Source organism: Coniosporium apollinis, assembly GCF_000281105.1.
Source record: "Coniosporium apollinis CBS 100218 chromosome Unknown supercont1.11, whole genome shotgun sequence".
In the NCBI taxonomy this organism is placed as follows: Eukaryota; Fungi; Ascomycota; class Dothideomycetes; genus Coniosporium; species Coniosporium apollinis.
In genome coordinates, this window is record NW_006913273.1 from 128,559 (window position 1) to 184,224 (window position 55,666).

The 55,666-nt window shown below is 36.3% G+C and overlaps 2 protein-coding genes across 2 annotated transcripts; both read right to left on the bottom strand.

Moving 5' to 3' along the window:
• Window positions 1–12,961: 12,961 nt before the first annotated feature.
• Window positions 12,962–13,316, bottom strand: W97_02824 (uncharacterized protein; the record flags this gene model as incomplete). The annotated part of the gene is made up of 2 exons (XM_007780723.1): window positions 12,962–13,116; window positions 13,190–13,316. The coding sequence occupies 2 exons, from the start codon at window positions 13,314–13,316 to the stop codon at window positions 12,962–12,964; spliced, it is 282 nt and encodes a 93-aa protein (XP_007778913.1).
• Window positions 13,317–20,055: 6,739 nt separating this feature from the next.
• On the bottom strand, window positions 20,056–21,165 carry W97_02825 (uncharacterized protein; the record flags this gene model as incomplete). Its single annotated transcript, XM_007780724.1, has 2 exons — window positions 20,056–20,244; window positions 20,365–21,165. 2 exons carry the CDS (start codon window positions 21,163–21,165, stop codon window positions 20,056–20,058), a joined length of 990 nt encoding a protein of 329 aa, XP_007778914.1.
• Between the last annotated feature and the right edge of the window lie 34,501 nt (window positions 21,166–55,666).

The following is a 55,666-nucleotide window of genomic DNA, read 5'->3' on the forward strand; positions in this document are numbered from 1 at the left end:
TTTATTATTCTAAAAAAAGGCTTAAAGTCTTTAACTCTTTTAGAAGTAATAGAAGAGCTAGTTAAGAATATACTCTAGCGCCTTAAGGTTACCTATAAGTAGGTACTAGCTTAAAACTTTAAACCTACTAGAACTATTTTTTTTATATCTTTTAAAGAAGATTTATCTCGCAAAATCTAGCTATTTCTATATAGAGAATCTAAAGTCGCAGGCCGCTTTATTAAACTAGAGCCTCTTAGAAGGTTTCTAAAGCTTAGGCCTTATACTAAAACCTAGTATAAGAAGAACTATAATTTAAACTTATAACTTCCTATTCTTTTATCTTTTACTAATAGCTCTAGCATAGGATTAGTATCTTTAGCTAAAGATTTTTATAACTATTAGATACTGTATCTAAGCCTTATTATTATTAGCGGAAAATTCTTAGAACTATCCGCTACCGCGTTTAAACTACACCTATTACTCTATTCAAGCCGTACCTATTACTCTATTTAAGATATATCTACTATTACCCTATTTAAGATGCATCTACCACCCTATTCAAGCTGTACCTACCGCCGCGTCTAAGGTATCTATAAACGCAAATATATAAAAAGTTAGTAGGAGTTGAACTTAGCTATTAGAAGCAGGCTTATTTTTAGTATTATATATATATTACGTGTTACTATAATAGGCTAGGTATACTTTCTTATTACTTAACTACTATACTATCCCGCCGCTAATATAATATTATATAACTAAGTAAATTTATATAGCTACTTCTTTTTAAACTACTAAAGCTAAGATTACTAGGCTAGCTAAATTAAGCGTGGAAGCGTATAATAAGAACACGCTCTATAGTCCTTTAAAACGCTATAGCGCTTCTAGCTTAGCCGCTCTATATATAGACCTAGCTATAGTAATAGCCTAGCTATATATATAGCTAGCTACTAAGGCCTTAAGTTATATTTCTATCTATAAACTACTTAGCGTCGTCTTTATTCTTATCCTTAGCCTAGATCTTTCGCTTAACGTAATAGTAGTAATAGTATATATCTTTCTTAATAATAGGGAATAGACTCTAAGAATTTACCCTTAGTAGAATCTAATAGGCTCTTTTTTATATTATTTAATATATTCTTTACTTTTATTATAAACTTAGATTCTATCTTAGCTTTAAGATATATTCTTGTAGACTAATAGTCCGCTAGCTATATTATTATTTAAAGTAACTTAATAATAAGGCGTTTATAATTAATATATTCTTTAAGTATACTCTAAAGCTATATATAAATATCCTTAATACTTAAATATTCTAGTAAACCTTTAAGAAATTTAGACTACTAGAAGACTAACTTACTAAGGCTCTTATTATTAGTTAGTAGCTTACTAGAAGCTTTTAATAGACTTAAACTAATTATAAGATTAATAACTTTAGTTAACTAGAGGGAATTTAACTTCTATAGCTTAGATTTAGCCTTTAATAGTAGTACTAGACTATATATAGATAGAATATATTTAGATATTATATTAGCATCTTCTATTATTATTAGTAGGGCGTCTAGGTAGGCTTCTATTCTATTATCTACCTTATTATCTATCTTGTTATTAACGTTCATCTTAGGTAAGCTCTCTTTATTATTATACTTATTAGGTAATAAGGGCTTAGAATCTATTATATTCTATTAAAGAGACTCTAGTAGAGCTTTAGCTAATCTAAGTATAGAAACTCTAGGGCTATCTACATCCGTTATAGCTAGCTCCTTAATAAAATTATTAATTTTAGAAGCGGTATCTAATTTACTACTAATAGATTCGCTACTATTAATATTATAGACCTATATAATCCTCTTCTTACTTCTAATAGTACTAGATTCATCTATATTAAGACTAGCTAAGTAGGTATTAAATACATCTATATTATAAGATTTACCTCTAGTTATTAGATGGTTTACTAAAATAGCTTATAGCGCTATAGAGTAAAACTAGAAGGTAGTTTTACTAAAAAGCTAGTTTATATTTCTAGAATAAGACCTCTAAGTTACTCTAAGACTATATTAGCGCCTAATCTTATAGCCTACTATTATATATAAGTGTTATTAACCTTAAATATAAAAGTATATTTTTCTAATCCCTATTACTAAGCGCCTAAAGAAGCTAGCTAACTTTTTATAACTTTAGTATAATTATAAAAAAACTATAGTTATATAATAGTTAGATATTATATTACCTATATAAAGCGGTATAGAAATATTATTTCTTTCTAAATATAACTATAAATATATTATTACTTTAAGATAAGTAGTTAGAATAGAGATAGCGCGGAGGCTAGAATCTAGAACTCTTAATATCTAAGTCTATATTCCCTACTATAGAGCTAGAAAGTCTAGTACTAAGCCGCTATAAGATAGATATAACTATACTTACTTTAGGCGATAATAATAGTAGCGTTAAAAAGTCTAAGCTTACTAATTATCTTACCTATAAAGGAGATACTATAACCCGTAAATTAGAGAGTATTAGATATATAAAGCTAATAATAATTTGTAAAGTCCTAGTAGTCCGGTTCTCTTAAAGGCTATTAAGACTATATATATCTAGCGTACTAGTATATCGCGTACTAGTAGAAAGAAGCCCCGCTCTTAATATCTATAAATATATAATACCTAGAATTAACTTTATCTACTTACTTATACTATCTCTATAAAAATATAGCCCTATTACTACGCCTTATACGAAGAATAATTTTACTAATACTACTAATAATTAAGGTAATAAAGCTCCTTTATCGCCCCTTTTACTCTAGTAACCCACTCTTATTACTTCTAATATAACACTTTTACCTACTACCTCTACTACTTCTATTACTAAACCTATTACTATATTACTATATAGTATATAAGTCGCACTAAAGTATATTTTAGCTATAAAGAAACACTAAGTAGTAATTAAGAAGGTTAAACTTAGTACTAAAAAATAGTTAAGGTATTAATTATTATATACTAGGTATTAATACTATATTAGGAGTAAGAGAATACTTATACTATACCTAAAAATATAAGTAGGTAACTCTAAATGCAATTAAATACTAGAGTAATATAATAATAGGTAGTTACTTATTATATTATATAGCTTGTTATATAAAAGTAACACGTATAATAGGTAGTTACTTATTATATAATACGTAAGCTTATTATATTACTTATTAGTTACTATCTACTTAAAGCTACTTTTAAGTGCTTAGGGGATACTTGTGGCAGGTTAAGGCTTATTATAAGCACTTAGAGTAGGTTCTAAGTGCTTAAAGTAAATCTAAACCTACTATAAGTATCTTCTAAGGGCTTAAAGCACGCTTAGAGTATTCCTATAAGCGCTCTAAGCGCTCTAAGCGCGCTCTAAGCGCCTTAGACATCTTAAACTAATACAAATTTCACGAGCGCCCAAATTTTTCTTAATGTCTAGAGCGCTATATATAAGGGTCTTAATAGAATTTTAGACTACTTTAGAATATAATTATATAAAATTTTAAGTTATAAGGTAGGCTATTATAGTTCTAGATAGCTTAAATAGTATAATAAATAAACCTACTAGTTCTCTAGTTAAGATTCTTAAAGACGAAGATATTAGTAACAACCTTAGTAAGAGGCTAGATACTATAGAAGCGGTTAGCTACTCCTAATACGCTTTAGCAACTAGTATAATACAATCTATAATAGTACCTATAAGTATATCTATAGTTCTAATAGAAGGAGAGAATAGAAGCTATAATAATACCGCTAGGCGGAAGAGGTCGTCTAGCTCTATTAAAGCACTATTACTATTAAGTAAGCGTAAAGCCAAATAAGACTAGTATACTATTCTCTTAATAACTTAGGTAAAAAAAATCTAGTTCAACCCTATACACCGTCCGCTCGAATCTAATAGGATGTCTTCTATCTTCTCTTGTCCTTATAATTCCTAATTTATCTATACTACAGCCAGTCACTCCCGGACACTATAGCTAGTTACTTCTAGAAACTTCTATAAGCGCGGTATTACTATTTACTAGGTCTTTCTTATCCTTAATATTCTAGCGTAAGGATGACGCTAGTGTTAGAACTAGAGCTAGAACGGGTGTTACCCTAGTATAATATTAAGAGGAAGCTAAAATAAGGTCTTTAAGACGCCAGCGTTTCTCTTACGGCTAAATTATAGGCGGATACTCGCGAGCGCTAAGAGTAATACTAACTTATAATACTATAGTTCTAGGCTATACAGATTACTAACCTTACTAGAATGTCTGTTTTAGGAGGGGTCCCTTTCGGGCTCCGCTGTAAATAGACGAAATATATATAAACTTAAGGCAGCTAGAACGCAATATATAAGGAATAAGATTACTATCTAAAGCTAATAAAACACACTATAGATGCGAGCTGTATGGCTTATAAATTATTTAAGGTTCTATAACCACTCTAAGTAATAAGAATGCCTATATTTAAACTCTTGCTTAAACTGTCTCTTCTATATATAAGTTTTAAGCTGTTTCTAAAGGATAGATTTCCGTATAAACGGGCGCGTTTATTTCTCCTTCAAGAGCTACTTATTACCTATATAAATAAGATAGATGCGGTTAGTAAAAACTATTAGATATAGATTCTAAATAATCTTAACGTTCTTATCTTTAGTTAATATTATAATCCGCGTTTTATCTTAGGGCTCTTAAATACCTAAGGTATTATTAGACTCTTTTTTTAGTAACTTTTACTATTTCGAAGCGCTAGTATTACTAGAGTCGCTTAAACCTTACTTTATTCTAAACGCGCCTATAACTTTCTCAGCCTAACTACCCTTAAATCGGGTATAGTTTTTTCGTTTAACGCTTTACATCGTCGGCTTTCCTATTAGTAGTAGAGGCTAGTAAGATTATAAATAAATATAAATTAAAGCTTTATAGTATACACTTTATTAAGTCTATCTAAGGGCTAAGATACTAATTATATAATAGCGGCGCGCTCACGGAGTTTATATTATATAATTCTTATAATATACTTTAATGGTAATAATATGCTTTAGTAATATAGGATAGATAAGATAAAACAGGTTAAAGGGAATAGAAAAGCCTAAAAATGTAATCTAATAAGGTAGAATAAAGTTAGTTATATAATAGCCGAATGAAATAGTAGCTTAGGTAAATAATATAATATAAAGTAAACTAAGTAATAATATAGTATTCTAGTACTTCTTTAGGCTTATAACTATTAAAATTTACTATCTAAAAGATAATAAATATCTATCTTAAACTATAAGGTTTAGCTATTAGATCCACTAGCTTCTATCTATTCTAAAGACTCTACTAATAAATAAATAGAATGTATAATAACGTTATCGCTCGGTTCTAATACGCGGAAAGACACGAATAACAAAATAAAGATCCTCTACAACTAAAACATTATGCGAAGTGTTTACCTACTATTAACACTAATACGCCTATTTATTCTCTCCTAAGAAACTGTGTGTATATCCTCTAGAAAGACGAGCTAGATAAAGACTATTCTAAGTACCGAGAGGAATCTTCTCTAGAGACCCTATAAATTAGTATATAATCTTGGTTAAATATTAGCGCATAAAATTATAGATGTGGGATTAATATAGCTTTTTGTATTTAAAGTCATTTATTTATTTATTATCTAATAAACACGACGTTAAAGAGTCTAATCGTAAAGTAGCTAAGCTTTCAATCGACTTCTCTCTTATCTAAACTACTACCTACTACTCTAAATCCCCTCCCTAGTAATATATAGAGTAGTACTACTTTACGCTCTTAATCCACTCTACTCTTAGAGTAAAGACTCTAGAAAGTTAGAATATCAACCACAATTAGCTAGTAATAAATTAATACACTATTTATTCCCTTACCGGCTCATTTAGTAGACTGCATAAGGTAGAGAAAGTACTTCTTCTCGGGTTAATAGGCAAGTGACGTTAAGGTTGCAGATAAAATATCTCTAAACAGGCTTTTCTAAATCGAATTCGGGAGTTGCATGGGAATAATTGTATTTAAAGACTTATCTTTCTCTAATGAATACGCGTTCAAGAACCTACTCACAGAATAATCTCGCCACGGTATTTTATTGGTCTTAAGGAATCTCTAGTAAATCTATTACGTAAACACGGAGAATTACACGTGCTAAACCATTTCGAAATTCGTCTATATTATAAATACGCACGATAATATTCAAGAAGGTTAATTAGCTGCTTCGACGGGGCTAAGCTTAAAATAGAGATTCTCGTTGTAATAGCCGTTATGTAATTAACATTATCGGTGCTATAGCGGGAAATGTAATATACTAGCTCCCAAAATCGCGACAGACATGCTCTTACCTAAGTGTATGAGTCCTCAGGCTCGTAAACTTTAATATTAGTGTCGGCTTACTCTCTCTAAAAGACCGGAACGGGATATATCGCGCTGAGGTTGTTGGCGGCTAAGTTTAAGGCCTAGGTATTTAGCTTTATAAGCGTATGATTGTTGGTTGTCGAGACGAAGCTCGGTGTATTAGGAGGAAGAGAAGGCGCCTCGATAAGGTCGTTTGTTATATTAATTTCGATGCGGTCGACACGCCATTCTGGCAGAGCAGCGCCAACCATGCGGGGCTTAACGAATCTGTCTTGGCGCTTGATTAGTAATGGTTAGTGCGCGGCGAATCGCCCACCTTCGCCCATCTGATATCTTCTGAATTGTTTTTGCGGCCCACATATAGATTACAATCACGACACTAGTCGGGAGTTGCTTTACCCACTCCTTGGACTTTTTTCGCGCGAAGCCGACCATCTTTGAAAACTAATGGATCGAATGCCAGCATTAATAGGTGGATTCGGTAATTTTCTATTACTATTATTAGTAGAGGGTCCTGACATGGCATTCTCTAGACTAAATAACATATTATTCTGATTACTACCACCTAGTTTAATATTATTCCTATTTGCTAGTGGAATAGAGAATGGTGCGGGTACAGGTTGAACTCTTTATCCACCATTATCAGGTATACAAGGGGATGTGATTCCATTTGTCGGGGGTCCTGTTGCCTATGGATATCGCCGTGAGTAAGAAAGCAAAACCGCAGCAATTCTACCGTAGAAATGAGGTGTGCTGCAGAAACAAGGTGTGGTTGCAGCGCAAAACAGCCTTAACTTAAGCCACGTCCATTAGGGCGGGCGCTCTCTGCATGAGGCTGGAACAAGCGCTTGCGTACCCATTAGTGTTCGGCCTCGCCCCAGTCGTGGGTGCATTGCGACTATCGTCCGTCACAGTTGCCGAGCAGCATCAATCCAGTCATCCCTTCAGTTGTGCTATCAATGAACCTACGACCAAGTAGCCAACATGGTAAGTTTTCCGGACGTTGCCATGGATGGACGCGCTAAAAGGAGACGAGGTTCGGCCAGTGACCGAAGACGATACAGAACTAAAAGTCCTCCGCAAGCCATCGTAGGCGGCGGTTACCGTCTCCTAATGTGTGGGCTTAACGTGCACAGACAAGACATATTCACTGCATGATTATAGCTGTTCAGACGTTCCAATAATAAGATTCGTGAATACGAAATCAAGGGCTGCAAAAGATAAGGAGAAGAGGGAGTTCGCGCCGTCTAGATCTCTCGAGCCTGGTGAACCGGAGTTCTATTTAGGCGTGATATCTTCTGTTGTCGCGGCTCATCGAACACGACCGTAAAGGTGAAGGTCATATTCTCGAGTGATCAATCCAGGGAAGAACCCGCATGAGCGCTCAAGATGACAAAGGAAGGACGCCTTTTCATTCAGCTGTACCGTATGGAAACTTCGAATCTCTCTGGGGCCACAGATCTCAAATGGTGAGTATGTCCCGGGAAAATGCTTTTGTGCTTCCCGTGGTGGGTCCATCCAAGCCCATTAGCCTAGCGGCCTCTAGTACAGCTTCATATTTACCCTTTCGATGCTAGCTGATCCTGGTTCACTCGAGTGCCATGAATGTTGATCCACGAGCCCTTAGATGAGTCAATAACTGTTTATAAGATACGGTAAAAACCAGAATCACCTAAGTGTGATGCATTAATCGCTTTAAATTTCAATATGATAGTATCTGCAGACACGAAGAGATGGGAGAAGATTACTGCATTCAGCCTCTACCACTAAGTGGACGTCTCCTCGACTTGCGTTGAAAAGTCAGTTTTTCCTTTATCCATCTTGTTGTCCGCTTGATAGAGTTGCATGTACTAAAAAATTCCGGGCCTCCGAATTGCTAGACTCGCTTTAACCGTTATTTAGAGTAACCGGTTGAGTCCGCTGCCGAGATGTATAAGATCGAGTTAATATCGCCCTTCTAAACGGAGGTCCCAAGGCCCTTTCCCTCAACTCTCGCGCCGCCGCTACCGACTGTGATCTCCTTAGAATAGTGCCGGAGGTCACTAGATTAGGTTCACTATCCTCCACAATATAGATACGCGGGAAGATTACGAGCAGTTCCTCATCTGCTGTAACGTTAGTGGTAGAGGTAGAAGTATGCTCCAGTCCGCTAGAAGCAGCATCCTCAAAAAGTATTGTTTGCTAGTCGAAGCCTTTAAGCTAGGCGGGCTCAAAATTGGGCTCTATTCTTGTTTTAAGGCGCTGTATAGTTAGCTAGACATTGCGGGCATCGCTAACAACTCGCTCTAGATCCAATCGAAACCTCTTGACCTATTCAGTGAGGAGTAGATCCTAGACATACTACATCACCTCACAAATAACTCGTATAGCCCTCTCATTAGTGGTGGATGCTTACTTATCAGGAAATATGGATAAAAAGACTACGTAAGTAAATAATTCCTTTTTACTATATATTACCGCTTAATGGAGTAGGAGCGCTCGGATCCCGCTGTTTTCCTGCAGGATGTATGTAGGGTGAAAGATATATGCGTCAATCAATCTGGCTAAGATAGCTAGAACGACGGTAATACGCATGCGTTTTGCGGCTGGAGTATTCGTTTAAGGAAGAGGGACCTGATACTGGAAGCAATGAGGCTCTTTGAGTTTCTTCTAAGCACCCTGATTCTGAATGCCCCATTTTAGCAAATAGAACTTCAATATTTAATAAACTTCAACATACTTCAAAGGCGGCCTCCGAGAGATTCTCTCCAAAATAGGACCCTACCACTTGACAGGCGGATTGCTATAAGCGCTCCACTTCGTTAATACTACTTAGTCTCAACGTCTGCTATACTATTATTTGATTTTTTCAAGATAACTTACGCTATATTCGGGTCTTCCGTGCTAAGATGCCTTGTAAAACCCTTAAGCTCCGCTAATCTCTCTTTACTTGTACTAAAGTCTTTCTTGAGGGATATTATCATTTCCGTATAGCTACTTAGGTCACTTCTCAGTTTTGATTTTTTAGTTTCCGCTTGTCTTAAGCTCTTGTTAAGCTCTCTAATCTTAACATTCCTCTCCTTAGCATTATCCTCTAACTCCTTCATCTTAACAGCAGCTTTTTTGTTGGTATCCCTCTCTATAATCAGATAGTCCTTAATTTGGCGGCCTTAGGCCTTTAGTTCATCCTCGCTCTTCTTGAGATCTCGTATACTATCGTCCTTTTTCTCGAGGTCTACTTTAAGAGATTTAACTCTAGCTATAAGTGTGTTCTATTTCTTCTTAAATCTATTATACGCCTAGTTATATATCTATAGACACTTCTAGTTATAATTATTATATTCTATCTTCAGGTCTTGAATCTCTTACTTGAGTCTCTCTAGGTCTTTGTCCTTCGCCTAAGCATCCTTCTTAAGCCGAGGGATCTTATTAATAAACTCTACAATAGTTTAATAGGCTTTGTCCGAAGTTAAAACCCTAATTACCTTAATAAGGTTTTTAGCTATGTGGATAGAATCGGCTAGCGAAGCTAGGCCTCTAAGGCTATTAACTATAGTACCGGAAGCTGTGGCTATAGGTATTTAAGTCTATAAAGATATTATGGAGTGAATTTGCAGTCTTAAATAATAATATTGCAAGAGTTAAGATTCTAAGAGAAATTGGATCGTGAGCATTGTATGTGCAATAGCTCTCCACCCTATAAGAGAGACTAGTCAGTTGACAGGCTAGCTAGATCCATAGCTTTAGGAGGGGGTGTCTAAATTATTTTTTTCGATCATCGATAAAGCCTGCTCGCTTCTCGACTGCATCTTCGACTAACCCCGATTTCCGGATGTATCTCACCTATAATTAATAGAACGCCTATCCAGGCTGCTGTCACGGGAACTAGAGCTCTATTACTGCAATAATGTACTTTTAGGAGGCGCCTGGCACCGAAGTTATAACTTATTTAGCAGAAAATCCCTTAATAGTCATGCCTACAGCGTCTTTTTATAGTTAATATGTACAAATAACGAGCTATGTAGACTAAACCGACTTCTGTAAAGTATACTACGAGACACCGAGTCTCCGGCTAGGGTAGGTTAGCCTCGCCGCCGCGAGAGCGGCTCAGCCGTATTAATTTCGTTAATAGAAGTATGGACTGTATAGCGTTCCATGCTTACCGTATCGGGAGGTGGAATAGTTCCTGCAATGCAAAGTAGTGGGATTGTTGTTAATGTGCTACAGCTATAGTAGCTACTGCATGTGTCCCGTTTAATTGGCGGTTCGAAGCCGTCAGAGCGCTAAGCATCGCGTTTACGTGCAGCTTGTGGATATTCGAGCATGCTATAGCTAAACTACCTGTGAGTTTACCTAGTAAAGATCGTCCATTTTGCAAGAAGAGGCAGACGTGGTAGAATGTGATTCAATAGATATTCTTACTAATAGAAGCGACAGTCGAAAATAGATTCATGCTATATAAGCTTATAGATGCGGCAAAGCCGCTCACGTTCAAGGAAAGGCTTAAAGGGCTAGGTAACCGCCAGCAGAACGGCAACGCGCTTCTATAGGTATGTAAGTATAAAAGTATTTAGGAAAACGTGGTTTGGAGCAATTAGCTGTATCCAGGCAAACACGACTCTATAAGAACTCGGATCGAGGTAGATCTTCAACATGTTAACTTAATAGGTGGTACCGAGTATCCTAGCCAAGCCACATCGACGATAAGCATAAGTTAGAATCTATTGTGAGACTAGAATGGCTTCGCTACGGCCAGTACCAGGTTAAAGTCCAAGGTCGAGCGGGCGTGGAAGGACCGCAGGGTTTCCAGAAATGCATGGGATGTCTATAAGCTCGATCCACTAACTCCGCCATCTCATTCATTAGCTGTACGCTCCTCTAAATCCGTATCCTCTGTTAATAATAGGAAGGTATCGGTTAATGAGGAACTTACGGTAGCCTGTTCTTAAGATTATCTTCCGGGAAAAGACCTGATGCTGAAAATTGACTCGGTGTCGTTCAATGAACTTTAGCCTTATAGTTGAATCTGAGGGCAAAGTAAAGGGTCCAGGTTAGCTATTATTCTTTATATAGTAAAACTTTGAAGTCTTTTACCCTCTAAAACTTCCTCACCTGGTTCTTTCGCATTCCTGGGCTTCTAATAAGCTCGAGTATCAACCTACCCGATTGCATACATAATTTTATCTATGGAGACAACTGGAAAGACATATATCCACGTGTCCCACTCTATTCCCCCTGCACTGTTGCCACGGTTTCGATGTGTAAGTTAGGCAACAGTCTATTTCCTTGTAACTCGAGTTGTGTAGCGTTATTATTGGAGGAGTGCCCATTATTGCAGCTATGGACCGGTCCGCTGGGATTACATGCATAAACACAACTGCAGTAAAGCGGCTCGGACCATAATGCGGGGTAACAGTGAAATCGTGCCGCTAGTGGTGATAAACTCGGTGAACTCTCTTAACCGTGTTCTAGCCAAACTTGCTGTTTGGGCTTAGCAACCCTAGACGATACATCCTTCTTAACACGCTCAGCCATCTAGCGCAATCCTGTTAGAGTTTTAGATTAGAGATCTGTTAACGCCGAATTATGCAAAGTTGCACAAGCGATGGCCGCGCGGTTGGAAGTAGGTGTGCTAGATATTATTGAGGCACCTAAGATTTAGGATATCTAATCTTGATTGGAGGTTTCACGGCTAGGTTTAGTGGTAGAGCGTACCTAATCACGGGTGTAGCTAATCACACTCCGCCACGATAAGTTCCCTCTACGGGTAATAGGGACATTTCCCCTTAGTATTAGAAGTTCATGCATGTTATTGCATTTCTGGTCGTAATAGTTAATATCTACTTAAGTCGAAATCCTTCACGACTAGTTTGTTAATAAAGAGATAGCGCGGAGATGCGTTATAAATGGTATTAAGCTTCCAGTCATTAAAGCAATTTTATGGGAAAAGCAATAGACTAAAAAGAATAACTCCTTATATAATGCTGTAAGCATCTCTTCTAATAGCTCTAAACGTTGCTATTTTAGTTAGAAGCTAGTTTTAGCTCCTTTGAGTTAAATATTGAGTTTTTAGCTTTAGTTCTAGAGCTATATTGAGCTCTATACAGCAGGCATGGAATATATAGAGTATAGCGCTATGTAAGCAGAGAGAGGTGTCAGACATACGAGTAACATGAGCGGTAGAACTAGCTAGAGGTAGAGCTCGCTAGAGTACAATATGTATAAAGAAGGTAAATAACTTAAGAAGCATTTTAGGAAGGTAGAAACTAAAGATCTGCGAGATACAATTCGTATAGTATCTAAGACTGTAAAATAGTAGCATTAAATGACTTAATTAATATTGAAATCTTTATTAGGGTAGCCTGAACGCTAAACTAATATAAATGTCAGACCGATATAAATATTGGAATAGAATAGATATTAGAGCGGTATGAATGTTTAAGCGGTAAAGACGTTAGACTAATGTGAATATTGGACGAGTATAAAGGTTAGAGTAGTATAAACATTAGAGTGGTATAAATACTAGAGTGGTGTTAGTAAAAATGTGTGTCTCTGTCTTCTACATACAAGCAATCTGACCGCAATATATAGTAGAGATTGTGTCTTCTGGAACCTTCGACCCTGCTTTCCCTACAGAGTAACAATCTGCGTCTGCCGGAGGAAGATGACTGTACCTTCATATTCCAACATATCCCTCGAGTACTTCCATGCGGGGCCTTCCTGTGTGAAGATGCCATCCCCGAACATAGGGAACGTGATATTGCGGCGTGGTCCCATACCAATATCTATTGGGCAGGTCAGCTTCTAGCTATAGGGACGAGTCTAGATAAACAAGATAAATAAAAATCACTTCCGAACCTTTAAAGTTGGCGGATAGAAGGGCCTCGAGATTGGCGGGTTCTATAGTGCTGAAAGCTTTTATGCCGAGGAATACTTGTTCAGGAGTACTCCCTATTTGCGGGAAGTGGAAGAGGAAAAGCTCCATTTAACGAGACTCGCTGTCCGCGCAAAATATCTGCTCTAAACGGTCCACCCGAGTTCAATTAAAATCCCCCCACCTTTCACTTCATCCGGCCGGGCCGACTATTCTTCCGCCGAAAGTGCCTTACCAAAATCTTTAACTCTATAGTACCAGCAAGTAGTACATCAAAAACACCACCTCCAACACCACGTACGTAATGTCAGACGTCGATCAAGGCTGGACTAGGGTTCACGGTTACGAGGAGAGCTAGGATGAGTCGCCTGTTCCCACCGCCACGAACCCTATCACGTACAGAACGACGCTCACTAGAACGCGCACTTCAACGATCCGCACGACGCACTCCTACCCGACCTCCTACACCTCTACCTGTACCACAGCCAGGTCATCCTGACTATATTGGAGCTATCGAGAACCCCGCCAAACGCTCATTCCCTACGAAGGAGGCCGCCTACGAGTATATTCTTGAACACGCGCTGGAAAACGGCTATGGAGTATCGAAACTTGCTGATAAGCACACGAAGAAGGGCATTGTTAAGAGGGTTCGTTATCTTTGCGACCGCAACGGCGACGGTAAGACAGTAGCAACGAAGAGACTTGGAACTGCGACGCTGGGTTGCGTCAGACTGTTTCAGACTGATACTCAAAGTCGTTCGGTTCGTTACTGATATTTATTGCGGTTGAGTGGTCTTGCTTTCCTGGCATCGCAGTATGAACCGAGTCCGCTACTCTATCTCTCTGCTCTTCGACCAAGTGCGGGTTTGCGTCAAGGAATCTGAAGATTGGTGGCCGCGTTCGTTCGTTAATTAGGGATCGGAAGCAGAGTGGATAACGGGTCCGCAGATTGGTCATATATAAGCACTCGACGAGCGACATGGCAGCCATATTAGCACCTGCTGGCGGATAGCTTGGTCTCTAGGAAATTCATCAGTGAATGCTCCATGATCGTTCTTGTGCTTAAACAGCAAACAAAGCCCTTCAAGAGTGTATGAGTATCCTCTACCCTTAACCGGGTGGTCGTCTGCGTTCGAAGGCTTAATCCCCCTTCCACGCATATTGTTGTCTCTGACTCATTTGATCATTCGAACAAACGGGAGCAGTCATGCGTACCCCATTCACCCATGTCATACCCGCTTGATGTCTCCTGGGCGAGCCCTCCATTGCCTGTTACGGTTAAACTGGTTGGTTGATTACCTGTTTCGGTCGAATCTGGTGTGAAGTGGTTAGGCGCGCAGCTCTGGATGTATATAAAAGCTGTCCATTATTCCTCCTGTTTTTGCTTCCTCTATCCCATTTTCCATCCACCTCCGTTTGACCCAAAAATTAGTGCCCGATCAACTTCTTCTTTAAACAACCTTGCATTCAATTAATGACTCAATTCAGTCTTTTCCGAGATGACGATGCCCGGTCAACACCCGCGCCGTGTGATACGTCCCGAGAGAACGCCGCTCAACCTATGTCCTGATCGGGAGTATCGTCGCATGTACCACTCGCAAGGTCAGGATGCTCCGGCATGTCAACGATCACCGGGTCGAGTCTACGACCGTGCGTCCAACTCGCAAGGTCAAGATAGTCCGGCTCATCAGACGACCGGCATCTCCATGGAGGTTCTGTTCGCGCTTACGGCCATGCGTACCGAGATCGATCAGCAGCATCACCGGGACTTGGGTACCGCTCAGGACACTATCCACGCACTCGAGGAGGTCTGCGTACTGCGCAGGGCGGAATCCGTACACTGCAAACGCGCAACGCCGAGGCTAGACCGGACAATCGAGTTATCAACGGCCTCCAGGTAGTGTTTCCAATAAGTAGGTGGCAGTATATATTTGTGCCTAATTGGGAAAAACGGTCCAATACCGCCGGTATTTCGGTGATTTGCTAAGGTAGTGCTGATAGTCTAGATATCGCCCTGCCTTGCGGCCCTTACCAAGGTGCTAAACCTTAGCTATTTCCTCAGCCAATCACCACTGCGATTATATACCGGTCTCATAGACCTCTATCGATGACACTAGCTAAGAGCTTTGATACCATGGTTCGGCAGCTCCGGATAACCTCTAGACGGCTAGCCGCAATACCGCCAGTATTGAAGATCCAGTACCGGTCCAAAACAATCCAAATATTCAACGACTCGGCACCGACTTATTGGAAACACTGCTCGTCGCTCATCTCCCTTTATAATCATCATTGTAGAATGAATCGTGCCAGTGCTGCGCTATCCGAAGGCCTTGATCCCACGGAGCCTAGAACTTACGCTGCCCTATCAAAATACAGTAAAGTCTCTCGCACTACCCTGTGGAATCGCGTATACGGACGACCATCGATAGAAGAAAAGGCGATAAGCCAACAGTACCTCACCCCGTCGGAAGATAAAGCCCTCGTTGAGTACTTGTTACGAATGTCTAATAATGGTTTCCCTGTCCCTATTAAGTATTATGTTCGTTAGCGTTCATCATCGCACGGCAGCGCTCCTCTGCCTTCCAGGACTCCCGCAACCGACGAAACAATCCGGCCTCCTGGTAAGAACTGGCCTCAAGCTTTTCAGAAATGCTATCCCGAGCTGAAAGCGAAAAAAGTTAAGGCACTAGATTGGAACCGCCACGATAATAACATCTATGATAAGATCACACACCGGTTTGAGGTGATCGGGAAGGAACTATATGACCCGGTCATTCTACCGGAGAATGTCTATAATATAGACGAAACAGGAGTCATGTTAAGCATGCTCGGCTCCCTTAAAGTCCTTATAGGTAAGAACGATCCGCGAGCTTACAGAGGAGTAGGTGTTAAGCGGATAATAGTAACTGCGATCGAGTGTATCTCCGTAGACGGTAGGTCTCTCCTTCCAACAATTATCTGGCCAGCCGCAGCCCATCGGAGCACATGGACAACGTACCCTACCTCCAGATAGCATTTTGCGTGTTCCCAATCTGGACACACCCACTCTAAGATTAGCTTAGAGTGGATTAAATACGTGTTTAATCCCTAAACTAAAGACTGAGCGAATCAGAAGCCACGGATCCTTATTTACAACGGCTTCGGGACACACGAGTCGCTCGAAATCATGGAATATTGTTTCGAAAACAATATCCTCCTCTGCCGCATCCCGTCTCACACTTCCCATAAGCTCCAGCCCTGTGACGTCGGAGTCTTTAGCCCACTAAAGGCTGCATATCGCGAACAGGTCGAACGGTTGTATTGAGGAGGCGTAAACACAGCCGGCAAGCAGCATTTCACATCCCTTTATAGCCGTGCACGGTAATAGGCGCTCACCCCTCGAAACATCCAGTCCGGCTGGTCAAAGACAGGTTTGGATCCGTTCTGCCCAGACAGAGTACTCAGAGATATCCAGAAACCACTAGCTGAACTGTACGTTCCGACTGTCAATGAGGTGAAGGTGGAGTGTTGTCCACAAGGCGAAATACTGCAAACGCCAATGATATCAGAGGCTCTTACCCTGCTATAAAGCCGAATTGAAGATGATGCTTAGTTGCTAGATAGTCCTAGTAAACTCCGCTTACGAAAACTAGCGAATGCCGCCGAAAAGGCTTTTGCTGAACACGCCCTCCTTCTCGACGAGAACCGAGTCTTGTTCGAGCAGAACAACGAAAGTAATATTCGCTAATCGACTAGGTCAACGGTGGTTGGTAAGGCGAAAGTAATAAGCTATGAGGACATCGTCGAGGCACAAGCGAAGCGTGACGCGAAAGAAGCTGCGGTGGTTAAAGGCAAACGCGGTCGGAAGCGTAAAAGCTCTACGCCAGTGGTGGCGCGGGCTAAAAGGACACGGAAGAGTGAAATGGAAGTCGCGAAGGATGAAATTGAAGCGCTAGAATTTGGGAATCACTGCTCTGTTCTCCAACTTTGATGTAGATTGGTTAATGAGGCAGGAAAACTTGCGCACTCTTTCGCGCGCTGTCACTGTACGTTAGGGAGTTAATCTACGTCGCATTCTCGGCGCAATGGTACAGGAATTGCAATCAAATATGATCCTAAGAAGAAGCTACAACGTCTTACAGCATTCGCTATGTGTTTCTTAACACATGTGGCAAGACGTCGAGGTATTGGTCGGCCGATGTTTCTGTGCCTTGAGGAACGAAGAGACGAAAAGGCTCTCCTGCTGCTACCAGAGGTGACGCAAGAGAGAAACAGCCTTCTGCCCACTATGGCGCCAAATATGGCAGCATCTCAGCTCCAGGTGATTGGTGACATGATACTCAGTAGGTCTCTTAAGCAGACTGAGATGGCTACTGTTCCTGGCTGCAGTGAACGCGCGATTCAAAGGATAGCCTCCAATCTCCGAGAATAGATCCCCCATCTGGTCCCTGCCACTTCTTGCAGCGCCAGGTGTTCTCTGGTCCATCGTAATCCGCATCCCGGCGAGACAGTAGACACATCCATTGCCCTCTGATCTCCTCTTCCAGTAATCTTCATTCTCGCCAAAGTCTAGTGTCGTCTAAAGATGTGAGTATCAGTGGATCGCCTTCAGGCTAATTCTAGCTTCAGCAAACCAACATTTAGATCTCACAGCAAATCCGCTCAACTCCGCCGTAACAATATTACCATTAGCTAGCGTTATAGCTGCTTCAGAAGAACCTTGGGGGATACGATTGAGAGTATATGTGCTCTCCTCAAACAAGTCTAAGACATGATTTTCCGAGACGGTCGATTCCCCTTCGAGGTTAATGAAACTGATCCACAAATTAGGGTCAATTCCGGGGCCGTGGCGGTTGCGTAGAACGCATCCTCCAAGTACGAGAGCAAAATGGAGATTTCCACCCTGACTGAATAAGAGAACAGCATGTACATCATTGCTGTCGGAGCAGACGATCCCTCTTTGGGGGTACGATGTTTGTAGGACGGCCGTTGAGGAACAATAGACTCTTAGAGTATACTGACGTTCTATGTGGTTATTGAGTCTGATGAAAACCTTAGCGCTGAGGAATTCGGAATAGTCAGAAGGCTCAGACTTGACTTGGAGTGCTTCCGTCTCTAAGTCAAGCAGACCAGTATACCCCTGAAATCTATCCCAACTAGCGAGCTTCGTCCCGTCAAGAGTAGTAACAAGAACTGGCTTAGAGAAACGTCCGAAGTAATGATCACTCCAGGCCCGAAGAATTATAGCTAGGCGACGCATGCTTCTTCTACCGACGGTGCAATCAAGAACGGCTAGCACGAGGGCTTCATCCTCGAAGCATTGTTGGGAAAAAGGAATCCCGGTTTTGCGTCGTGCTGGCGAAGAGTATTCTGTGACCACGAGAGGCAGGCTTATGTTAACGCCTTTATTGTGCGCAACTGGGATAGTCCGGTTTTGCGTATGAAGACGTGGAAGAGCCACGACATTTCGGCTATTGAAGAAGTCTTTTGGAGTCTCGGCTAGAAGCCCTAACAGCTTCTTAGCGCTGGTGGCGCTGAGCTCGTCCTGTTCCCACTGGGCAACTCCTCGCGTTTGCTCAGGTAAACCCCATGCAAACAAAGACTGATCGTCCGACACTTTCATGATTTCTTCCTGCAATCGTGTAAAAGCCTTCTTTCCCTCTCCGTATAGTAAGGGTATGTTCACATCAAAGAGGCCGAGAAGACAATACGCAGCATCCTCAATTCGAGTAGTCGTTCGATTGGCGGCCCAAGACATCTTCTGTGCGACACATACCGACTCCAGATCTCCCAACAAGAGCACTTCTATGTCAATGCCCGTGATATCCGAGATGTGGTGAGCAATATCTCGCTTATCTCCAATGCATTGCCACCCCTCTGAGTAAAAACGAACGTCTGCAGGAGCAATAAGTTCCTGTAGGGTCCAACCTCTGGTAAACCATCGACATTGAGCTAGTTGTGAAGCGTTCTGACAAGCGTTCTCGTCGTCTTTAAGATCCGATAGGAACACGTAGCATACCGATGCGTTCTGGTACCAGCGGTACATGGAGTTTATCGCCTCAGACATTTCTGCAGTGCCAGACTTATCAATGCAACATCTGTATTTTCAAGTGAGCCAGGGTTGGTAGAGTGGAATCTGAGGCTCACGTGTCAATCCAGGCCCAGTCTATGCCATCTTTAATTGCTTGGTCGCAGCAGAATCGGATTTTCTTGTAACCTAGCATTTGGCCAACGTTTGGATCACTTATATCCAAAAACGTCACTTCATTTTCACCCCAGGTATGCGATAAGATGGCGTAAGGAGGGATTTCATCGTTAGCAACAAACTCTTTGAGCTTGCGCGTTTTCGCGTTGAGTAGACGCATATTACTGATGCCTTAAAGAATTGAAGCGGCAAGAAAGCAAGTAATAGAAGGAGAGACTGTTTAAGGCTGAAGATAATCTAGTCGTGAAAAGGTCGTTGTAGATCGGAGAGACCGGAGGTGCGCGCTGAAAGGGGACCGGTCAATAATAACATGATCGAAGCCTAAAATCCCCCCCACACCAGCGTGGCCAGTATAAACGCCACTAGCGTCGGTGAAGCTTCGGAGTGACCCGGAAGGCGTTAATCCGCTCCGGTACACCCAAATCTACCTCGACCGCCGGCCTGCCGCCGGTGGGGGCCAAAACCCCGCCCGCCCGGCGGTCGGTCTACTGGCCACGCTGCCCCACACACACCTACACATCTCCCTGCAAGCTCCTTTGCTTAGCCTGTGATCAGGAGGCCGCCCCTCTGAATTAGGCGAGCCAACGCGGTTTTCACGTGAGCCTGCCCCTAAATGGCAACTCTCTCGCGACCACTTCGGTTTCAGAACTTGTGGCTGTGTCATTTTCATTCGAAGCACTTTTGAAATTTGCCCGTCTCTACATTGTGACGACTTTGTATTTCCCCTCTTTCGCATTCTCCCCAGTCCCACGATTCCGCGTCCTTGATCGTCGTCTCACTCAAAACTTCCAGCCTCTTCTCCGCCGCGGCCATGTTCTCCGGCACTGTGTTGCCTACGATGTCCCCCTCTCGCGCCTTGGACAGGAGCATGATGCCATACTCGTGTCAACAAGACTCAATCCGAAAAGAAGTGCCGAGGACTTCCTCGATGTGACTGAGAAAGCGTGTACAATCTTCACATACATCTCGACTTACCCAGATCCTCGCAACTACTGTAGGGTACTCGGGTTGAACCTCGGCGAGATCCTGCAGCGCAACATGCTCTTTGGTCCATTCTCCTCTTTCCCTTGACTCGATATTCTTTATGACTTTATGCGGAAGCACCATATGCTTGTCAATGTAGTAAGCAATAAGCTTCTTCTCGGCATGAGAAGCTAAGTACGATCTAGGGGGTTCCGACCCATCCCATTCGTGCGCAGACAAGTCGTAGTCGATCAATCTGCAGAGTTCTCTGACTCTGCTCATCCAGCGACGGTTGTCGATGATGTCTTCGATGGTAAAATCAGTCCTCCACCCGCTAGCTGCGCTTACTGTCGGAAATATCTTGCCTCGATCCAGTTGAGCGATTGTCTTGTACCGGTCTGGAATATTGTACGTTGTGTAGTGCTCATAGTAGGTGATTTGAAGTTGCGATACATTTTGGCCTAGGATGAAACGGCCACCTCTGGTTTCCTCGCTATTCGTCGCATCCCGTCCTGTCGTGTGGGGCTCGTAGGACTGTAATCTGATAGCGATAATTCTTCGGTTGCTCTCCGCCTCGTTGCTTTCGATATAGACACCACGTTTCTCTCTCATTCTCGTCGTAGCTTTGGACGGCCGGGCATAGAACAACGCCTTCCTTCCCTTCCGGTCCTCGAGGGTTGGGTCGGCGCCATTTGTAAGCAAGAATTCCACAACGTCCAATCTTCCCCAGAGTGCTGCCTCCATCAAAGGCGTCTTTGCCTTCTCATTGACGTTGTTGAGGTCCGCACCGCTTTCATGCAGGAAGCGGATCATCTGGGTGTGCCCTTCAACTGCGGCGAAAGAGACGCAATTTTCTCCATGTTCATCTTTCAACTCGATAAAAGGGTCGCTATAGGCTGTTATGATGTGCTTCGCATCAGCGATGTTGTTATTGATGCAGTGAGAAAAGAATATGTTAAGTCTCCACGTTGGGTCCTGCCACAGCTTTTCCAATATCTTATCACTCGAGTCTTCTGGCTCGGGCGTTCTCTGATTAACTATAGAGTCGTTAACGGCTAGAAAGGATAGCTTTTCCTGTACTCCTTCTACATCGTCACCATCATCTGCTGAGGAGGTGACTGCTTCGTCGTCAGAAGAAGCTTGTCGTCTTCTTCGTCGGGCACTACGACACCAACTGTTACAAAGCTACGGCTCTCTTTATCGATCTCGTAGGAGTAAGCTTCCTTCGCCGGACTCTCATACGGGTAGCACAGTTGGTACTGCCGCGACCTGGAATCGTTGATGCCTCTACGATGACAATGGGACTCGCGAGTTTGGCCGGACCATAGAGGATAGCCAACCCCGTGGCGGTGTGTATGTAAACAATATAGGCACAGAATTCGTAGCGAATGCCGATTCCAGTCAGTGACGAGGGCGAGTGGAATACGACGGCCGTTGCTGTCGAGTATTCCGTTTAAAGCAGGCTGTGTATTGGTAGACATCGCGCACGTCGCAAGACCTTACGTAATCATCTATTGATGAGTAGTCACACCTTTGATGATAGAATCCTTCGAAAATATTATCAGTAAATGGTTTGGAGAGAGTTCGGAGGCAGTGGGATATTCAGATCTTGAAATCCATGACCGGTGAGACAGCGGCGATTTCCATCACGTAGGGCATTCTGTGTCGCCCAGGAGAAGTTAGACTGCCAAGAGCCGTAAACTGTTTGATCTGTAAGAAATCATATCAGCTAGGGTAATTTACTGTACAGTATTTTGTAATACCCACGTGATATGTTTCGTTTTCCCTAATCTGTTCGAGATGGCGCTCATTGGTACCGCTCTGCGTAGTAGATTTGCCTCGTACACCACGTACATTGCTGATAATAATTTCCTAGCATCATAGTGAGATTGAGTAGCTTGTATTACTCCCTTTTATCAGTTTAGAAAGTGATAAGATAATGATGGTGGTATTGTGGTGAAGAATTATTATCGTGGCATCAAGGTACAGTCTGCGAAAACTAGGCGACAAGACGGCAATACTCGTGTAATTTTTAGGTAGGAGGAGTCTCTAATGCTGAGAAGTGACTATAGAACGCAGTTTATGTAGAATTATGAGAATATCAACGTGTGCGCAGATTCTGAGGTGCTCAGAAGTCGAAGTACCTCGGACTTGTCCATTTACACAGGGTATTCAGCCATATAGGGGAGGAGGTTAGAGAGTCGTTTCTGTTTCTGTTCCTCCCGCAGAGCCTATTTTGGACACTCTCCAAGGTTTAGGGCACCTTTATTCTTCCCTTGTTTTGACGGAGCCCATTCTGGACCCATATAATCCAATTTCGTATAAAGCTTTTCTAAGAATTGGATTTTGCGCTTTCCTACAAGCTATCTTACTATTAATACACACAGCTGATTTGGCAATTTCTGGCGTCGCTCTGTGTCTAGAGCCAGCAAGGCTGTTGAGTCTTCTACAAGTTTGGTGACATGCGTAGTGAGGTTGAGGGGCTGTAAGCCCACTGATGGCCACGTGTCATTATTAGCCATAGACTTCCGGGTATCAGGATGTAGCCGGAAGTCAGGCTAATAAGAGGGCACCAAATTAAGCTTGTTCTAGCGCGCGGTTGCGTGGTTATTCCAAAAATTCGTTCCGAGCTTTGTGCGGTTGATTTCCCCGTCGGCGCGTTGCTGGAGGACAAAAATAGTTCTCGTGCGGGCGATTCACCCGTCGCTTGGCATGTGAAAACGGCTGCCTTGCTTTTATGGAGGGAGCATTATAAATTCCAGCAAGAGAATTGTTTTCCTGCCTACAATGTTAAGCATGGTGGCTCTTTATCTTTGAATCCTCTTTGGGCGCTGTAACTAATTTTACGAGCCTGTCAAAATTGTGTGGTCGGCCAGGGACCGTTTTTGGGCTGCAGTACTATAACGGTTAGGGTCCTGATCAAGGAGGATGGGAACAGAGCCAAAATATGCAACAAGGTAGGATTGATATCACGAGTGAGATCAGAGCGTGTTACAAGAAGTGAACTTCTTATTTTGAGTTGAGCACGAGGTTCCTGTAAGAGGCAACCTCGTCTCCTATATACCGAAGGTTCTTATACATGGACGCTTAGAACGATGCCCCGATAGTCTCCGCTTGTCGTCCCCACCGTCCTCCGTTGTGGACGGTGCATCCTTCGATGCTTGGCGTCGTCCTCACCGTCCTCCCATCCTTGGCAGCCCCTCCCCGAGGTTCTGCCTGACCCGCACCGTGCTGTTCGTAACAAGTACTTTTCGGTCCGCGCTGCTCGCGCTTGTTCTTAGCAACTAAATCTCCACGGTACAACCCATCTATCCGAATGCATATGAGAAATCCCCAGCCGACGACGTTCTCCATGACTTCCGCCATTAAAGATGTGAATAGCCCTTAGCCTCTCTGTGTATATTATGCGTGCTAATGCCACAGGCTGTTCGGAATCTGCTGGATCAAGTCAACTCTGTGGTTTCAGGATTGCTTGAGACTGCACCCAATCAATCCGAGCTGATTTACGATGAGCCATGCAGCTTCTCTGCAATATTAAACTCTATATGGGCATGTAGCCTTGTAGTAAGCTCTGATACTTCTACTTGTGGCCGGTTTTCCGATCACAGCATCATGCATCCTACTAGCAGGACAACCTATATTAGCAGCAGCGATAAAGAAGCCCCTCCAGTTCCTTGTGCTGTTACCGCAGCGCCTTATTCCTTGTCTCTAACCTAAGACCTAGCTGACCTTCCGGCTGTCTCCACGCCTTCTCGTCAATTGTTACAAGATCTAGAGGCTGACGTATCTCGTTCAAATATATCACGTAGCTTGCATTCGGTCCAGAACTAAGAGCTTCTTCGGCCACATGCTGATACTACCCCTCGTCAGCGTTTAATTCATGATCAAGGAGTTCTCGAGCACTCTTCTAACCGTGGTGATAAAGATAAAGGAGAAACAGACGGAGAACCGAACGATAACATAGCTAAGAGTTCGCTAAAAAGAAACGATAGTGAACACGGGATGAAGCTGAGACGGAGAAACAATGTTATTTTGAATAGGCCGACAACTATAGGAGAGAAAGCGAAGAGAAAATCCAGCACTTATGTAACGAGTTGGGGTCCTAATCAAGGAGAATAGGAACAGAGCCAAGATATTCAACAAAGGTAGGATTGATATCACGATTGAGATTAGAGCGAGTTACAGAAGTGAACTTCTTACTTTAAGTTGAGCACGATGGTTCTCTAAGGGAAACATCGTCTCCTATATACTAAACTCTCTGAGTTCTGATAGCAGTGCTAGTAGTGATAGCACTACGAGCGCTGCTATCGTTGTGAGTATATTGGATGATGTGGCTACTAGCAGTGCTAGCACCCCGAGCGCACTCAGCGGTGCTATCACCCCTTGCCTTACTAAGGCCAATACCGGCCCCGGTGTTCCTTGGTCTAATAGCGTTATGACAACTTAAAGCCGAAGAAAGGAAAGTAGTAAATGGGTAAAGACGCATTCAGTAACCCGCAATAGCACTCCTATACCTCTTAAGGCACTGGAACACATTCTACACGATACTATTCAACCAGCTGAAATATATTAGAGCTTCATCGACCGCAGCAAGAGTGAAGATAGAAACGTGGTGTGGCTGCTAACTCGCTTCTTCGCAATCGCGAGTCCTAATGTATTCTATCAACTACATAATGTCTGCTTTGTTGTCCGGGAGAAGGAGGCATTTACTGTTCCTAAACATATAACCACTGTTGCTTAGACCATTAAAACGCTCGATAGGCTTAAAACAGCGGCTTCTACAAACTCGGTCTTACGCCGATATTACTTATCTTGTCTTATAGAGTATTGTAACGAGCGAGAAGAGTAATATAGAAGCTAAAGACCCAAGCGGGCAGGTAGGAGCCTAAAGGATAGGCACGACAATCTCGACCCTATAAATAAGGCCGTGAAACTGCAGGAGAGGTTCGGGCGCGCTTTATTGATAGCTTTAGCTGACCTTTTGGCTGAGGCTTACTCTAATCTGAAGTATGTTTTAAGATATCGAGCAGCATCGGACACCGAATATTAGAAAAGACATAAATCTCTCAAAATAGACTTAGCAGTGGATGCAATTGGCATCTAATGCAGTAAAAGTTATGTTCTAGCATCCTTACGCTAGTGCCGACCGGCGGGGACTACGGTATTCAGAATTATAAGTAAGTTTTCTAAATACAATCATTCTAGTCCCTAGCTTATTTAGATTAGAGTGGAAAAGTTGCCGGTTCCCTTATTTACGGTTTTCTTGGATGTTCTTAGTGAGCTACGTGAAGACTTTCTTTAAAAGGTTAGCGAGTTAGTCTCTTAACACATTTATGACATCCTATACAGAAGAGACCTGAGCTGGAAGTATGTGTTTGAGAAGATGGATAGGGGTTCTCTGAAGAAGGAGCCTCTTGACTCTCCTAGATTTATTCAGTTTTGCGAAATAAAATGAGATTCGGAGGTTCTTTACATCTTTTATAGTGGAGGCTATTAAAGCCGCTATTGTTAAAGAATTGCTACGTGCATTGGGATTATCGGCTGAACTATACTGGAGGAGATAAGGTTGCACAGAAGGATCTATTTCTCGACTACTACTAAGTGTCTAATTATGAACCGTTTAACCACGTGCACGAGTTTGCGCTATGGAGCTCTGGCCTCCAGCTACAATGTTGCGATTGTGTTGCAATCACAAAAATTCAGCTAGCCTATTTGGGCGGTTGGCGCTAGGATTGTATTGACAACCTCGAAACACGTTGTGCGCGAACTGGGGTGTGGCTTAGCGGGTAACTGAGTCGTGTCTCGCACGATGCAAAGCCTCCTCCCAGCTCTATTATTTCTCTTGCGTTGCTTCTCGCGCGCCTTCAGTCTTCGTCATTATTATACATATCATCCTCTACGCGTCCTCGACAACCCCCCCGCTTTGAACTCTCTGCGACCGTATTATCTATTATATAAGTGCCTCTTCTATCTCGCCTATCTGTCTGTCACGTCGGCTACTTTCACGTAGCCTGCTTCACGTCTTCTCTCGATGGGCAGCCTCTCTAGATTAGAAACAATTAGGGGCAAACCTATCGGAAAAGGATTAAATGCCTTTCGCGATTCGTTGAGATTGGTTTATATGGAATCTGGCATCTCTAGCTCTCTGGACATGTTATATCAGATAGGCAATGAAGGTATTATCTATCGGCCTGTTACCAGGTCGCTTTAACGCATATAGGCCTCCAAAACCTAGCGCTTGACCTTGTATTAGCTCTGCAAAGCCTCCCTGCGTCTCGTTCGCTGCCGTCTAATAGTGGTAACAAAAACCTCTCTGGGGATCTTGCGAGGCTTTATTTAGCAGTTAATTCGGATGACTTCGATATCGAACGGATCACCCCTCGCCTGAATGCGGTCCGTAAGAATGAATCCAATAAGAGTATCTGGAATAAAGTCTACGCCACCATCATAGATTCCACGCCTCCTCCACGTCCTATGCCATCTATTAAACGAACTCTATAGCTGCGCAATACGAGCAGCTTCGTTAACTCGTCTAAATATAGAAAATATATGGATGATGTATTAAAGAAGGAGCTAGAACCTTTCTATATTGGACTTCCTAGCTTCTATAAAGCGTTCTTTAGAGAAGTAGAAGGTCTTAAGGCGGCAGGCACTACTATTTTTAGGGAATGCAAGGAAGGAGACAATCCACTATATAGCGAGGAGGCCGGCTGGCATGACTAGCCCTAAAGCGTAAAGGAAAAGAAGGTTCTAAAGTGGTTTGCCGAGCGGATTAAATTGTTTCTAGACTTTATAAAGAAGTATAAGTTAGCTCTAAAGACACGGAGAAGGCTCTTAGTATAATCTCACTAACCTTTATAAGGATCTATAGCTGAATGTAAGCTGGACGTTGGTTTCGTGAATAATCCAAAGGCTAGCGAAACTACTAAGTGCTACTGGTTATAGATCCTTATGCCGGGAGAGCTGAAGAGCAATCCGGGCCTTAATACGCCTTTAAAGGCATAGTTTGACCTTAAGAGATATGTAAGGGAGGTACTTGCCGCTTAAGACACTCGTCGCTTCATCCTAGGCTTTACCCTTTATGGATCTATTATGCGGCTATGGGAGTTTAACTAGGTAGGAGGTATCTTATCCGCGCCTTTTAATATTAATAAAGACGGGCTGTAATTCGTCTTAGTAGTGTTAGGATATCTCTAGATAAATAAAGAGTAGCTTAGATTTAACCCTACTATTCTAGCATCAGACGGCAAATAGTATATTAAGATTATACGTAACACTTAGACGGAGCGTCTTGTCCTTAATAAACTTATAAAGCAGGCACCCTATATCGCCGGTTGAGCGATAATCTACTAGAAAGCATATCGCAATAGAGACGAATCAAAGATACCTCTTGTTATTAAAGACTTATAGTAGTACTCCGAGCGTAATAAAGAAGGTAAGCTGTTGCGTGAGGTAATAAAGAAAGAGGCGGTTAATATAGCGAGGTACTACCACTATAATATAGTCCGCGTCGGCGGAAAAGACAACAACATCTATAATAGTATCCGTAAAGGGTTAGATATCACAAAGGCGACGAACTATAATCTAAAAGGCTTAATAATGCCTCCGAGCACGTCTAGAGTGTAGGGTAGTACGCGAAGTAGCCGAAGCACTAGTATCACTCTAGGGTGGAAGAGGTTATCTAGCTATACTAACGTACCGCTGCCGCCTAGTAAGCGCACGTGCTTAAGCTCTCCGACTAAAGGTAGAAGGAGCCTAATAATATAGAACTAGGTGCATTATCGCGTTATTATTAGTAACTATAAAAAGGGTCTTTATAAGGTAAGCTTCTAGGCCGGCATGCTTACTACGCTCGAGGGTTACATTAAAGAATATAAGTCTTTATATAAGTAGACCGGCATGCTCTAGTGTAACGTATTAATCGGCAATCTTATAATAGATAAGAATAAGGATAATCCTTCCTAGTAGGCGTTCTTAATTAACCTCGATCTTACTATTAAAGAATAATAGGATAAGCTTTTAGGAGTATAAGGTAAGACTAGCATGAGGGCGTTTATAGCGACTAGGGTGCTTCTAGACGAGAAGTATTTATTTATACACGATCTTAAGTCGTTCTTCTAGGTTCTCTTCTAGATATGCATTCACTATACTAGACTAAATGAGAAGAGAGTTATTCTATAGTCTAATAAGTAGAATTATATGGATATAGAAGAGCTAGCTAGGATAAAATTAATTATTATAGTAGACGAAGAATTTTTTCGCAAAACGGTAATAGAGTACTTTATGTAGTATTACGAACCGTTAATTCCCTAGGTTAATAGATTACGGAGGGTAGTATTTCTAGGTAGTGCAAGAAGAAGGAAGCTAGATTTAGGGCTGTATTATAATATAAAGAAGATACTCCAGGTAGTATAGAGTAACTTAAAGGTGCTAGGGGATTATAGGCCCTCCGGTTCGCTATAGTAGAAGAATTTAAAAAGGGGAAATAGGAACAGATAGTAAGCGCTTAGGGTTTCTGTTTTTAATCAACTTCCTAATATAACTTTCTAGGCCTATACTCTCGGATAATAGAGATTTTTCGGGAAGCACGGAAGAACCTAAAGGTTTTAGCTAAATATACTGTCGGCAGCTAAGAGCGCGAAAGAAATAGTTTTATACTACTTATAGGGTGTTTGCCAAGTGGCTTTTCGGCGGCAAATAGCCTTTACCGGCTGCAAGCGCCTATTATTAGAGTAGACTACAAATATCTTAATAATAGAGGCGCCTCAAGAATTATTATTAACGAGCTACTTGGGACCCAACTACTAATATATATTAGTAAGAAGGGAATTAGAAGTTACTCTATAAAATATTAGGCAACGTCTCTCTAAGATAAACTTCTTATACTCAACTATTATATTTTAGGGTAGATTTATAAAGTATAGTCTCTAGAATCCTCGTTTCTAGAATTACGACTATAAAAATCGCCATTTCTAGAATACCGCTCTTAGGGTTCCACTTACTAGAATTCTACTTCCCAAATCCTATTAGTATTACTAAAATTAGAATCTTACACTATCTAGAGTTCTAGTTATAGATGTTAGCGTACGTAATTTATACTTAAAGCCTAGGAATTAGTAGATAATAAGCCCCTATAGTACTTTTTCCTATAGGGCTAATAGAACTGTAAGCAACGACTTTTCTTAAGCTAATAAGGAATTTCTTACTAGAGAATACGGACTTAAATCCTGTATAGACTACGCTGTGCTAGATTTGCCTAGGTATATATTATAAGCGCCTATACACTCTACTCGCCCGTATAGGCTGCGCTCTACTAGGTTTACTTAGGTATATAGTATAAGCGCCTGTACGGGCTGGCTAGTGCTAGGTTTAGACGGGTATATAGTATAAGCGCCCGTATACCCTACTCGCCTGTACATTCTACTTGCCCGTACGAGCTGCGCTCTACTAGGTTTGCTTAGGTATATAGTGTAAGCGCCTGTAGACGATAGTCTCTCCTATAGGCTTTTAGCTTTTGCTCGCGCGAAGAAACGTGATTCTAGTAGCCCTTGCACCTGTAGTTGCGGCACAAATGCCTGTAGAGGCTTCCTATTACAGCACGAATTGGAGGTTTTAATAATCTCCTACAGCCTCTTTTGCCGGCACTAGACCTAGCCGTACAGGCTTCCCGCCTATCTTAGTCCCTAAATAGTTTCCTATATAGCCGCTAACTAGTAGGATAGGATTATTCAGCCTATTAAAGAAAGATAAAGGCTTCTTCGTTGAAGTTAGACTCTACTACTTCCATCTTATAGGAATCAATATACTTAATAAAATATGATTTTCCACCGTGCACGCGGAAGCGAGCTTGGCGAAAATCAACTTGAAAAAAGCGGTTTTCTCTATATAACACCACCACGCTTACATGATTCATCTATATCTCATTAGTATCCTAGAGTCTACTTACTAAACTATATAACACTATTTTTTTTATAATTTTCCAGCTAATATTACGTGAGATATAAGGGAAAAGAAGGTAAGAAAAGTCTACTCTCCCTTTCCGCAGTCGCTGCAAATCCGCTTACTAAGCTAAATAGAGTTTAAATAAGATTTAGATTATTAAATAATACTAGGGCTATAAAATGTACTTTTTAGAATTTTTATAACTATACTATAGCAAAAGTTTTTAAGAGTTAAATGGGTAAAATAAGGTTAACTCAAGATTCAAACTTGGATAAAACGCTTACTAAGAAGAAATCGAAAGAAGTGGTACCTAACTTTATGCCTGTATGTATAGACTATATTATACTAAATTTTCAGCCCTATATCTTTACTATCTAAGGAGGAGTAGCATTCTTGGCATTTCTTAGTTTTAGACTTCTCTCTTTATAGGAGTGGATCTAATCTAATCTAAGATATAAAAAATATAGGCTAGACATATAATCTATAGACACTATTTATAAGCTTAAAGCAGGCTACTAGCTCTATTAATACTAAAGTTATACTAAATAAATCTAAAGATACTCTATATCTCTAGGCTTTTTAAAGTAAATTAATACCTTATCTCTATAAGTATAAGGTAAATATTATCTACCTAGAGTATGTAATAGTTTATATAGGCTTATATTATTCTATATATAGTAATAAGCTAAGAAACCCTTAAATTACTTAAAATCTTAGTATAAAATCTATACTTTATATAGAAAATAGGACTTTCTTTAGAAAGACTCTAATAAGTTAAGTAAAGGTGTATTAAATAAGCTAAAACTAATAGTTATAGTAAAGTAAGATCTATATATAGCTTATAGAGACTAAGAAGCTTTATAAGTAGAGATCTATTAGTAATAAAGATACTATATAGCCTAATATTAGTCTTAAAGATTTTATATAGATAAGATATAGTTATAGAAGATATAGTAAAGACTATAAGTATAAGTAAATATACTATATAAATAGTAGGGAGTGTATATATATATTAAAAACTAATAACTTAGTAAGTCTTTAGATATATATCTTATAGAGAGGTTTACAAAGTGTCTAAAGAAGATTATATATAATCTTAAGATAAGACTATATAGATTAAAGAAGATTGTACAAGTAAGTAGTTTCTATTAACTTTAAAGATAGAGAAAAGTAGTTTAAGTTATAGAATCTCTCTTAAAAAGTAAAGATACTAAGTAAGAAACTAGATAGAAAGCTAAGTAATTAACTAAGCTATAGACTAAATAGTAGACTAAGAGCTAAACTATAAGCTAAGCTATAAACTAAGCTATAAACTAGACTAAAGCTTAAAATACTAGATAAAAAGCTAGAGAGTAAGTAAAAAAAAAAACTCTCTTCTTTATATATACTTTAGACTACTAGAGGGGGTTTAAGGGGGAGAACGCCCCTTATATTAAAAAAGAAAATAGGGGGTATAAGGGGGAGAATCCCTCTTAGAAGATAAAAAACTATTTCCTACTTAAGTAAAAAGATTAATATATCTAACTAGACTAAAAGCTAAAATAAATAGTAAGGAGATAACTAAAAGTTTACTTAGAAGATAAACTAGAAGATATACTAAGAAATAAGATAAGAGGTAAACTAGATAGTAAAGTAAATAGTAAAGTAAATAGTCAAGTAAGTAGTAAAGTAAATAATAAAGTAGATAGTAAGCTAGATAGTAAGCTAGATAGTAAGCTAAATAGTTAACTAAGAAATAAACTAAGAGATAAACTAAGATATAGACTAGAAGATAAACTAAAATAATATAAAGTATAAAAAGAATCTCTTAAATATAGAATAAAGAAAATTAGGAGGAGTTTAAGGGAGAGAACACCTCTTATATATCTAAGAAAAAGAAAGATAGAGAGATAAAAAGAAAAGATGTACTCTTAAAAGTCTATATATACTAGGTACTTTTTACTAATACTATAAACCGTTTTAGTATAAAACGGGCACACCTCGTAACACATAATGTATTATACTAGAGGGCTGCTTCTACTAGCTTCTACTTTATAGTATTGCTTCTTCTATAAGCTATATAACGGCTTCTTACACGTAAGTGTTAAGTATAAGAAAATCTCTTGCGCGCGACTCTCCTAGAATAAAGACTCTATATAAGCAATTTACCGCCACCCGTATCTCACGTGAAACGTCACGTGCGGACATCTAATAGGACCTTATAAGGTTAGACCTCTAATTAATAAGTTGCAAACCCTATAGGTAAGGTGGGTATACTAGCTAAATGGAAGATTAAAACAACCAACTAGAATAATAGAAATAGAAAGTCTAATCTAATATTCGCGTGTTACTATTCTAGTAGAGACTATACTATTCTATAGCTGTTTTATTAGCTAGCTTGAACACTAGTACTAAGGTAGCGCTTACTATACTCTATAACTAGATATTATATCTAGTATAAACATCGTATTAGTATAGCTCCGTATAGGATATCTAGATGAACACGATAGACCTAAATAGTAGATACTAAAGTGCTGCCTAGCTATACTACCACCCTTCTATTTCCGACCCTTACTAGATCCTTTACTAGACTAAACTAGTGTTTCCACTAACTATATTCTCGATTCGGAGTTTCTAGAAAGCCATTTAAAGAGTTGATAGTTATATAGTTATTAAACCTATAGTACCGAATACATTGTAGTAAATTATATTAATGTCGCTACTAGTTAATTAAGTATAATATAAGGGAACTTGCTATATCCCCTTATAGGGAGACAAATAGCGGCCGGAAGAAGATGCAAGGCTAATAGAACTATTAGAGAGTAGTATAGACTAGAAAGGTATCTCAGCTAAATTACTAGGAAGGAGCCTGAAGAGTTACTAGCACCGTTATCGCAGGTCTCTAGCTAAAGGGTTCTTAGATAACCTAAAAGCAGAAAACATCTTAAGGCTGTACACTTAGTATAATATATAACGTACGCAATATTCTGAAGGTACTTATTATTTATTAGGGATAGAGCCTAGATGTAGTAGCTAATAGCCACTAAAGTGAGGCTTCCCTAGTTAACTATAGAGAAAATATACTAGTATCTTTAGAGGAAGCAGCCTACTCTATATAGGAAGAATGGAGGTAAATTGTATATTAAGTAACTCAACCTATAAGTTATTCATAGATACATAGGTTAAGCTTTATCGGAATTATGCGGTATTATAAAAGAGTTACTCCCCTACCTTAAATACACGCTGAATTGTTATTAAACTTTAGTAGGGTAAATAAAGAGACGCTAGCGAGACCGACCGTCTTAAGAAAAGCCTAATATATTAAACCTAGTAATAACAAATACTATAGCGCAGACGATTGCTATTTAGATAGTAGGCTCTTTTCGTAATAGAGAGTAGCTAGCAGCACATTATTAATCGAGTATTAAATATCGCTAATAGAGGGACTAATAAAAAGAAGGAGGAGCTTATAGAGACTAGAATATAACTATATGTAGACCTCTAGATGCAACTAATATTTATTAAAGTATTCTACTACATCTAACTAATTTATCTCTTTATGCTATCTCTCTCCTTTTACTAGTTTAGCTAACTCTGTATTGATAATAGCGCTTCTAAAACACTATAAGTATTATAATTCTGCAACCTATATAACTTGTAGTAACTACGTTTAGAGATCTACTTCTTATAGAGCAATACCTTATTCCACGACAATACGGGTAGATTTATTCTATAGTTCTATTTTATAGCCGCTAATATTAGGTCGATGTATAGTGCAATTAAGAATATCTTAAGATAATAGCATTCTGAGACAAAGAGATAGAAACCCTCTAAGAATAGGAAATGCTACCTGTTTTTACAAGGCTGCTTAGGTTATACTAAGAAGTATAGTGGTAGCATGAAATAAAAAGGTGGAGATAGATAGCAAATAACCACTCTATAAATAAATATTGCCTATGCAAATTTCGTATGTTAGAATACGGACATTCGCGCTTTAATATAGCTACCTTATCTTTAAACTTCCAGCTTCTATTATAGGTATACTCTAGCGAGAGTCTTTACTTTAGGGCCAAGTTAAGAATATATTACTACCCAGTTAACATTAGTGTAGTTGGAAGGGAAAAGACGGGCGCGTGTTTTAGTAGGGTAGTTACTCTTAGCAAGTTCTAAAGCTCGTTTACGTAGAGTAAGGGTCAAAAATAGCCTAAAGAATCTTATAGTCAGCCTATATAGATAAAAGAATGCATTAAATATATCTATAACTATTATCTACATAATACTCTTAATTATAAATGCCTATAAAAAAAGCGAAGAAGTGCGATAATATAATATATAGGTAATAGGAACAACTAAGAGTAAACACTTAGACTTTCTACTTGGTTGAGGCCTTTAAAGTCACCCTCGAACTTTTCGCCTAACTCTATAACGGTCTCTAGATAAGAGTATAATATCGGAGCTTTATCTTAAGATACTAAGGCGTGGGCTACTCTTATAGTGTTTTTAATCTATAATAGCTGAAGGATTAGCACATCCGTCCTCTATAAGATAGCTAGAGTAGTATACCTACTAACTATTAAGATGCTTTTCCGCTAGCTTATTGAGCTCTTTCTATTCAAGCTTCGCTTCTCCTCTAGCTATAACTACCTTATCTAGCAAACTTGCCTAAATCCTACTCCTTATATTGACGCCTAAATTAGGATATCCTATAGTAAGATGTATTTTACTCTATATTACGTCGTCGAATTCTTTCACCTAGTTGGTGGTAAGGAATATAATCCTCTTATAGTACTTAAGCTTGCATAAGAATATCGTAATATGCGTGTTACTTATATAATCTAATGACTATTACTATATAAACACATCCGCTTCGTCTAATAGAAGTATAGCATTCTAGTAGTAAGCCTACTAGAAGATATGAGAAAGCTACTCTTTAGTCTACTTCGGTTTAATACTTAGCTCCCTACTAGAGACCTAGAAGAGTTAGCTAACTAGAAGCACTATTAATTAGTAGAGTATACTATATAGAGTGGCCTCTTAAGATGTTCCGAAAGATCTTTAGTAGTTAATATCTTACTGACGCCTAGTGGCCTACTAATTTCATATTAGATTCCCTTAAAGAACTAGAGTTGGATTATTATACTATAAGAGTATAATTAGACTACGTTCTTTCCCTGCTACAAAGTTGTCGAATGTATAAGAGGTTTCTTAGTATAGGTGAGAAGCTATAAGAGCCTAGATGAGTTTCTTTTATTTAGATAGAATTACTAGTTATTAAAAAGGTTCGGGATTCTAGACGATGTCGCTAATATTAGTAATAGTAAACTCCACTAGAATGTTGCGTGTTAGCTATAAACCCTTAATCTACCTATTTAGAGAAGAAAATAAGCTTACGCTATTACTTACTACTAAAACTAAACCCTAGTATAATCGGACTATAGAAGAGTAAGTCGTTCTCCCTTATTTTAGCTAGCTTAATGCCGTTACTCTTAACTTTGTCGGCTTTCTTCGAAAAATCGTTAAAGGAGTACTAGATACTATTTAATGAGTTATGCTTTCCTAGCTTATTAATGTAAGGTCTACTATAGTTTGGATTAATCTCAAAAAAGAATACTGCATTGACTATAATCCGACTGGTAACAGACACTCTATAAATCTTTCTCCCCTCCACAAAGAAAGCTTCTCCCTAGTAGTGCAGATAATATATTTCTATTAGAGAGATGAACTTCCGACTATAATCTATAAGTTGCATCCTTTCTTTGTCTATATTGCGGTAGTATTTGAGAGGAAAGCATCTAAGCCGATTAATCCGCTTCGCGCTGCGGAACTTCAAGATACTAAGAGTAATTAAAGCTTCACCGAACACTTTCCCGTTATATTTAAGGTACTAGCCTTTAACGTAGAAGTATTTTATACTATTATTAAATGTCTTTACCTCGCTGAAATTATACTTAATACACTAGGGCTTCTTAGTACCAAGATATTACCCGTACACGATAGTATTCGGTTTAAATAGCACCTAGAGTAGATTATATGTGGTTTTACTACTATCTAATAGCGGGACAAGGCGCTATATTATAGAGATGTAGGCACTTTTAATATAGTCTATTAATAAACTAAGGTGCTTTAGGTGCGAGGAATTATAGAGATTACTATTTATAGCGCTTCTATACGCTTCTAGCTCTAGGAAGTAGTAGTATAATAGGTTCTATTTAACTTAGTCCCATATTAGTTGCTCATCTAGGACTCTATATATATTATAGGGATAGAGGTTGTATACTATAGGTTATTTTCCCTAAGGCAGACTCTATTAATATTTTGTAAGACCGTCCTAAGTATATTACGTAAAGCTTCTAACTTGACGTCGATAAAATATATTGAGTCTTCGGTCTTTTTATCTAATGTTTTATTATTAGTGGTGGATATTCTAAAGGGACTCTATACTCACCAATCCATATATAAATAATAAAGATGTACTTATCTAGTTTATTAATCTCTAGAGCTAGTACTAAGAATTTAATAATCTTATACTTAGACGTTATAGCATCCTAGCTATAGAATATCAACTAAGCTAGTTATATGTAGATCTCGCTAGGGACGTACACTTTATTAACTATTTTAAACTCTAGCTTTAAGGCTCGGGCCCTTACTTTCTTAGGCTAGGCGCTCTCTGCCGCTTAGGGTTTAATAGCCTAGAGTATTATTGTAGGTATAGCCTATTTTGCTTAGGCTTCCTTGAGTATATCTATAAGCTGCTAGAAAAATCTAATAGTAATATCTTTCTTAGACGGTAATAGAGTAGAGCTGCTTGGAGGCGTGTCCGCGTGATCTAATTTTGAGGGGGCTAGCTCTATAATCTTAGATGCGGCCGGTATTGTTGCTTTTGTAAATCTATATTAATGTAATATGAGTGTAAAGTAGTTGCGTTAAGAAGCTAACTATATAGAAGACTTGGATGGTACTATCTTTTAAGGAAGATTTACTCTCCTTTATACCCTTCGACGTAATATAAGTTCCTAGCTATACCGCGAATATTCGCTGCACCCCTCTTCTAAACACGCAATACTCTTCCTAATTAATTCTAGAAAGTGCTAGATAATATATATTAATATTATTTCCGATATAGTGGAGAACTTAATTGAGTAAAACTATAGGATACGTTCTTATTTGAGCTGTAAGGACTTATAGCTTATATGCAGAATTCTACCCCTAATAGTTAGAGCGAGGTGAAGACTAAATAGGCTAAATGTCGATTGGATATAAAGTAGCTATTAACTTATTATAGGTATTAAGTTGTATTAGTGTGGTAAGCGAACCTTAAGAGTTTAACTAATTAGCTTATAAAACCCTAGTTGCCTAAATTCTACCCTACGCAAATTCTTGGAAAAAGGCCTAAGCATCTATAGATCGTGCATAAATACTCTAGTCGCTTAACCTTAACTTAGCCGCCTTCGGAATTAGCATAGTCTTTTTCTAGAGAGAAGGTAGTTTAGTTAATCTTAGCTGAGCTCTAAATAGCTACTAAGAATATATAATAAACACGCCCTTAAACGATAAAAGGTATTTTTATACTATTAAGAGTTCTACAATATTTTACTTTCACCTAGTAGCCTTTTTCTGCTTTATGCATATTGCCTTGCTATAATAATAGTTACCCTTACTTTACAGCTAGAGACTCTATTCGGCCGCATTGAAGCTATATATAATAAAATTCGAACTACTAAGATCCGTCCTTTAAAGAGCTAGCTTAAGATGTTTAAGACATTAGATACTAAAATTAGCGAGAGCGCGATAAAATTATCTAAAGAGATTAAAGCGCTAAGAAGTACGCATACTAAGTAATATAGTAAAGAGAGTAGTAATCTTGTGTCCTAGGCTTAATTATCTAGAGAAAGCGTTATAAAAGACTAACTAAATTGAGTAGTATTTAGAAGGAATCTTACTTTAATCTTTAAAGGCCTAAAGGATTCGGCTCTCAATTCCATTTAAGTTAAGGTAAGAAAGAAAGTAGTACGTAAGAGATACAAAACAATTTATAACCTAAACTCTAATACTATAGTCACGTGGGCGGTAGCTTTTCCGCCTACTATATAGATAGTAGGTATAATATTAAAATATACTTTCAACTATCTCATTAAGAAGCTAGAGTCCGAAGAGACCTACATATAGCTATTAGATATATACAATATTTTATATACTTTAGGAGCCGAAGAACCGCTCTATGGATGTAATAAGTACTATAGTTTTATTATAAGTTAGATACATTGAATAAAAACAATGCGAAGAAACTAATAAATAACTAGCTATTAATAACCGAGCGGTATTATTATCGAATCCTAGATAGCTGGAGAAATAGAGGCGCACTAAAGACGAACCTAAAGAATTTTAACCGCTAATATAAAGCGATCAAGAGGCTTAGTAGGAATAGATAGTATTAGCTTAATTAAGAGATAAACAGCTTAAGGGCAATAGTGAGTGTAATGTAAGGCCGAACGAAAGTATAATCTAACTAAGCTGTAAAGCAACACTAGCTATTAAAATAGCTTTCCTAGTGCCTATAGAGATCTTCGAGGAGATTTAGAAGCTCTACCGCTAGTTAGTAACCCGCGAGCCTCACTCTATTATTTTAATAATCCTATTAGAGTAGCGTGTTGTATCTATAATTCTTTCTATTCTATATATTAACGCTATTCAATTCGGCTATTAGATTAGACTACTAATAATATTTGAATCTAATCCTACTTCCGTATTATAAGCTTTACTTTAATATATATCGCCTTAAAAGGATATCCGGCTAGTATACAACTTATATATACAACTCCGCCTTATAAAATATCCTATAGTTTCTCCTCCGTGTTATATGCCTTTAATACTCTCATATATCCAAAGAATATTATAGATTATTGTGATTTAAAGACCACCACGCGGTCTGTAGTATAGCTCTAGAAGAGTCTAATAGTATATAGTATGAATTATACTTTAACGTCGACTTTTAACCTATCGAATTTATTTCTAAGCTAGATATTTTCTAGATTAGTATTGCAATTATTTATAATTTAAGCCGAGTTAGACCTTAGCCACAACTTCTACTATAAGCTTAGCCTTATTATCTGCTACATCCGTTAATATAGGTACTACATCCACTATAGTCATAATTGGTTAGCTATAGTATAGTGGAGAGACGTGTAGTTATTAATACCGCCCTCCGCTAATACTAGATAACTATAGGAACTAATCTAGAAGGAGTAGTGGCTGTATAGAAGAATGCGCCGTCTTTAGAGAAGAATATAATAGGTTAGTAATAAAGAATATACGCGTGGAAAGAATGACTATTCTATATAAGATATAAGTAACTAGATAGTCTCCACGATAAATAGAATAGCTGGATTAGTATTTACCTTAATAACTACAACATAGGTTACTCGAGAGTAGTTATAAAGAAAGTTAGATAAGAAGTAAAAAGTAGAAGAGGTACTTGATAGGGCTAAACTTCGTGCTATTTAATAAACTATTCTACTAGCGCTTAGTAAGATAGATTGGAAGGAAGAACTTACGGGAATAAAAAATGTTACTAAGTTGGATGAAGCGTATAACTACTCTTAAGCGTCGGTGCCTAACAGGAAATTTATATAAGAGTTATTACTAGGCGGTCACGTCTTGGGCGGGGCTGTAGCCGGTTTTACACTAATTAAGCAGCTGCCTTCCAAATTCTCCGCTCCCTACCCCTATAATAACTTTACCTGCAGCTTTCTAACGCGGTAAAAGTCACGTGTATAACTTACTAATTAGGTAAGGCGCCCGCGATAATGTATATTTTAGCTATATATTCGCTCTATTCTATAGAATTTAAATAAATAGAACCTATATAGGCTTCCGCTTCACCGCCTATAGATAATAGCTTTTACTTAGCTCTTCTAATCTTTATATATGTGCTAAGTGTTAGTATAGTTATTATTATAGCTAGGCCTTATTTGATGCGGCATATTAGTAGATAACAAAAACCTGTATATAGCTATTTTAGGATTAATTCATTACCTTTTTAAAACGTAGAGAATACGGAAAATAAGTAAGTTCTATTAGCTATTTTTACGCTATTTAATGGTATAATAAGCTAGTAAAGTTACTATAGAGTTGCTTGATCTAGTAGTCTAGTATACTTAATATAAACTCTCGCACTATACTTAGACCGTATACTTATATTACTAGTATAGGATTCGTTTAAACACGATTAAGAAGATGAAGATAATAAGGATAGAACTATTAAGCTTAACCTCTCTGTGGGAGTCTAGCTACTATACGCACTTAAAGAAAAGAAGGCTTAAATGCTAAAAGTCCTATAAAGTAATTAATAACTTGACTGAATCGGCTCGTAAGAGAGCTATACTCCATTCTATATAAGAATTAAGTTCGTAGAATATAATTTTGCCTATTATAAATCCAGCTTCTATTGTTTAAATACCTACTACACGGATGCTTCTTTATTGTTTGCCTAATAATATAATTATCTATATATAAATTGTAATCGCTTCCTTAGGCGATAGCGTTAGAATATTGTATAATAACTAGAGGTTTTGGAAATATATAGGTGTAAAGGAACTTATCCTTAGAGTGCAATTTCTAGTATATTTTCTTTAGGAAAAAAAAACGTCAGTTACGGCCGTAAAGTTATTTTATTTAGCTAAATTTACCTAGGAGTATCTATAATCGGAAGGAGAAAATATAGTCTAGAGGTAAGTTAGATTACCTACTATCGGACTAAGACTATCTATACTCTTTCGGCTCTACCCTAGAAGCGCGTAAAGAATCTATAAGATTCTATAAGAAAGCTTATATTAATAATTTCAGAATGAGGCTTTCGTTAATAATGAGCTTTAGAGACCAGCTCTTTACTATAGGAGGTAGTAGCTAATTATATATAAACTGCTCTATTTAGGCTGTTCTTTATAGTAGCGTAGGCAGCACTATAGAAGACACTATTATCTAGATAGCTAGAAAGAGAGACTATCTTTTAGTATTAACCAACCTAGCGTTTTCTACTTTCGCTCCGGAAATACTAATCTCTAGGTAAAATACTAGATAGGTGACTTTCTACTATTAAACCCGTGGTTATTATACTGTCTATAGACTAGCGCTATTACATCTTATATAAGGTTCTACTCAGCTCTATAGTATATTATCTAGATGTTATAAGATGGTTAGCTTTATATCACGCTTATAGTTACCTTTCTTAGTCTCTCTATATCTAGCGCACGGAGGTACCGGCGTTTTGATTTTAGTTAATAATAAGATTATAGTTAAGACCGTTTAGAGATTCGATAATACTTAGAAGTCTCTTCGCTAGTAGTAGACGGATAGCCTTATTAGTCTTTAGAAAGAGATAGAAATATACAATATTCTTAAAAATCCAATAAACTAGTATCCGAATATTATTCTTAGCTCTCTTTACAGCTCGTACTACCTCTTTTTGGAATAATTATTAAGGACTCTCTACAATTACATTAGCTAGAAGCTACTTATAATAGAGGTTACCTAGTATTAATAGATATATTAGATCACGAATGCTACTGCTTAGCTTAAGTAGCTAAATATAGTATATAGAGACCTTTAGCCTCCTAATATACTACTTAATAATAGCGGGAACATAAAGATATATAATTTTAATAATGCGCATAAATACGAATAGTATATTGAGGGAGTATATTAGCTATACTACAAATTGCTTAGTTAAGATAGGTTTAGTATTGCGGGTGCCGCTAGTAAGCAATTTGCTATAGGTAGCTATATGTATTTTATCTATATAGGCAAAGATCCGGATTTTGCTTCTAAGTTAGATAATATTATTAATGGATTGCCCGTCTTCGGCGCTATTATTCGTAGATACTAGGGTAGAGTATATTAATTAATTATAGAATTAAATCTAGATATTGTAATAAAGGTTAAGGAAGTAAAAGACGATATTCTAGACAAGAATGAGGCTCTTAGGATTATAGAAATAGAAGAGTTCCTCTAGAGGGTTGGAGAGTGCAGGAAATATGTATTATATTATAAAGCTAACCTTTAAGATAGTGTACTTATTTGATTTTAGTAATTAAAGGCAGACGGTCGGCTCGCTATTAGTAGTGGTTGTTTCTTTAGTAATAGTTAGGATATACGGCTTGGAAGAGTGTAGTGTAGATATAGAGAGTTAGTAGAGTCCTCCGCTCTAGTACATAACACGTAGGCGACTAAAGCCTTTTTAGCACTAACTCTTAGTATCTATACTGAGGATCTACCTAGCGGCGCTTACTACTACTTAGATTATTATAGACGGTAGAATAATGTACTTATATCTGCTAGAGATGTAAGCAAAATCCTTAGTATTAATTCTTCCAGCTTTATAGGTTGCTTTAACTATAAGACTATTCTGAGATACCCGCATCTTATAGGAGAGGAATAGAACTAATTTATAATTAAGGAGCGTATTTATAACGCCTTAGAATCCCGTCCTAGGATTATAATATTCTTTAACCTAGATAATAGAAGCTTAAAGTTAGAATGCGTGTCTAAGAGGAGCGTGAGCGATAATCTACCCAACTCTACTATTTTGCGTAAGGAGAGATTATAATAGTCTTAATAAGCCGCTAAAGCGATAGCCTACATCTATATAAAGAATGTTATTCACTATAATATTAATACTAATAACTTCTCTCTTAACAATAACTTCGACGTTAAGCTTACTGATTTTTAGAGTATATATATTAACTAATATAGTGAGACTTTTACCGGTTTCGCTATTAAAAATATAAAGTCCTCCCTTCTATATAGTATCTCCTACCGCTTAGATAAGAAGTTAGATCTCTTTGCACTTAGCTTAGCTATCTACTATATTATAATAGGTTATAAGCTCTTCCTAGACTTAGATTTTATTAAGGATAAGTATAAGATTAGAAGGCGATTTCGCTATAGCGAATTTCCTAGTCTAGAGAAAGTATTAGGCGGGTAGAGTATATATAAATGCTGGACGCTTGCGTATAAGTTAGTAGATAAGTGTGTAGAGGAGCTTAAGGCTCTTAAAGTAGATTTAACTACTAAGGTGTAGCTCTATAGATACTCATCTTACTTTAATACATCTATCTTATACTTATAGTATGTTTTCTTAACTAGATAACTAAGATTTTTACGCTATACTACCAGCTATTAATTCTATAGGTTGACAAGTTGAGGAAGGTAGTCTTTTTAACGGATAAGCTATAAAAGAGAGAAAATATAAAGGGCTTTTGTCTATAGAAAGACCTAAAAGTGTTAGCTAAACGAAGTAATAGTATATAAGCTAAGGGTTTCTTAGCTAAAAGTTAGATTATAGTACTCTTAATAGTATATTCCCTGCGCACTTTGTAACTTAGGCTATAGAGACTAATTAAACTCGCTCTACTCCTTATTTTAGTTTACTATACTAGCGTATATGGAGTAACCTATTACTTCGATCTAGAAATTAGCGGAAAATCTAATACTACTCTTTTCCCCCTATTATCTATTTAGTTAAGTTATTATTCTCTACTACTAGCTAATAAATAAGCTTCTTAGAGCTTTAATATGCTTTATTATTGTCTAAGCCCTAGTTATTGTAGTTTGGGTTGTCTTTACTTAGATTACTATTACTTAAGTCGCTCGACTGCTTATTATTATATTAAGTAAGAGCTTCGGGTCTTGTTATTTGCTTATTACTATTTTAATAAGTACGATTCGGCTTCGCGATATAGCTAGAGAGGTTGGCGCTATTATAAGGATTATAAATAATGCCTATAATAAGCTATAGGTTTAAGGAGAGCGGCTTAATATTAATATTAATATTATTAAGCTTTCTTAGAGCGCCTAGGGGAACCGTGACTAATAGGGCCCCTATAAATATTACTATATTACGAGAGTCGCGAATAATAGCTATTATAAATACTATATTAGACGATAGGAGTAGGTGAATAGTAATATTACTTAAGTTTTACTAGGCTAGTTTAGACGATTTAGTAACGTGGCGGCTATACTATAGTAGCGTAGCTGCGAAGTTGGAGGTTTAAGGTAATTTAGGTGATAGGAGAATAGCCTCTAGCTCCGCGTTTAGTCGAGGAGCCTTAGCTGTTTTGCGACGCTTGTATGAGATATTATAGCTTAACTTTGTACTTATAAGCCGGGAGAGCTTACGCTTCTATAATAACCTAATAGTAGCTACTATAATACTTAATAAGGAATAGAGTATTTACTACTTTATAGCCTATATATTAGAAGATTGTTTCTTAGAGAACTACTCTAAGGCTATATTTAAGATTTAACCGCCGAGATTATTAGTATTAGTAGCTTAATAGCGCTTCCGCTTATTGTTTTCTAAAGATAGCTAATCTAATATAATTTAATCGTCTCTATAGGTTCGCTTAGAGCTAATAAGTGTATAGTCTATTATTTTAATAGTAGTTGATTGATTCTTGTAGCTAGAGCTGTGCGCTTAACTATTATTAATTCTCCTAGTATTAGCACTACTAGTATAGTTGGATCTAGATAATACGAGCCCTTAGTTAGCCTTTAGAATAATATTATTAGTCTTAGACTAGTCGCTGTCGTAGGTATTAGACGTAGATGTTTTATTAGTAGACTGTACGGATTCTAGCCTGCCGCTGCGGTTCTACTTAAGCTCTATACTACCTATAGTTATTTAGACTAGTTTTGTGAAAACTAGAGCGCTCTACACTTACCTTAAGTTATAGCCGCTTCGATCCCTTTTAAGTTATATTTGTAATTAATAGAACCTTCTAATAAAGTCGAAACGTCTTTAGATTCCGTATTATCTATAATTATAATTGGATCTTCTACTCTATATTAGATATAAGATATCATAATAGCTCTTATCCGAAGAAGCTATTCACTTACCTTAACTAGTACTATTAGTTAATAGAGGATGGTTTAAGTTTCTATCCCCTAGCTCCTTACCTTAAGCTTTAGAAGACCCGCTATTCCTAGAATATCCGCTTTTCTATTTATTCTAAGTGCTAGTACTACTATCGCCGTTAGTTTCGCCGTCTATATATACTATATATTAGTTAGCGGCTCCTTGTAAACTCTACTTCTTTAAGCTGCGGTAAGTGTACCTGAGTAGAGTAAGCTGAAAGTTTTAGCTGTTTTTATTATTAGTGTAAGCGCGCTCTCGGTTTTAGGTTCTATATCTAGTCCTAGCACTCTCCCGTTAACTTTATTAATAATAGTATTAATATCGGTCTACTTGTAATTAAGGAAGGGCTAATTAAGAGTACTAGAGTAACTCTCTTAAGAGTGCTTTTTTTTAATAGGATTTAGCGGCTAGTAGGCTATTATAGAAATAGTTTTTATTAAGTAGATTGAAGCCCGGTGAGAGTTAGAAGGTAGAAGTTATTACTATTATAGCTATTATTGCTAGTATTTGCTGCTAGTGCTAGTGATAGTGCTAGTAGGTAAAGAGTAGAAAGAGTGCGACTTTATGTAAAAACTAGCCCTATTCTCCCTTCGGTAAGCTTTAGCGACTATACTTACTTTTATAAGCTAGATTAGTAGATTCCCGGATAGTAGAGGCAAAGCTAGACTATATAAACTATAAGGATACTATCTTGGCGTTAAATTAGTCTCTCTTTAAAGGGAGACTGTAGTTAGCTTATATCTCTCTAATCCGGCCGTCTTAATATAGGTGTAGCACTACTATTAAAGTATAGCCCCTCCCTTATAGGGACCGTGCAGGTTTTTTTACTATAGCCTGCTACTAGGTAAGAGCGAGCACTAATAACTCCGATCTAGGCTATAGCTACGCCGTATGTACTAGCTATACTAAGGCACGTCTAACAATTCACTAAGTATTCTATCTAGTATTGCGTAGCTGTTATACTCTAAAGCGATTAAATCTCTTTCCTCTATCTCCTTCTAGCCGCCTGCTAGCTATTAGTACTATAGAGTCCAATAAAGTCGTAGGCCGCCTCTAGTAACTTGCTTCTATAGAAGTTGGACCTAGACTAGGGCACGCCTACTATAATCTGTAGGAGTGGCTGATTAATATAGAGTCCTATTATTCTTAGTGAAACCTAACCTAAAATAGAGCGGCACTAGTTAGGAGGCGCATTCCCCGCCTATTATAAGGGAGGAGATAGGATTATTATTTTAGTCTAGCTAGCTAGCTAGCTAATTCCGGTTAGCTTAAAGCTTATAGCTGCGCTGGCTTGAAGGATATTACTCCTAATCCTATCTCCTACTACTTAGTAGCTCTAGCTTTTGCGGCACGAATGCACCGCGAATAGCTAATAGTCTACCTCAACTTATAGCTGTATCTCGCTATAGGTCTAGTCCGGACGCTAGCTTAAACTCAGCCTTATTTGTAACACTATAATACTATAACGTAATACTATAACCCTGCGCTTATTCTATAGAAAGTAGTATATAGTGCGAGGAGCTATAAGGTTTCACCGCTTTATTCCTCTTAAAGTAATCTCTAGCTAAGTCCTTATAACCACTTGCGCCTATACTACTAGGGGTGAAGTATAGGTTATAGCTACGCTTAGCGCTACCGAAACTACGCCGCGTATCACGAAGCAACTAGCGTTTATAGTATAGCCTTATAACTATTTGTAGCTACGCTAGGCACGACTAAGCTTATAGATTATAATTCTACTCTGCACTAATAATTATTACTTAGTATACTATGCAGCGGCTAGCGCTAATACCTAAGAATTAGAACTAATAGAACGCTCTAGAAAGAAGTGCTTACATAATCTAGCGAAGCATCCGGCTAAAGATATATAGAGCACTAGTTAGCTTAAGCTAATTAATAGAGTAATATAAGGAGCTAGAGCGCGGTAAGAGGCCACTAATACTACTTCATACTATTACTAAGGTGGTAATAACTATAGACTCTATAGATTAGCAGCAATCGACCGCTGCTATTAGTATAATAAAGGATAGATTAGAAAGCTAAGGCGGAATAGAGCTTAATCTATAGTGTTCGAGCTGTTTGTAATAGGTTTAGGAAGACTAGAGAGGGACTAAAAAAGGATAGGGAGTAACTAATAAATAGAATCACCACTATAATAGGAAGTAGTGCGAAGGAAAGATTAGATTACTTATTAATGCTAGAAATGCAAGCGTATCTATTGGAGAGGCCGAAGTATAGTATTATACTATCATCAGTCTAAAATACTAGAAGGTTAAGAAAAGCGGGCTGTATAGAACTTATATAAATGCTAAGAGGACAAAAAATACCTCACGGCCGGCTAAGGAATCTAGGAAGGAGGCGGCACGGCGTTGGGAAGGAAAGAGAAGATTATAGAAGGGGAGTAAAAATAGCAAGAAAAGATAACCTTTTATAGACGAGGTCGAGCATGAATCTTAATAGTGCTAGGGTCGACAAGCGAGGCGCCTTACCCGCAATAGAAGCATCTATTTCCTAATACGGTCTTGCCGTCTGATTCTTTACTAAAACTTATAATAGATTTCTACTATATTGTTTATATATAGTAAGTCTTATTATAATTCTATAGAGTTTATTTTTACTCTAACTAGTCTATCTTAGCTTCTATAATTTTATATGTATTTAAATATATCTAATTCTATTCTTTAAATAGATATTTACTAGTAGTTAAATCTTTTAGAATTACTTTTTTCTTTAGTTATTTATTAAGAGCTAGCTTAGAGATCGTCGAGATCTTAAACTCTATTTCTAAAACTTTCTTAAATATAAATTCTAGTTTATTAGACTCTAATTCTTAGTTTATAACAGATATTATCAGTATCTTAGCCTCTATTTCTTAAAATTCTACTAGTTACTATTTTTACCTCTAAGATCTACTTAGTTCTACATTTTTAATTATAAACAATTAAACTACTTTAGCTTTATACTTTATAATCTATAATACTTAATATATTAAGAGTTTAAATAAATATTATTTTAAGCTTTTTTTAGAAAAGAATTTAGATATTTGTAAGATTAGCTATAGTCTAAGATATCTGAGATATTTAGAGTACTCTAAGTAGACTTAGAGCGCTTAGCGAGCGGTTTATAAGCATCTAAGTACTTAGAGTAATTAGAGCGCTTATAGTAGGTATAAAATACTTAGTAAGTAAAAAAAATATAAATTACGTAAAAAATCTTAGAGTTTACTTTCTCGCTTACTATCTACTCCTCTATAAAAATAGGTAATATATTTATATTTGTAAAAGCTAAGCGGATAATAATTATTTTTATTAAGAGTTTGCTCTCTAAACTAGCTCTATTATTTACCTACTCTATTTAACTAGTAAATTATGTAAAAAGTCTTTAATTTTATTTTAAAAAAACTAAATAGAAAAATTAATTTTATTAAATAGCTTAGCTAGATACTACATAGTATATACTAATTAGAATAAAACTACTATAGTATAGTATAAGAATATCTACTAATAGATATAAGATTTATAAGAAATTGAGGCTATGTAACTTTAAAAAAAGAATATATTCCCTATAAACTTTAATATAAAGTAGTATAAAAGAATAGAGATTTAAGCTAGAGATAAGACTATTATTAGCTTTAGTTTAAAAAACCAGAAGTTTTTCTAATCTAAAGATTAATAAAAGTATCTACTAAAAGACTTTCAAATAGATATAAGAGTATCTAGATAGTAAATATAGACTACTAAAAGTATACTCTTATACTAGTATAGTATATTAGAACCCTTAAAGTATTAGTCTAAATTAGCTAAGAATAAGCTAAGATACTAATAGATTGAGAGACTATAGTAAACTTTATAGTACTAAAGTTTACTAGCTCTATATAGATAAAACTATAAGAGAAGTCTAATATTTACTAAGTTATAGTAGTAAATATCTAATCTTTACATTATAATTAGAACTTAGTAGACTAAGAGACTAAGATGATTAAGTTAAAAATTAAACCCTATATTTAAACTATATAGTTTAATATTTTAGTAGTAGAAATGTATAATATTATTCTAGTACTACTATAACTTAAAGACATAAGTCTAAAGATTAACTAAATGAATAAAATAGTAAACTTTTCTAGAATAAAATTAGTTTAAATACGCTAAAACATACTAGAAGATAGTATTAAAATATATAAAATCTCTACTAAAGACCCTAAGTATAAAGTTTAGTAAAATTTTAAGTAAGTATAGATTCTACAAAGTAAAAAGCTATATTTATTATAGCTCTATTATTCATACCAATTAAGTATAGAAACCATATATAGTTATTTATAAATAAGATATGAGATAAAGCTCTACTGGTATATTAAGTATAAAGCTATATAATATCTATCTAAAAAGGTAAAATACTAGGAAAATTAGTAATTTAATTCGTTATTACTAGAAAAGCTAGAGGCACTATAAGTATATCTAGTAGAAATTTAGAAAAGGAATTTACATAGAATTCTAGTTACTAAAAGAACACTCTATTTATTTATATTTAAGAAAGATAGTATACTATAATAATATGTAAACTACTAGAGACTAAATAATATAATTGTAAAAATAGTTATTTATTACCTTTAATTTTAGAGTTTTAATGTTAACTTTAGGAAACTAAAGTGTTTAGTAAATTCATTAACCTAGAAGCCTATAACTAGATTTAAATCAAAAAAATAAGAAGTAAAAAACTATAATAAGAATATAGTCTAAATTCTATAAATAGTTGGTTATACTATTTAGGCTTATTAATACTCCTCCTATATCCTAAGTATATACTAATAATGTTCTAAGAAAAGACTTAAATATATTTATAGGTATCTATTTTAATAACATACTAGTATGTGTAAAGACTAAAGTAGAATATATAAAGTATATTAGATAAGTCTTATTAGTACTATAGTAAGTAGATTTAGAAATATAATTAGAAAAAAGCTAATTCTTTAAGTTAAAATTTGAGTTCTTAGAGTATATTATTATAGATTAGGGTATCTAAGTAAATATGACTAAGGTAAAGATAGTACTTAAATAGTCTATACTAAATTAGTAAAGAATATATAATTATTTCTAAAACAAGAAAATTCCTATAGGAAATTTCTATAAAACTATTTCTAGATTATAGCGCTACTAATAGATCTTATAAAGGATAATTAAGAGTTCTAGTAAAGTAAAAAAGCAAAGAGTACATTTTATACACTAAGGAAATAATTAAGTACTAAACTAGTTTCAACAATATTTAATCTAACTAAGAAAATTATTATTAAGATAAAGACTTTAGATCTACCTGTAAAAGTATATTTAAATTAATAGAATAATACTAGATATAAGTATTTAGTAGTATTTTACTTTTAGAAGTTTAGCAAACTAGAACTAAATTATTAAACCTATAATAAAAAGCCATCAGCTATTATTAAAGGATTTAACTAGTAGAGAGTATATCTAAAATAAAAAGAATATCTAATTTAAATATTTATAGATTATAAGATTTTAGTGAACTTTACTACTAGAAAGGTCTTAAATAGAAGATAGATATAATAGCCTAAGAAATAATTAAAACTTAACTTTAAGATTTACTACTAAAAGAGTTCTAAGAATACGAAAGTAGATACTTTTAGTAGAAAGTTAAATTATATAAAAGAAAGCTTTAGATAGTTAGCTTAATTCTAGAAAGTAATTTAAATAGAAAGATTACTTTTAGCTAAGGTATACTAGCTACTACTATAGTAATTATAGATAATAATCTTAAGAACTAGACATAAAAAGTATATATATAGAATATTTATACTTATAGAGTACTTTTGAAGAGCCTTAAATAATTCAAATAGAAAGATAGAGGTCTATTATTATTTAAAAGACTAGTATGTATACTACTAGTCTAGTAGATAGAGACTATTTTATAGTACTATAATAGTCTAACTAAGAGATACTATAGAATCTTCAAGATAGTTAAAGTAATTACCTATTCTACACTTACTTCTTTTTATGTATAGAAAAGAAATTAGAGGAATATATTTTAGTCTAAAATCTATACTATAAAATAAAAGTAACCTAGTTTAAGCTATATAGATTAATAAAATTAATAGTAATACTATTATAATTCCAAGCTTCTATAGCTATAGATTTTATTATTAAATAGCTTTCTTTAGAGAGTTCTTAATAGAGATAAACTATAACTCTATTCTTACTATTATAGACTAATTAACAAAAGAAGTCTACTTTATACTATATAAGAAAGTATTTAATACTAAAGAATTAATACATTTCTACCTCTATAAAATAATAATAATATAGGGCCTAGCTAAGAAGATTATCTTAAATAGAGATAAGCTATTTATATTGAACTTCTAGACTATACTTATAGTATTACTAGAACTAGCCTATAAGCTATTAATAACTTACTATCTATAATCTAATAGATAGATAGAGTATATAAACTAGATAGTAGAGTAGTACTTAAAAGGTTATATAGATTACTAATAAAAAAAAACTAGATATTACTATTACTACTTACTTAACTAGTGTATACTATAAGTGTAAACAAGATAATAGAATAAATGCTATTTTATACTAACTATAGATAGTATACCTAAATATTATACAAACCTAGAGAAGTCTAGAACCTAATAGAACTAGCTAAATTACTAATAGAAGAAACATAGTAGATATACTAGAAACTATAAAAAGATACTAAACTTCTATTATAGTAGTTAGTATTTTACTATAATGTATATATATTTAAAGAACTTACACTTAAAGAGAGAGATAAAGTTTATCTTTCGAAGAAGAATATTAATATAATAAAGTTAAGTAATAAATAAGACTATATTAGAATAAAGTCTTTTGTAATTATTAGAAATATTGAAGATATAAGCTCTAAGCTAGACCTACTAAAAGAAATGAAAATATATTTAGTATTTTCTATTCTACTATTCAAACTCGCCTCTATAGAAGTATCTATATTATATAAGATACCTATTAACTATTTAATACAATAAGTAGAATAATATGAAGTATTGAAAATATTTAATAATAGTACTAACTTTAATAATTATAGATAATAGTATTTTATAGAATAGAAAGACTATCTAGGTTTGAAAAATACTTAGAAAATAGCTACTAATCTTAATATAAATAAGAATACTATTAAGTAATATTAGAAAGAGGTTTAATATTATAATCTAGACTTGTCTAGAAAGAAGAAGAAAGAGTAGTATCTAAATTATTAGAAAAGAAGGGTAAGTTAAGTATAGATAGTTTACTAGTAATATATTTCCACTTCTACTAAAGATACGCTATCTCTTCAATAGAAGCTAGCCTTTAGGCTATTATCTTATAGTAATATTTCTTATAGAGAGAAATCTATTTCTATAGGTAATTATACTTTACTAAATTAGTAAATACTGTTGGAAGTCAATCTCCAAAGTTCTTAGTTTATAGCCTTATAAGGCTATAAGGCTATAAGGCTATAGGGCTATAAGGCCACTAGGCATTAATCCTTAGCCTTAGGCACTAAGTGGCAAAACTAGTTAATTAATAATTAAGTTTGCCACCGAAGATTCTACTGGATTCTAGGAGATTCTATAAGGTTCTAGGAGGATAGGATTTACAATATAGATTACTAATTATTAGATAGAAGATTCTATGGATTAGTAAGATAGAATCTACGAGAGAGTGGCAAGATCCGGAGGATTTGGGTATATATAGACGGTGGTTTCCCACCTTAGATAGGAATTCGAGCTCTTTAATTAATATATTTCAATATATTAAAGTAAATTTAAAACTTTCTACTAAAAGTAATAGGATATAATATAGGTGTTTTGAAACTTGAGGTTAGAATACCTAGAATACTTAAAGCTAGAGGCTAGCTTCTAAATTTAAATTAACTCTAAATTACTTAGTATAGCTAGTGATACTCTAGCCTTTCTTAAAATATTTACCTAATATTTCAAACTCTAAACTCTAAAGATTATTATAAATAAAAAAAGACTACCCTCTTACTAGAATATTATATACTAATATAAAATCTAAAATAAAAATATAGCTAGCTACTATCTTACTTACTCTTTTAAAGATACTGCTTTTATAAGATAGATTCTCTAATTTAGAATCTCTTCTACTTAACTTATAATGAATTACGCCTTATATGATCTATTAATAGAGGTAATTTAATACTATATCTTACTACTTGGAAAATACTAAACTAGTACTAACTTATAATAATAGAAAGGCTTCTCTAGAATAATATTATAAGATATAATTTTTATTACTAGAAATAGAGGATTAGTAGGAAGTCCACCTACTTAAATAGATATATTAGTAATAATATTAAGAAACTTAGCTTTCTTATTATTTACTATAAGTAGCCTATAACTAAGTATATACTTAGAGAGGCTATTAATAATAAGACTAGACTTCTTAGTGTAATCTTTCTATAATAGATTAATTTTAGCTTTAGTATCTAGAAAGGCTATTACGGATACTATATCTTAATAATCACCTATAAAGATAGAAACAAGAGAATACTTATAGTAATACTTCTACTAACTAGTATAAATCTCTCTCTTTATAAGTTTATTTATAGTAGAGACCTAGATATAATTAATATAGAATACTCTATTTAGGTTCTTTAGTTTATTAATAGCTCTTATAAGTCTTTTTTTTAGATTCTTAATCTTATTCTTAGAGACTACTTCTAATAAAAGCTTCTAGATCTTAGGTATTTCTATAAGTAGCTATCTAAAGGATAATATAATTCTTTACTTTATAAATAACTCTATTATCTTCTCTAATAGCTAGTTATTAGTTAATAGTCTTTAAATCTTAATAGTCTTTATTTACTCTATCTTAATATCCTTCTACTTTATTATAGGCTTAATTATAGGTACCCTTATTATTATTATATTATTTATTAGCTTAATCTTACATACATATAGTTCTAGTTTAACTAGTTATAGAGCCTATTAGTTTAGCGGCTATTATATTAGTAAAATAGTAAATTTATTAAAAAGAAAATACTCTCTATTATATATTTCTTTTAGAACTACTAGCTTTAGCTTAGGCTTTATAACTCTTATACAACTATTAATGATAGTAAGTCTATTATTAAGCTCTTAATTAAAAGCTTTTTATATATCTCTATAGTAACTACTCTAATTATATCTAATATTTTCTTAAGTAGCTATATTAATACTCTATCTAGATTCTATAGAATAGGCCTAATATATACTATTAATAAGTTCTTTCTCTTTATATTCTAGTAACTCTAAGCTAATCTCTTTTTTATTACTCTCTAAATTATTCTCGCTAGGCTCTAGTAAAGTAATCAAAGAAGCTAAGATTTTTATATTTTTCTATACAAAGTAATATTCTAATACCTTTGACTTATTATTTCTCAGTATACTAATTATTTATTTAGAATTATTATAAGGGTCTTTTATAATCTAGTTTTCTTTTATATAGTAGATTTCTTTCTAAATAATTTTCTATAACTACTTATAGTCTATAAAGAAGTTATACTAATTTCTATAGTTTTTCTAGTAGTTATATAAAGTAGAGTTTATAGGTTATTATCTTTAGCTCTAATTAGTATAAAAGGTATTATCTCTATATGTATATTAATTCTAAGAATAAGGCTAACTAGAATAATTTATAGAATAAGAATAGAAAGCTTTTATTTTACTTCAAAAGTTAGTAAACTTCTAGCTATTCTAATACATATCTCTATATTAGAGAATTTATATTGTTAGACTTCTAATATTTACCTAGTTTAAGTTTATTATAGTAAACTAGTGTACTAAATTATTAACCTTACTTTTATAAATAAAAGAGGATATATTTAGAACTATAGAGATTATAAATACTACTATCTATATAGTCTCGAAGAGTGTATAGCTCTAGCCTAATATTACTGCTATTATTAGAAGAAAAGTAGATACTTTAGGGAATAGAGTACTCTTAGTTCTTAGTATGTTTATATTGTAGATACTCTTAATACTTTAGAGTATCTAATAAACTAATAACTTCTAACTACTTAAATTCCTAGAAAAATTCTTTAATAAGTACTAACTTCGTAACTTAGTCTATTAACTACTTAAATTAGAAAGATAATAGATTATAAGTTATAATTTATATATCTTAAAAAGAGTCTTCTAAGTCTTAATTAGTAGCTGCTTAAGAGGTTAAGTATACTATAAGTATTGATTAAGTACTCTATTAGCTATATACTTCTAGAATATAATAATATACTTATAGGTAAAAGCTTTAAGGTTAGTAATTTTAGTTGTAAATTCTAAAAGCTAGTTAATAAAAAAGGGTTAAGTTTAAACATATAATATAAAGATATCATTATAAAATTCCAACTTATAAATTTCTTAAGCTTAATCTAGTTATTATTATTTTATCTTCTTATAATTTTTGATTATAGTTTATATCTACTTAGTATAGAAGTCTAGAAGTCTAG